The sequence below is a fragment of the Hypanus sabinus genome, chromosome 20 (assembly GCF_030144855.1).
Source record: "Hypanus sabinus isolate sHypSab1 chromosome 20, sHypSab1.hap1, whole genome shotgun sequence".
Classification (NCBI taxonomy): domain Eukaryota; kingdom Metazoa; phylum Chordata; class Chondrichthyes; order Myliobatiformes; family Dasyatidae; genus Hypanus; species Hypanus sabinus.
In genome coordinates this window covers 27,299,519-27,371,607 of record NC_082725.1, presented here as the reverse complement: position 1 = coordinate 27,371,607, position 72,089 = coordinate 27,299,519, and positions in this window count along the sequence as shown.

Here is a 72,089-nt window from a genome sequence, read left to right as displayed (position 1 = left end):
CAACACGTACGAAGTACTGGAGGAACTCAGCAGGCCATGCTGCATCTATAGAAAAGAATACAGTGGACATTTTAGGCTGAAAACCTTCAGTAGGGTCGTTTTATGTGCTTGACAAAAATCGCAACCCTTTTCTTCCATTCCAAATGAACCAAAAGTAGCCACTTTACACTGATGTCATTATGCCTGACACTAGCTCTTAAAGTGAACACAACAACTCAATGACAGTAACACACACAAAATGCTGGTGGAACACAATGGGCCAGGCAGTACCTATTTGGAGAAACACTGCCCGAAACGTCGACGATGTTCTCGGCCCCAAGCGTCGACAGTGTTTCTCCCTATAGATGCAGGGTGGCCCGCTGTGTTCCACCAGCATTTTGTGTGTGTTGCTTGAATTTCCAGCATCTGCAGATTTCCTCGTGTTAACTCAATGACGGTGTTTGTTAATTATGTAAAACAGGTTTGACCATTTACAATATGTGTCATCTGTCATTCATTGCATTACCCAACACTTCCATTCTACCATGATCCCTTTGTAGCATACAAAAGTTTCAATTGTACCCTCTTACTTCTCTACAGGGGGCACAGGCCCAGCTTGTTGAACTTTTCCCGATAAGATAACCAGCCTGCTCCATGTGTTAACCCAACAGATCTCTCCTTTCAAAGTATTAATATCCTTTCTTAAATAAAGAGAACATACTGTATCTCTAAATAAATGTTAAAAGAATCTCTATTAGTTTATTTATTTTTTGAAATACAGCCCAAAGCAGGCCCTTCAACTGGTTCTGCCCATCAAGCCCCTAGCCTAATCAAGGGACAATTTACAATAACCGATTAACCTAGTAACCGGTATTTCTTTGGACTGTGGAAAGAAATTGGAGCAGCCGGAGAAACCCGGACTCTGTGCAGAGAATTCCGGAAATGAACTCTGATAGCCCGAGCTGTAATAGCACCTCACTAACTGCTACGCTACTGTGATGCCCATGGTACAAGTTATATAAGTTTAATATAACTTCTCTAACTGGGATTTCTGTAAGCAGTTTTCTACACTGCTTATGAACATATAAATCTTCATTGCTACTTCTAATAACTTTTTCTGTTGTATCCCTGCATCAATTTTTGTCTCAATTCATGACTTCCTCTTTTGTGGTCAAATGTCTCTAACCTGAAAATGATGGAACTGGCTTGGCCAGAAAAGATCATGAGCTGATGTTGCCATATCACTCTTAGTCAATGACACACAGAAAATCTGAGTGCATAACTACTCTGAAGGAGAAGAGACATTACAAAATTTACAAAACAGTTTGAACTAGTCAGCATACTAAACTTTACTAGGTATTGCACTGTATGTGGGCAACTACACACATATTAAATAAAAGATTGCACACGAAAGATAGCTTTAGCTGTTGTATTCATATTGCAACGAGAGTGAGAACAATGCATGTCCGTAGACAGTAGCATATGCGCAGACACAGATCAATGTGTAGTGCTATGGAGGGGGTCATCGCTTTAAAAGAAAGAGATCCATACATTACAAATCCTCCCCTTTTAGATTAAAGCACCACAAAACTATATTTTCAAAACATTCAATTACCCTTTCATAAACCCATATTCCAAATAAACAGGCTTTCACAATAACATTCCTTAATTAGCTTCACAGTTCTAAAGGTTCAGTCTTTTGAGTGGAGCTCTGTTTCCTACCGGGAATCTACTTCACAGCAATCCGACCTTGAAGCTCCTCGTTGCTTCACTTGGCAACTGTTTGAACTGCTTATTCTGCACTTCCCTTTGTAGATCTGGTCTCAGGAGGTCTATGCGAGGTCCGATTCCTGTTCATGAACACCATTGCAGGTGTTTAATTTGTCATCACATGAACAGAATTCTGATCACTGAAGTGGTCCACCTGATGCTGTAGAGATACATCCTCCTTTTCCATTGCTTTAATGGACTTTTTGACAGTTTGGATAAACCTTTCAGCTAACCCATTCATTGCTGGGAGGTGAGGAGATGACCTGAAATCTCTGATGCCGTTTTTCTTCACAAACAGTCTGAAATCTTTTGATGCAGATTTTGTTCTGTTGCCACTCACAATTTGGTCTGGTAAGCTATTTATGGTGAAGACAGTCTTGCTAAGGTAATTGACTTTATTGGTATAACATCTGGCCACTTCAAATGAGCATCCACAGCACTTCGGAACGTGGAGTCCATGAATGGCCCAGCAAAGTCAGTATGTACTCTTTGCTGTGGTGATGACAACCACTCCCACGTGTGTAGCAGTGCCTGTGGGTGCATTTTGAAATCTTTTGGCATCCCAAATGGCTTTTGGCCCATCCTTCAATCTGTTTATCTATTCCCGGCCATCACGCGTAGCTCTGGCAAGACTGTACCCAGGAGTCCTTCATGCAGAACTTCTAACACTCTGATGCACAGTTTAGAAGGAACCACTACACGAGATCCACACGTTAGCATTCTTTAACATAACAACAGTTGGACTTATCTCACTGAGATCTCTGAAAACATAGGGTTACCATGTTCTGGCCATCCTCGCATAGTGATTTCATAGACTTCTGACAATGTCGGTTCATTTCCTGATTCCCAATGTATATCAGAATTTGTTATCACCAATGTGGTGTAGAACACTTCTGCTGCATCACAGTATGAAGACTTTACTTCTTCAATTGTCAACAATAGAAGACGTGATAAGCCATCAGCAATTGCTGTGTTGTTTGGTACCCTTAAACTCTTTGTCGTAAGAGTAAATTCCTAGCAATAGTGCTCAATGTTGTAACCGGGTAGCAGTCATCACAGAAATTCCCTTCCTACAACTGAAAATGGACACAAGGGGCTGGTGATTTGTCACTGGTGTAAACCTTTGTCCGTAGAAGTATACTCTCATACTAGACTAAGGGGCTCACGGTTGATCTGTGGATAGTTGCATTCTGTGTTGGTCAGTGATCTTGAGGCAAACACCATCAGGTGTTCAGATCCATCTTTCATAAAGAGTGACAAAACAGCTCCAATGCCTTAAGGGGGTGCATCACACATGAGTCTGATGGGCAAAGATGGGTGATAGTAGGTGAGCAGTTCATCAGATGTTATTAGTCTCTTTATTTCCTTGAATGCTTTTTCACATCTTTCTGACCATTCCCACTGAGCTCCTGTCTGTAACAATGTGTTCAATGGATACAGTACTGTAGCACTGTTCAGGAAAAATTGGTGTCAGTAGTTTACAAGCCCCAAGTATGACATAAGTTGTGGCACATTTTCTGGTTTGGGTGCTAATGGCACTGCTTCAGTCTTCTAGTGACTTCTGTAAGCTCTGCTTGCCAATGACATGTCCACAATATGAAATTTCACTCATGGAAATCTCACATTTCTCTCTCTTTGCACACAGACCATATTCATTCAGCCTGGTAAGCACTTTACCATGGATCTGATGGTGCTCTTCATCATTTTTGCCAGTCGTGATGATGTCATCAAGGTAACATTGTGTTCCTGGGATATTTTGAAGCAATTAATCCATCGCCCTTCATCAAGTTGCTGGAGCAAATGTGATGCCAAAGGTGAGACGATTATACTGGAACAGTCCGTTGTGAGTGTTAATTGTGAGGAACTTCCTGCTTGACTCCTCAGCAACCATTTGCAGATAGGCTTGTGACAAGGTAATGTTTGAAAACTTCTCCCCACCTGACAAAGATGCAAAAATGTCTTCTATTCATGGCAGGGGATACTGCACAGTATGCAGCACCAGGTTGATGCTCACCTTGAAATCCCCAGATACGTGAATGACTCCAGTCTTCCTGTCTTGATCACCGGGACAACAGGCATTCAGCCTTGGGGAGAATTCTAGACGCTTACAAGCTCTGTAGTTCAGCATCCACTTTAGGACGTAATGTGTAAGGCACTGGAAGTGCTTTAAGGAATCTCAGTGTTGCTATTTCATCTACTTCAGTTCTGGTTTTCATTCCTTCCAATTTACCAATCCCCTTCTCAAACACCTTCTCATTAGCATTAAGCAACTGTGCCAGTCTCTGGTTAGTGCTACCATTTGGACTGCTGTTGCCTGTTGACGTCACACTGAGAGCTTTGATTGAGTGCCAGCCTGGTTGGATTTCTCTCAATCATTCACATCCGCAAAGTGCTGGCCCTCCACTTTTCAATACATAGACCTCTAACTGCTGTTAGAGGCTGTGTTTGGCCTCTATACATCACATCTACTTTTAGTTTGTCTTTGGGAGGGACTTGTTTTGCCTATGTAAGTCTTTATCATCAATGAGATCATTTCTAATGGTTTCATAGAGAACAGGCTGTTGTAGTCAACCTCTGGAATTATGGGCAAACCTAAACCTGTATCCAGCTCCATTTTCAGTTTTATGCAGTACACATCTATTGTGAACCAGATGATTTTGTGATCTGCTTCAGTTATACTCTGCAGATCTAGGCATGACTGTTCACCTTTGTCAGACTCTATGCTGTCTGATTCTGTTCTACATTCGGTAACTTTATGTATGTGCTTAGTTTTCTGTTTAAGACATTTCACTCAGTTGTGCTTTTTGACTGCCTTGCAGACTCTTATTACACTTTCTGCAAAATTTTTCTTTGAATTAACGGTCATTTGCATCATCGAAGGATTTCCACATCAATAACATCTTTGGTTTTTTGCTTCATTCAGGGACGTTTTGTACATTTCACATTCTAACCTCCTTTTCTGTAGTTCTGCTGGATCCTTAGCAATCTCTAACAATATTGCAATGGTCAATGCCTTCTCTAAGATAAGGCCGCTTTCAGATAGTAGCCTCTTTTCAGTGCTTTGCCACATGCAAGCCTGTCCCTTAATGCATCAGAAAGTCCATCTCTAAAATCACATTACTAGGAAAGTTTGTGCAGTTCTGCAATGTATTCAGAAATCCCTTTATCTTTTGACTGGTTCCCTTCGTAAAATCTAAATCTCTCAGCTATTGCCAGCAGTTTAAGGCTCAAGTGATTTTGTAAAATTGTAATAATTTCATTTATCATCTTGCTTGCTAGCTCTTCAGGGGTTACTAATTTGCATAAGAGACTGCACATTCTTGGGCCCATTAAGCTAAGAAGCGTAGGGGCTTTCTTTTGCTCCTCCATATTGTTCACATTACAATGCAGTTCAAGCCTCTCAATATACACCTCCCAGCCTTCATTAACAGTCTCAAGTTCATCAACTTTCCCGACTGAAGCCACTGCCACGTTATTTTCACTTTAAATTCAGTGTCTCTTTCACTGTTACTATGCACTGTATTCACATGTTTGTTAGCGTCTGTGAAAGCTTTCTCGTGCTGTTTAACTCTCACTGTTTCATCCTAAAATTGTCAGTGCAGTTGGGGATATTCTCTGACATTCAGATTAATAATCTCTAATTTGATATGTCTGTGCACAACTACATATATATTAAATAAAAGCACACATATAGCAGATGGCTTTAACTGGTGTATTCAATGAAAGAGAAAGCAAAAACAATGGGCAAGTGCCAACAACAGCATATGCACAGACAACATAGTGCTGGGGAAGGTGTGGTCATTGCTCCAAAAGAATTAGTTCCATACATTGTAGTAATACTTAAAAATATATATCTTTTCATGTGTAGTAACAATTTTATATTTTAGTATTCACATTTTGGCAATCTGTCAAATTAGTATTGCACTCGAGTTTTTGAAAGCATTTTCTAAGCACCAAACTTACCTAAAACTTTTGTTCCAACAAACTTCATGAGTGAAAAGTGACAAACATTGACGTTCATGATCTGTGGAACTAATTTTTCTTTCAGCACTCAATTTGTTGACTTTTAGGCCAAAGAAATTTTGCCAGATAGCTGAAAAATGATATTTTGCTTAGTGGCAGTCAAAAGCCATCGATCAAAGGCACAGGATTAGCAAATGCATTAAGCAGGAGTGACCAGGCAAATGGGTTTATTTTTGGAAGCCAATCCTATTAGGTAATGACCTTCACAAGAGGTTAAAATCATTATAAGACCTTTGGCATGCTACCCAATCTTTGAAAAACTTGACGACTGCCAACATTGATTATGTGTCAAGTGCTTCATTCTTGTTTTCAGTAAGTGCTTCTCAAAGGCACATTTCAGAAATTAGGTTTTATACACATGACATATGGTGGTTCCCTGCAGTAGACCTTTGAGGTCTACTCTGCTGATTCTCCTACCATCCATCAGTGCAGTGCAGTCAACACAGATCAGTCAAACACATCAACCATCTGCAGCCAGGGCAGGTAACAGTTACTTCTAGCACTGCTCTTGAACGAAGCACAGTTGATTGCAGAAAGAAAAGTGCTTAATTCAAATTGTCCAGAATATTATTTTTAAATTAACATAAAGTAAGAAGCATAAATGTAATAGCCCTGCGCTTTCATCTTTTCCCTCTTTAATTTGGAGCATTTTGCTTTCATTAGTCATCCTGCTTTATGCTGTTGCCATGAGATGACATTACCCATTCAATGCTGACAGAGATTGTGGGGAATGACAGCCCAGGGTTTTGAATGCTTATTTCAATGGCAGATAATGCTACAGTTTACCAGGCCCACAGGTTTGCCAAAAAATCACTCATTGCTGAATAGAAATGCAGCCAATTGTGAAAACTTTGAAAACTATTCAATGACTTTCATTAAAGAGAGCAATTGTAATCTACATGGATTCAGAATTATTCTGGAAGGAGCTGCACAACCACAATCAAAAGTTTGGTTTGAGAACTCAAAGTCAGCACCTAGTGGAACGATTGGAAACTGTCAAATTGTGGTAAACTATTGTCTGGACTCGCCCCTCTGCTGACTGCTCCTGTGGCTCCTCCCACAGACCCCTGTATAAAGGCGATTGGGGCACTGCTCCTCCCTCAGTCTTCAACATGGTCATGCTCCCTTTTTCGCTGTTAATAAAAGCCTATTGTTCATTTCCAGTCTCCTAGAGTTATTGATGGTGCATCAATTTTATTAACAGCGATTGTAAAACATGGAATCCATTTTACAACCCGCCAAATTGGATATCGACCCTCAATCCCAGGAAGCCGACAACACTTTCAAACTCTGGCTAGCATGCTTCGAATCGTACCTGGAGGAGATTCACATGACCGAGCCTGCCATGATGCGCAGAGTTCTCCTCTCCAGGGTCAGTCCAAGGGTCTACTCAACGATCAGGGACCAGCCGAACTACCAGGGCTCGATGGACGCCCTCAAAAGACAATAGCTGCTGCCGGTGAACACAGTCTACGCAAGACATCGCTTAGCGACACGGCAGCAGCGGGCCGGAGAGTCGAGCGCTGAGTTTGTTTGGGCCCTACAGACACTCATGCGGGCCTGCGGTTGTAGGGGGCTGACGGCGGAACAGCGTGCGGAGCTCCTGGTACGAGACACCTTTGTCACAGGGATCAGGTCGGTGTACGTGCGCCAGCAGCTGCTGGAAAACGCCGATCTTATCTTGCATTCGGCGATTGAGCTGGTCGACACGCTGGAGGCCGCTCTGCACAATACTGATGCTCTCCAGGTGCGCGATCTCCCACCAGTCTTGTGGATGCTGCAGACCCCACAACCCGCCGGCGAATCAACCATGGCTGCTGCCATTGGCGAGGCAGCGAAGTGTTACTTCTGCAGACTTGAGAAGCACCCCCAAAAACGCTGCCTGGTCCGAGAAGCTACCTGCTACAGCTGCGGAAAGAAGGGCCACTTCACCAAGGCCTGTAAGTCCAAACGCAAGCGGAGTCGAGCAGCGACACGTGCGAGGCATGGGGGGTCGCCATCTTGACTGCCCACCATGTGCGAGGCATGGGGGCAGCCATCTTGGTCACTGCCATTTTGCCTGCCCGCGGCGTGCGAGGTATGGGGGCGGCCATCTTGGTTAGCGCCACCTTGCACTGCCTCCGCCCATGGGTGCTTACCGGGCACCCCACCGCACTGGACCAAGATGGCGATTCAACTCTGGCCTCCATGACCCTCGACCAAAGCGCTCCACACCAGCTCACAAGGTCAATGATGGACATCCTGGTGGAGGGGCACAGGACTAGCTGCCTGTTTGACACAGGCAGCATGGATAGTTTTATTCACCTGGACACGGGGCAATGCTGCGGACTCCTGACACAGCTGGTAAGCCAGAGGGTCGCCATGGCTTCTGGGTCGCACACAACAGACATCTGGGGGGGTTGTGTAGCGACACTAGTGGTGCAGGGCACAGAATATCAGGACTTTATCTTACTGGTCATTCCTCAACTGTGTGCCCCTGTGCTATTGGGGCTGGACTTCCAGAGCCACCTGAAAAGTGTGACAATGGAGTATGATGGGCCCCTCCCACCAATCACTGTCAGAAATCCCCAGTTCTGTAGGAATTCTTCACGTACCCCGCTACTGACCACACACACACACTGACCTGCACATCCCACCCAACACCATGCCAACAGCCGCGCTACAGACACCACTTGCGGCCTCTCCACCCTCAAGATCCCTCCCCCACCGCTGTTCGCCAACCTGACCCCCGACTGTAAACCTGTGGCAACTAAAAGCAGGAGGTACAGCGCAGGGGACAGGGCCTTCATTCAGTCGGAGGTGCGGCGGCTGCTCAGGGTGGGGATCGTTGATAAAAGCACAATTCCTTGGAGGGCCCAGGTGGTTGTTGTTCGGAACGGGAAGAAAAGTAGGATGGTCGTGGACTATAGTCAAACCATCAATAGGTTCACACAGCTTGATGCATACCCCCTACCCCACATCGCGGATATGGTCAATCAGATAGCTCAGTACAAGGTATACTCGACCATAGACCTGAAATCCGCTTACCATCAGCTCCCCATCCGCCCGGAGGACCGTCCCTACACGGCCTTCGAGGCGGGCAGCAGACTTTATCACTTCCTGCACATCCCCTTCGGTGTCACGAATGGTGTCTCTGTCTTCCAGCGGGAAATGGACCGGATGGTGGACCAGTGCCAACTGAAGGCCATGTTCCCATGTTTGGATAACATCACCATCTGCAGTCATGACTGGCTGGATCACAACGCCAAGCTCCAACAATTTTTCCAAGCGGCCAAAGCTTTTAACCTCACCTATAACAGGGACAAGTGTGTGTTCAAAGCCACCCGACTTGTCATCCTTGGGTATGTCATGGAGAACGGGGTCATTGGCCCTGACCCTGACCATATGCGCCCCCTGTTAGAACGCCCTCTTCCCACCACCCTCAGAGCCCTCAAAAGATGCCTGGGCTTCTTTTCTTATTACGCCCAATGGGTCCCCCATTACACAAACAAGGCCAACCCCCTGGTCAAGTCCACCACATTTCCCCTCTCAGCCAAGGCCTGCACGACCTTCAGCCGCATTAAAGGGGACATTGCCAAAGCTGCAATGCATGGGGTGGACGAGACCATTCCCTTCCAAATAGAGAGAGACGCTTCTGACGTTGCACTGGCTGCTACCCTCAATCAGGCAGGAAGGCCAGTAGCATTCTTCTCTCGTACCCTTCAAGTCCCTGAAATTCGGCACTCCGTGGTGGATAAAGAAGCCCAGGCCATAGTGGAAGCTATTAGGCACTGGAGGCACTATCTCACTGGCAAAAAGTTCACCTTGCTGACCAACCAGCGCTCAGTTGCGTTCAAGTTCAGCAACCAACAGCGGGGCAAAATCAAAAATGATAAAATTTTGAGGTGGAGAATCGAACTCTCCACCTACAACTATGACATCCTGGAAGGCTCAATGATCCCCCTGATGCCCTATCCCGGGCAGCATGTGCCAGCATGCAGCTCGACCGGCTATACGCCCTCCATGCAGATCTTTGCCACCCGGGGGTCACCCGACTTTTCCATTTCGTGAAAGCCCGAAGCCTGCCTTACTCCCTTGAGGAAATCAGGACGATGACCAGGGACTGCCAAGTCTGCGCTGAGTGCAAACCGTACTTCTACCGTCCTGAAACGGCACAATTTATCAAGGCCACCCGCTGCTTTGAGCGACTGAGTGTCGACTCTAGGGGCCCCCTTCCCTCCACCGACTGCAATGTGTACTTTCTTAAAATAATCGACGAGTACTCGCGGTTCCCTTTGCCATCCCCTGCCCCGATACCACGGCCACATCCGTCATAAAGTTCCTGCACCAGATCTTCTTTCTGTTCAGATATCCCTGCTATATCCACAGTGACAGAGGGTCCTTCTTTATGAGTGACGAGCTGCGCCAATACCTGCTGGCTAGGGGTATTGCTACTAGTAGAACCGCGAGCTATAATCCCTGGGGGAATGGACAAGTGGAGAGGGAGAACGCCACTGTGTGGAAGGCCACACTCTTAGCCCTTAGGTCAAAGGGATTGCTGGTCTCTCAATGCCACCCCTCATGAGCAACTCTTTTCTTTTCCCAGGAAGTCTGCCACTGGGACCACGCTACTGGCTTGGCTGATGTCCCCAAGGCCAGTGCTGCTCCGGAAACATGCGAGGAGCAATAAATACTCCCCGATGGTCAAGAAGGTTCACCTACTACATGTGAACCCCCAGTATGCCTACGTGGTCTTACCTGATGGGCGGGAGTACACGGTCTCTGTCCGTGACCTGGCACCCGCAGGAGCATCAGACCCCTACCCCGAACACTCCACGATGACTATGAACCCCGTACCCACCGATGTATATACCCACGACACACCGCGCACACCAAGCCCTACACAGGCTCCTCACAACACTCCCATACCGGGCGCCATGCACAGGCATGAGGGATTACTGATGCCTAATGGGCTGGCACCTCAAGTCAGGCCGGAGCCAGCTCAACCACCGTCACCGGTGCAACATAGATCGCAGCGACGGACTCGACCGCCTGATAGACTTTACCTGTAAATATACTTGTCAGAAACTTTGCCCTGTGGGGACTCTCTTTTAAAACAGAGGGGTGAATATAGTAAACTATGTATACCTGTCTGGACATGCCCCTCTGCTGTCTGCTCCTGTGGCTCCTCCCACAGACCCCTGTATAAAGGCGATTGGGACAAGCTCCTCCCTCAATCTTCAACATGGTCGTGTTCCCTTTTTTGCTGTTAATAAAAGCCTATCGTTCACTTCCAGTCTCCTAGAGTTATTGATGGTGCATCACAAACTTAATGGAAGGAAATCTGTAGGTGTTTTACTTGCTTCTGATTACCAACATTTGACATCAGAATCCCAATGTACACAGCCATTATCATAGTTATTGTTGGAAATCTGCACATTTTCAGGTTCTTCCATGCATATGGGTATTGTGGCTGGCACGAGCACAAACGAGACCTGAAAATTAATTTCCCCAATCTGTGTGTGCATTTCATTGGGTACTTGCTGGTCATGTACAGAATTTTTTTGTAATTAAATCTTCATCCTGTACTGCATGCTTTGCATTCCTTTTGATAGGTCTCATTAAGAATCAAATACAGGCCACACTTCAATGCTTGGGAAGTTCGATCAAATCTTTGCAAGCCTGATTCATTTCAGCCAGGCAGACAGTAAGTAGCTGCTTTTGGGAGCATTGCAGTGATGAGATGAGCAAAAGTCCAGGTTCTAATTCAGAATTTCAACCATTCCTTCCACTGAATGTAAATTTTGGGTTGAAATATCAAGCTTGTCTGTGACTTGTACTTGTGAGCTTCTCTCCAAATCATGCACTAACCAATAATGGAATTATAGTCATCAGATTTGTGTCACTAGATTAAAATGGAGTAACAACCTTCAGCAATAGAATCTTCATGATAGCTGTCATGGCAACAACCTTTCTGTGAATATCAATAAAATAATTATTTATTGACCAGAAAGCGGGGCAGCAGACATGATGCTGTCTACAGTAAAAGCGTTGGATGTGAAAGCTTCAAGTTCCTAGGTGGGAAGACCACCAATAGCCTACCCTAGTTCAAGCATGTCGATATCACGGTTAGGAAAGAGCATCAACACCTCTACTTCCTCAGGAGGCCAGAGAAAATTTCCATGTCCCCACTTACACATTCCAATTTTTATTGATGTACCATAAAAAGCATCCTATTTGAATGCATAACGGTTTGATATGACAACAGCTCGGCATGTGATTGCAAAAAAATTGCAGAAAGTTGTAGATAAAACTCAGCACATCACAAGAACCAGCTTCTCCTCTGTGGACTCTGTCTACTTTTTACTGCTTCAATAAAGCAGCTAACAAAATCAAAAGCCCCACCCAACCTGGATAATCTCTCTACTCTCCCTCTCCCATCTTGCAGAAGATCCAAAGGTCTGACATACTACCAGGCTCAAGGTACATACTACCAGGCTCAAGGACAACTTCTATCAGACTCTTGAAAAGGCTGCTTCTATGGTAAGATGGACTTTATGATTTTGTACTTTATTGTTTACTTGCACTGCACTTTCTCTGTAGCTTTTACACTTTACTTTGTATTGTTATCGTTTATTTTGTTCTACCTCAATGCACCGTGTTATGATTTGATCTGTATTATCAGTACTCCAGACAATCTCTTCACTGTATCTTGGTACAAATGACAATAAGAAGAACATAAGGAATAGGAGCAGGAGTAGGCCGTCTGGCCTATCGAGCCATTCAATAAGACGATGACTGATCTGGCCATGTACTCACCTCCACCTATCTGCCTTTTCCCCATAACCCTCAATTCCCTTACTGTGCAAAAAACCTATCCAACCTTGTCTTAAACATATTTACTGACGTAGCCTCCACTGCTTCCTTGGGCAGAGAATCACACAAATTCTCCACTCCCTGGGAAAAGCAGTTCCTCCTCATCTCCATCCTAAATCTACTCCCCCGAATCTTGAAGCTATGTCCCCAATAACAATACTGAAGATTTAAGATATAAGATATTTAGAGGTTGCTTGTTGGTATAGGCAGCAGCATGTTAGAAACTGTCATGAACTAATGGTCTGTGCATACTCCCTACATTCAATTCCAGATCAAGTATGGCTTCTTGTTTGAAGCATGAAATGGGAGTCAATCCTATAGAGATGTACTTTAGCATGATCTATTATCACAGGACTTTAGGAAATCTCTGGAAAGCAAATCAGAGTGTAAAAATTATCTCAAAGATGATGACATTACCATAATAGACATGGGATACTTCTTATTGTTTGAATTGTTTTAATTCATGTTGTTTAAAGATAATTATTGGGGAGAATGATGTTCACTTAAATCAAACTGGAGGCCACAGCGACATCTGTTTAATACTGCACCATAAAGATGGCATTTGATTGTTTATCAGAGAAGAATCAACACCACATAGTCTCCAAAGAATGTGCTACTGATGGAGGTGTAAATAACACTTGAAATCATGATGGATGATGATTTCTTCAGTCATAATTTATAAGACTAAACTGATGCTGAAATAGCCCCCATATTCCCCTTAATGCTTACAAAGCATTCTCAGTTTAACCTTCATTCAATAATCATTATCTCTCAACTACAGATTAGAGCAATTGAGAAGATTATTACTTAATGTAAGCTTTGTTAATACAAGTGCAGTACATTAAAGTTCACATAGCCAGATCACAAACATTACTTATGTTGACATTTCAATATTGAATTTGCTTTTAAAATTGCTTCTTTAGGAGGAAAAATTATTATATCATTTCATGAAAATGTGTATTATGTCTTGCATATCATAAATGTAATTTTACTTTTAGATGCCTTGTATAATTTGTTGAATGCACCAACCCACTAACGCTCTGATGATGAGCAAATTGCTCCTGACTTCACTAGATTTACTAAATTGTTGTTGAAACAGAGAGGGGAAAAAGTAATTCAAATTGATAATTATGGCAATTACAGAATTCTGTTCCAAATCAAGAGATTCAAAAGGTGCAATTAGGTGCTGTCACTACTTCAATGCTCACAACCTTGTAAGCGGCCTTATCAGCATGTCAACCAAGACAATTTGCACAACTGTTGGATGCACTCTAGGAGGTGGAAATATTTGTTAAACCACACGTGTATTTTCACCATCAACTCATTAAAACATGACTATACCCTATTGAGTTCCTTTAATGCAAAATGCATAGATTATGATCTGATCAATATTTTACTTGCATGTTCTATAACTAAATGCATTATAATGCATTTTACTTGAGTTGAAGTCTGATTTCAGATGATAGGCAGAACTGAACATAATAAATGCGTTGCCAAGCAACTATAAACGCAGGAGGTGCATCTTGTTCATGGCAGAATTGATCTGAGGAACAACAGAAGCCCCAGATGAATAGTTAGGTCCATGATCAAGTCATTAAGAAATAAAAATCACCAACATTTCCAGCCTTCTGCTTCACAAGGTCAGCGCCAGGTTCCAATAGCACAAAACTGAACAGATGGGTAATTTCTAAGTATTCCGACTGGAACGTATTCTGGGACTTGGTGTGTCCCCAACACATGGAGTTTATATCAAATGCTTCTCGACTATGAACAGCCATGGACAGAGGCTCCCAGGTGCCGGTGGGGAGCTTTGCCCTTCAAGCAAGCTTTGAGTACCTGGTTTAATCTGTACATCAGTTTACACCCCGACAACACACATAAGAATCGAGCATCTGCTTCAGGACCATAGTGTTAGAACGTGAGCAATTTGGCCTGCCCAAAATAACCAAATGAGTGTAATGGACCTCATTGCTAGGGTATTAGCCGAGAAGAGAATACCATAAGACCATAGGACATAGGAACAGAATTAGGCCAATTTGCTTTGCAATACAATCAGGGCTGAGTTATTTTCCCTCTCAAATCTTTTCCCCTGACTTCTCCCTGTAGTCTTTGACATTCTTACTAATCAAGAATCTATCAACCTCCAGTTTAAATATCCCAATGACTTGACCTCCACTGCCACCTGCGGCAATGATTTTCACTGATCCACCACACTCTGGCTAAAGAAATCCTTCCTCTTCTATTCAGCTGCTTCTAGATTTTGTTTGTCAACAAACAAAAGCTACCAGCAATTTTCTATCCCTTAAGATACACTTTCTTTTTCCATTTCCTACAAATCTAAAATAGACTATGGTAAGCTGAAGGATGAATGAAATCCAAAATCAGGGACATATGATGAGTAAAATAAATTAATAAACTTACCAGTGGGCACAGTTAGTGCAGTTGGGGCTTCACAGATTGAAGTTCAATCCTGTCTCAGGGTACGGTCCGATTTAAATTTGAAAATTATCCCTGTGATCATGAGGGCTTACTCTTAGTACTCATCTTCCTCCCACATGCCAAAGATATGTGGATTGGAAGATTAATTGAACACTGAAAATCACCTTGCTTCAAGGTGAATGTTGGATTCTGGATGAAGGTTGGGAAATGGAGGGAGAATAAAATGGGTTTGGGTAGGATTGGTATAAAAATGGAATTATGAAATTGATGGGTTGCAGGTCTGCTTTTTCTCTAACCGTAAAGATCTCCTCCAAAAATATCTGTACTTCCTTCAAAATTGATTAACAGAAAGAATAGAAACATCAAAATAAACGTGGGTAAAATAGAAGGTTGTTAGTAATGGGAGTAATACAGAGCATAATGCCATATTTGGTTTTAAATTAGGAATACTGTTTGCTTTAGCATTTTCTGGTTCATAAATGGATTAATGTGAACTCAAACAAGAATGTGTGTGAACAGAAAAAAAACACATTTAGCTTTAAGTACAACATACACTGGCTGTTTGGAATGCGGGAGGAAAAACAGATTTAAAGTTCTATAGATTGGGAAAAATATACACTCAGGACAACAAATACTTCTTTAGGTCTTTAATTTATTTATCCATTTTAGATGTTTTATTGCAGAAAGAGGGCATCAAAATAAAATCAACAAAATGAATTAAATAAACACAGTTCCCGCTGTTACAATCTCAGCTTAATTTCAGTCCACACACTTGTGTATCAAGTAGTTACCAATGCAGTATGAAAATAAATAAAACATAACCAATACAATAGTGAAAATTCTAAAAAAAATATTCTAACTATATTAGTATCTCACCAACCCCATACCTTAAACACAACATTAAAAATATAAATAAATACATCTCGTCTTTAATAAGTGGTACTTTGGCACACGTGCTTAACTTCCAAACACGTATAGGCTACACCCTGAAATGAATTCTCTTCGGTCACGCTAGTGAACACAGATTAACACAGTAATATTACTCTGTTACTTTCACATTTGAGTCATGAAATAATGAAGTAAGGCAAAAATACACCTTTACAAAAATGTTTACAGTATGTTGCCTTGTAGTTAATTCACTAGAAAGACTAACCTACTAGGCCAATAAGGAACTTTGCACAACCTGCTATCCAGCGCTGGTACCTTACTCGTGAAAATCTGAAGCATCTACTTGTAAAACATGTCAAATTACTGATATTATAGACTTACAAACAAGTATAAGCAAATTCACATGGATATTATCAAATATTATTCACTTTCTTTCACCATGTTTTAGGCATAGCTTCATCAGAATTCAGAACAGACCATGAACTCATGTATCTCACTTTTTTTCACCTTCTCATGAATTACCTTTTTCCTATTTCTTATTGAAACTGAAAGTGACATTTTAATGTATTGCACTGTATTGCTGCTGCAAAACAGCAAGTTTGCAAATGACCATTGTCGCAGGAACGCAGCATCTATCATCAGGCATCCTGCAACACCCAGGTCATGCTCTCTTCTTGCTGTTGCTATCAGGAAAAAGGTACAGGAACCTCAGGACCCACACCATCAGGCCGAGCAATGAGCTGTTACCCCTTGGCCATCAGGCTCTTGAACCAGGAAGGATAACTCCACTTGACTTCACTTGCCCCATCATTGAGCTGTTCCCACAGCCTGGGGGCTCACTTTTAGGGATTCTTCATCTCGTGTTTTTGACATTTATTTGTTATTTATGTACTATTGTTATTATTTCTTTCTATTTGTGCTTGCACTTTGTTGCCTTTTGCACAGTGGGTGTCCTTTCTATTTGTGCAATCTTTCATTGATTCTGTTGCCTTTCTTGTATTTACTCTGAATACTCATAGAAATGAATCTTGGTGTTAGATATGGTGACATACATGTATTTTGATCATAACTTTAACTCAAACTTTGAAATTATTAGTGATAATAAATTACTTATTCTGATTCTAAGTTGGCTTACATAGTGGGGTAAACTATTCCAGTGATGACCTTTCCTGATGGAGATCTACTGACCCCTTGTATATGGGTTGTAGAACAAAAAATAGAAGGACGTCCCTTCAGAACAGAGTTGAGGAGGAATTCCTTTAGCCAGAGGATGGTGGTGAACCTGTAGAACCCATTGCCACAGGCAGCTGTGAAGACCAAACCATTGTGTATATTTTGAGTGGAGGTTCTTGATTAGTAAGGGTGTCAAAGGTTAGAGGGAGAAAGCAGGAGAATGGGGTTGAGAAGGACAATAAATCAGCCATGGTGGAATACTGGAGTAAACCCGATGAGCTGAATGGTGTAATTGTGTTTCTATGTCTTTATACGTCCGGTGCTGTTTGGTGGGGAGGCAGAGGGGGAAGAACCTTACATTACCTGATGTGCTTTCTAGAACATTTTAATTCTTCTTTTTATTCCACGTATGCATAATGATGTCACCATATTCTTTTAAAGGCTCAAGCAGCTTTTTTAGCATTACGAAGGTGAACACATAAGTGCACTATAAAAATAAAAAAATATATTCAACAAACATAAAAAAAAGTCAACAGTCACATGTTTACAAAAAGACTAACAAGTTTAACAACAAAGAGACAGAAAAGACTGCAGATGTAATCTGGAGCAAAAATCAAGCTGCCAAGAGAACGGAACTGGTCAAGCAGCATCTACTGTACGTAGGGAAAGGAGTTGTCAATGCTTTGGACTGAAGACATGCATCATTTAAACAAATTATGCGTGAAAGGGCTTTAAGAATCTCAAGGCAAATTTGTACAAGATACAAAGCTAAGTAACTAAAGTACTGAAATTTTGGTGTTCAATTACAGATGGCGATTAAGACAAAAGAAAATACTGGCAGAGATTTGCCAGCTTGTTAGTCTGAATAAGAACCTATAGTTGTAAAATTCAATTATGAGAGAATCATTAGGCTGTCATAACTTTCCACAGGAACTAATCCAAGTTTAAAATGATTTTCAGTAAGATTTCTTCGGTTGTGAAAGGTTCCAAGGGAACCTGAAGGGGAAAGTATCTCTGGGAAGTTGATGAGCAGAGGCTATCAAATTACATTTTTCACTGATAGAATGCAAAAGTAGGAGACCTATACTGTATACACATGTAGAATGCTTCGACACACTCTACGTCTCAGAGACTTCTATTTTTAAGGCAAAATTAGGTAGATATTTTAGGTAGAAAGATACTTGTGCACAGTGGGACAAAGGGATTGGTTAAAAATGTTTTGGCAATGAGCCAACATGTCAGCAATAGGTGGTACAACCTCCCGTTCTGCAACAAACAGTTATAGCTCCATCCATTCAACATTTTTTTTCAAAGCTTAAGTTGTTCTGCTGTTTCATGGCTGACTTGGCTGACTTGTTAATGAATTGTGCATTTTTTTTTTATCTGTTAGAACATAGATCCAAAATTGTGCAACCCATCAGCAGAATGACTTTGCTGAGCTTCTGGACTTCTGAGTTTTGTTAACTGCTGGGCTGTTGGGGTGGGGGGGGCCTTTTGAGATTTATTAACCGCTAAGTCATTTTGGGAGGGGAGTGGAAAATCGATGTAGATTTAGTCAGAATTTTTTACAAAAATGAAATTAAAATGTTTTAAATCTACATACACCAAAGGAGGTTGCATTCTGGATTCCTGATAGGAAATGCATTATTTTAATATTGTGAAATCAAAACACAATTGTAAGCATCTTTGTTTAAGCTTTTGTCTAAAACTAAATAGAAGAAGATATGGAAAATAGTAAGATATGCCCTGTAGAAAGTAAATTATGCGTTAATTTTTTTAATTTTTAAAGGGTAACATATAATACCATTCTTCTGGGTCATTTTTTCCCTAATAAATTATAATTTAGTTTTGCAAAATAAAATACTCCAGAGCATTGGAAATAAACTAGAACAGGCATGGGCAAACTACGGCCCAGGGGCCATATGTGGCCCGTTAAGCTTTTTAATCCGGCCCGCAGAACTTGATGAAATTATATTAATAAACCTTGTTAACGTTTTTTCCCCGCAATTCTGGCGTTTTCCCAATAGGTGACGCACTCTATATACATTGACCTTTGTTGAGGTGCAGCGTATAACTCCACATTTGCGCTTTACTCTGTGACCTTGTGGCGACCAATTTCCTGGCACATCCGAACCGGCTCACAATTAGCCAGCGTTCCGGCTAAGGAAGATAGCCTGTGGGGATTTGCAAGCACAGAGCTTTGGAGCCTCTGCGCCATGGGGGGGCAGGTTGAGGGAGGCTTAAAAGTGAGGCTGGGGATTTCGAATAAAGTTTTTTCCTTCGACTGCAGTTACCGATTCCGTGTTGTAATTTTAGCGCTGCGTGTAGAACACCGCTACAACCTCTCACCCCTTCTGTAAAGATGAGTGGAGCTAAGAAAAGAAAAGTGGATAGAGAATGTCGGGTGTTTAATAAGGAGTGGACAACTAAATATCTTTTTACCGAACACCGATCAACTGCTGTATGCCTGATATGTCAAGAGACTGTGGCGGTTTTTAAAGAATATAATATCCCATGATATTTTATTTTCTCTTATGAGGTGTATTACCAAAACACTCCATCCATCTGCTCCTAGTCCGGCCCCCCCTGTCAAATTTTAGAACCCTTTGTAGCCCACAAGTCAAAAAGTTTGCCCACCCCTAAACTAGAATGTAAAAAAAAAGTAAAAGCATCAAGAAAGCAAGCTTTGTACTTCAGAAGAGGGGTAAATGAATTGAAATAACAATTGCTCACAAAGTGTGGTGAACTATGTGCCTGTCTGGACACGCCCCCTGCTGACTGCTCCTGTGGCTCCTCCCACAGGCCCCTGTATAAAGGCGATCTGAGGCCTGACGCTCGGCCTCAGTCTCCAGGACATAGTATGATGGACACTCACTCCTGGTTCCTTCTTCCAGTCAATAAAAGCCGATATCTCGCCTTACGTCTCAGTGTGAGTTATTGATGGTGCATCACAAAGAGAGTGAAACATTCTCCATGAATTTTTAACAGAATATTATTAAGATCTTAAGTATGAATTGATTTTCTTTATTTTATTTTATTTAGCAATACAGCAAGGAGTTGGTTGTTCCAGCCACTCTGCTCAAGGAACACTTTACAGAGTCGATTCGACTCCAAGCTAATCACGGGACAATTTGCAATGACTAATTAACCTACCCAGTACGCCGTTGGACTGCAGGGGGAACTCGGAGCGCCCGGGGAAAATGCACACATTCCACCGGCAGGACCTTTAGAATCCTTAATAGCAGTAATAGCATTACAGTAACCGCTATGCAACCATAGCACCCTAATATAAGCAAAGAAAAGAAAGGACGCCCAGAGAAGAGATACACTGAAGGAAATAGTTTGAATTTGCAGTCTTTCCTTTCTATGTTCAGTCCTACTAATTGGTAGAGCAGACTCGATGGGTTAAATGGCCTAATTCTGCTCCTATGTTTTATAGCCTAATACATATTTTTCTATGAATCGCTAAAATTCACCGGGATTCCAAAAAGCAATTGTTATTCCCTGTTTGTAATTTACTGATATTATCGCAATTAGACCATATCTACATGTATGGCCCCGATGTATTTTCAGGCAATTTTAACTATCTTAAGAAGATAGTTGAATGAACTTCAGTGATGAATGGCAGAAAGCTGTGAGGTATTATGAAATTCAATAGTGGAATACTATTGGGTACTACATAGGGTCATTTGCAGAAAGTCATTAATTTATGATGAGGGGCAGTCGTAAGTTATGCATTGCATTATTTGGACTTAAATCAGTATGTCCTGATGTATTATTGGAATCTGTTGCCTGACAATATTTCATTATTTTTTGGCCCAGTAATGGAATACCATTACTGTAGATCTTCATGGGATACTGTGAGTTATTATTGTAGTTAACTATGGGACACTGGGAGTTATTACTGCAATCTATAATTTGGATACAGGGAGGCATTTTGGAGTCTTTAGTGGAATGCAGGCAGGTACTTATTGATGTCAGTAATAAGATACTTAGAATTATTTTTGGGGTCAATTGTCGGACACTGGGAAGGACTGATATAGTCAATAGTGAAATGGTATGAGGTATTATTGGGATCAGTAGTGGAATACAAGGATGTATTTAGTTTGAAGCCAGATGTTGTGCTCTAATTGAATAGAACAGGCTCAAAAGATGGAATAGTTATGTTCATATATTTATTTGAATAGAAAGATTTTGAAGTTTCTGCACTTCTTCCAGTAATCCAGGTGTCATGCAGTTCCTGATTTTTAATAGATGGAAGGAAGAATATTAAATATATACTTACCTGATTTAGATCCACAATGGAGCTTTTACTAAATTCTTTATCAATTACAGCACCATAATATTTACATTTGTACTTGCATTAAGAATACTCATGAATTATTAAATAATTGAATAAAGGGTTGTACAGATCTTGACTTGTTAGTCAAATTTTAAAGTAGGAGGAAGTGGAAAATTTTGGTTTGGACATGATTGATGTATTTTTCAGTAAATGGAAATGGATAGTTTATTTCTCTTCTGTGATCATTAAGAAAGTTGAATTGCACGGCATAAATTCATGTGGTATTAATAATATTATTAGTTGGGTGAAAATAGAGACAGTGACCTCTGACATCATAAATATAGACTAGGGAACCAATAAGTTGAGTACAATGAATTAGAAAAAAAGAAAAAAAATGAACTGGTATACATGTGAAGAGATCACTGCTATATTGCGATTTTTTTTCTTTTTTAAATTTCCTCTCCTTTTTATGGGATCAATACTCAACAGATGGGAAATCATAAGCTATAGACCAAGCAGTTGGCAACACTGTGTGGTATTTAACAATTTATTTCTTTGCCCCAAGGTTGTCATCTTCCTAACCAGACATTGTCAGGAGCAGCTGTTTTGAATATATATGTTTCAACAGTTGCTCCCAGTGGCAGAACCATCAGACAATGTATTTATGTGTCATCTTTAGCTCATATCAGATCACCAATTCAAATTCCATAACAGATTATCTAAAAGAAAAGAGAAGGATAAATTTACTATTTAATTGAAATTGGTAGCAATCTTAAAGTGGAGAAAACTACTAGAAACTAACCATTCAAAAATATAACAAGTTGCATAATAAATGACAAATAAAAGTAAACAAGTAGTGAGTAATTATGAATTGAATTAAAAAATGCCTTAAATTATTTTAGAGTATTCTTTACACATTTCTAACGGTGCACTGAACTGGTGCAGACAAAATTAACAAATATTGCTGGTGATCACATTAATGTATTTTTTAATGCTTAAAATGTGAACTTTTTCCTGTTAGATTAATAGATTTATAAATGATGAGGAAAAAATATCCACTGAATTCTCCTCATGCTTCATATTATTCAAGGTTGTTTTATTCAGTTCCAGATCTATTTTCACAAATGTGTTATTCTGTTAAAGAGACTGGTGATGTTGTTGATATAGGAAAGACAACCCCAACAAAAGAATATATAAAATTAAAAGATTACTGAGTGATCATATGATTGCTGGTCACAGTGTCAATATATGTTATAAAATTTCAAAATCTTCAGAACGGTTTTGCAAAACCTTTCCACAGGCCTCCAGTTTGTTTCCACACATCCATGGCAATCAACAACAATATAATATACTGTTATTGAAATAACAACTAATCGCATTTGAATTTCCGTTTCTTTGCTTTAAGAACAAATTGTCTAGCAAATTTGAGATAGACAGTGACTGGTGATCTCCATATGTTGCTGGCTGATTCACCCTATTCTGTCTCTGGTGTCTTTGAAAATGGCATATCGTGCTTGATATAACTGATTATTATGAAATTGTACTTGCATATTAGTTTTCTATTAAACTTGGCACATAAATTTCAATCCAATAATGAAAAAAGTGTATTTACATTTTCAATAACGTGATATTTACTAACAACTGCCAAGTAATTCTCTGACATAGTGAAAAATAAATGTGTGACAGTCCATTCTTTCAGAGTGAAATGATATTGGAGACCTCAAAAAGCAAAGATTTTAAATATTGCATTTTTTCGCTCTTTTCCCCGTAACATTATGTTTTAATTTGCTGTATTTTAATCCAAACTTTCTTTGTCATGCAAATTTTTGTTTTTATATCTGTTTTGATATTGAACTCATGAATTTTATTTCACCTCCATTTTGGTCTGTTTTGTTTTCTTTATGGGAGATTTCTCTGAAGTGAAAAGCAGCACACTGGGGTTATACTTCAAATTACAAACTTTCAGCAGAGTGTATTTTTCACTTTATTGCAAATTTATTACGCATTTCAGAGGTTATGACTCTTTTGTTGTGGAGCAAAAGACATATACAAGTCCTTTCTCTTGTCACACTATTATTATATGTAGGAGGAAAAGTGACCCTTATACATCAGGTTCACAAACTGGTTCTAACTGTGAAATAGTGGCAGTTTTAAACACACACCCTGGAGGCCATCACCTTTAGTCATTATCTTACAATGCTTCAATCAATGCTTGATTGTTAAACATACTCCTAGAAGTCACTTGTACTCAGCATGCCAGATATCTTGCCATATTCTATACAGTGAGCATCTAATTCCAATGACAATGTCACCTCTACAGAAGACATCTATCTCAGAAGAATCCAATGATGTTTCCATATTATTTTAGGAGGCCTCTATATGAATCCATTTCTCCACTGCTTGTACTTTATGAGCAAACATGTCATAGTCTATTGATACCAATCAACACTTCATCTCTATTCCACTGATTGTTCTTGTACTAACCCAAGCTCATAATTAACAGAGAGCTCCTACAATGTTTACTGAAGTCCAGTGACATTTCAGACAGCATTTATGGAGGGGAATAAACAGTTGACATTTTGGGCCAAAAACCTTCATTTTGATTCAGAATGTTTATTTCTGTCCATTATTGCTGCTTGACTTGTTGAATTCCACCAGCATTTTGTGTGTGTTGCTCGAATATCCCAGGATCTGCAGAAACGTTTGTGTTCAAAAATATGGTGATCTCCAATGGGAAATCTTGCAGCAGTTTATTTTTAATTCCTAATCTAGGTTTCTGAATCGTCTACCATAGATATACAAAGCAACACTTAATTTATGGGACAGAAATACACATTGTCTAAATACAGTATATGCTTTTGCACACATACTAATTTTCTGTATCCAAATGTGCCACAATATTTTTATCTGAATGCTGTCATAATTAATTAAAATGAGTCACGTGGATTGATGGTATGAAGAAATGGGGAAATATAAAGAAAACGGGATCAACATTAGGAGAAATAAACACTAGAACACTAGAATACTGCAGCACATTACAGGCCCTTCAGCCCTCGATGTTGTGCCAACCCCTATATTCCTTGAAAAAAATTATGAAACCCACACTACCCCATAACCTTCTATTTTTCTTTCATCCATGTGCCTGTCCAAGAGGCCCATAAACCACTATTTTTCTTTCATCCATATGCCTATCCAAGAGGCTCTTAAATACCCCTAATGTTTTAGCCTCCACCACCATCCCTGGCAAGTCATTCCAGGCACCCACAACAAGTGACATCAGGAACTCCCAGAGACAGGTTCTGCCAAACTTGTAGAATTGCCAGCAGAAGTGAGCACAAATAAAGGTGGAATTTGCTTTTCCTGTTTGACTTGCCCATATTACACCTGAAGAAACCATCTTCTATCTTTTCAGTTTCCACAATATGACAAAAAAAAGCATGATGAAAACTAGGTACAGAACAGTGATGTTGGATATCACGTACTGCAGCTTTAAGCTGAAAATACAGAATGAAGAAACAGAAGAGGCAATGAATAGGAAAGCAGGACCCAACTGAAGAAAACAAGCCTTTTCATAAGCATATTAAATAGACTCATGTTTGTTTATTTATTTATTGAGATACAGCATGGAATGGGCCCTTCCAGCCTGTTTAGCCATGCTGCCCAGCAATCCCCTAACTTAATCCTTGTCTAACCACAGGAAAAATTATAATGATCAGTTAACATAACAACTTGTATGCCTTTAAACTGTGGGAGGAAACCAGAGCACCCAGAGGAAACCCATATGGTAACAGGATGAACATAAAAGGATCTTATCTGTTTTGTCATTGCTTTGCTCTTGCAAAAGAATTAATAATCAGAAGTATATTATACTGACGCTTGGTGCGTTTTCTGGCTTTGGGGGTCCTCCATTTATGCCCCATTCTGCTAACAATGATTCAATACAAAATGAAGGCATCGGGGTGACTGTCCCAACATATTATCTGTCACCTCTCAAAAGCGTTCACCTGTCGTTGCTCTGTTAAGCTCATGTGTTGTTCGAGATAATAATCACTTCCTGAATTTTTTAAAATGATAGCATATTATATTGGCTAATATTGAGGTTCACATTTGCTTCTCAAATTTAGATCCCTAGTTCCTTATTCTATGCATGTATTTGAAATTCCCTTTTCATTTTAGACCATAAGACTATAAGACATAGAAGCAGAATTATGTCACATGGCCCTTTGAGTCTACTCCACCATTCCATCATTGCTGATTTATTATACCTCTCAAACCTATTCACCTGCCTTCTCTCTACAACCTTTGACACCCTGCCAAGCCAAAAACTTATCAACCTCTCCTTAAAATATACTCAGTGACTTGGTCTCCACAACAATGAATTTCCACAAATGCACCATTCCTTCTCATCGCTTTTCTAAATAGATGTTGAGGCCTTCTGAGGCTATGCCCTTTGGAGCTAAACTACCCACTTGGTAGGTTTCAATGAGATCCCTCCTCATTCTTCTAAATTTCAATGAGTACAGGCCCAAAGCCATCAAATATAAGTTCACACTTTCCAGCACATCTTTTAGCAAGATAGTGCCAAAACCTGCTTACAATACCCCAAGTATGATCTGACTAATGCCTTGTAAAGCCTCAACATCGCATCCTCAGCTACAGTGCCATCAATTCAATCATTCAAATCATTGACATATAATGTGTAAAGAAATGGTATCAATACTGAGTTCTGTGGAACACCACACTAGTTACCAGAAGCCATCCAGAAGACACCTTCTTTGTTCCAGTTATCTGGAACCATTCCAGAATCTCATGATTCCTAAAAGATCACCACTAGTGCCTTCACAATCTCTTCAGCCACCTCTTTCAGAATCTTGAGGTGTAGACCATTTGGTCCAGGAGATTTATTTAACTTCAGACCTTTCAGTTTCCCATGAAAATTCTCTCTAGTTATTGTAACTTTACATACTTCATGATCCCTGACGTCTGGAATTTCTACTCCCACAGTGAAGACTGATGCAAAAGACTTATTACATCCATCCACCATTTCTTTGATCCCCATTACTACCTCTGCAGTGTCACTTTCTAGTGATCCAAAGTCTACTCTTACCTCTCTTTTACTCTGTATATCTGAAAAAAATTGGTATCTTCATTAATATTATTGGTTAGGTTACCTTCATATATGATCTTTTTTTTCTTTATGCTTTTTTAAAAATCATCTTTTGGTTTTTTTAAAACTTCCCAATCCTCTAACTTCCCATTAATTTTTGCTATACTATATGCACACTCTTTTGTTTTTATGCTCTCTTTGACTTCCCTTGTCAGCCACAGTTGCTTCATCCTCCCTTATGAATATTTCCTCATCATAGAGATGTATCTATGCCGCACCTTTTGAATTTTCCCCAGAAACTCTAGCCAATATCACCCCCGCTAGTGTTGCCTTCCAGTTACTTTTGCCATCTCATTTCTCTTGTCTGTGTAATTCACTATACTCCACTGTAATACTGATAGATTTGAATTTGTCTTCTTCCTCGCAAACTGCAGGGCAAATTCTATCATATTATGATCACTGCCTCCAAAAGTTTCCTTTACTCGGAACTTTTTAATCAAATCTAGTTCATTGTACAACAGCCAATCCAGAATTGCCTTTCCCCTAGTGGGCTCAACCACAAGCTGCTCTGAATAGCCGCCTTGTAGACATTTATAAATTCCATCTGTTGGGATCCTGTCAGGGTCTGGTCCGTGAAGACTGCATTTTTGCTCACGGTCCCGTCTGTGGACTCCTGACTCCGGGTCTTCCGGTGTTCCCTTGTTTCATTTGGGCTTAATCGCAGGCACCTGATTCTCATCTTGGGGCTGGGAATATAAGTGGTCCTGGGTTGGTGGCTGGTTGTGGGTTTGTCTTGTCAGTATCATATTCTTGCCACTGTGGGGTAAGTCAAGCTGTCCTTGCTGTTACCCTGAGGCTGTACTATTCCTTTCCTTCCCTCTGAAGCCTTGCCCTGCAACCTATGCCTGGAACCTTGTCTTGCCTGTGTCTGTAACCTCACCCTGTTTGGAACTGTCTGTTTGTGTCTATGCCTTTGCTAGGTAGGTCTGGCTGTCTTGCTGCTACCTAGTGTTGGGAACTGTCTTGTGTTCTGTGTAATGAGTCCTGGTTGTATGTCCTCTACCCAAGGAGGGGTCCTGGCTTGGTGTTCCATAATTCCTGTCTCTCCCTTGATCTGTGCTCTGTGTTCCTGTCCTCCCTCAACTCAGGCTCTGTGTTGTCTTGTCAATGTACCTTGCCCAACCCTGTGCTGGGGTTCCCTTGTCCTGTCCTGGAATCTCATGTCCAGTCCTGTGCCGCTCCTTGTCCTGTGCCTGGTTCTGGAGTCAGAGCCTGAGTCCAGACCCAGGTTCTGGCTTGGAGTCCAAGCACAGGGTCCTGGTTCCTAGCCCAGGCTTGGAATCCTTGTCTTGTGTGGGGCCTTTGTCATGTCCAGTGTCCCTTCTTCCTCACTTCCTGTGCTTCCTTCTCATGCCTAGTCCTGTTAATGGTGGTTCAGTGACTGTGTCTTGCTTTTGGGTCCACTTCCTTTGCCTCCCCCATTATGACAGATCCAGCATCACCCTGATCTTTCCCAGACTGCCTGCATATTGAAATCCACCATGACTATTGTAACACTGCCCCTTTTTATGTGCCTTTTCTGTTACCCTGTGAGATTTATTTCCCACACCTTGACTAGTGTACAGATGTCTGTATGTAACTCCCATCAGTGTATTTTTGCCCTTGCAGTTTCTTAACTCTATCCAAAAGAATTCTGCATCTTCTGATCATCTCACCTCTTTCTAAGGAATTGATGTCATATTTTGCCAACATAGCCATACCATTGTCTCTACTCTCCTGCCTTTCCTTTTCATACAAGGTGTATCCTTGGATTTTAAACTCACAACTATGATCTTTTCAGTCATGACTCAGTGATGCCAACAATGTCATACCTGTCAATCTCTAACTACACCATTAAGATCATATTCAGTATACAATGTGCATTCAAATATAACCTCTTCAGACTTCTATCCATCACCATTTTCTATTGTCCTCATGTTGCACTTCAACTCATCCCATTGACTGCAATTTTTCACTTTCATCTGCCTGTCCTTTCCTCCAGATCTCACTACACCCTGCATCAGCTTGAATACCAACTGCCTCATCCTCGGCTCTCATTCTGGTACCTATTCCCCTGCCAACTTGGTATAACCCTCCCCAACAACTACAGAGAAACCCTGCACTAACTGCTTATACCCAAAATAAAAACACAAAATGCTGGCAGAACTCAGCAGGCCAGACAGCATTTTGTGTTTTTATTTATTTCCAGCTTCTGCAGATTCATTTGTGTTGCTTATATCCTTGCTTCTCTTGTGGTCACCCATTTACTATCTGAAGTCTTCACTCTGGGTGTGACCACCTCAGTAAAAGTCTCATCTCTGATGTTTTCAGTCTCACAAATAGTCCTGAGTGCATGCAGTTCCAGCACCATTTCCTTGACCTTGTCAGGATCTGAAGTTAGGTGCTGTTACTGCAGATGTAGTCAGCAGGGAGACCATTAGGTACCCTGAAATCCCACATCTCACAGGAGGAGCATTCTACTACCTGAGCTGCCAACCTGCCTACACTTGTTATACCTTTAACTGCTCAAGCTTAAAGTCTAGTCCACTCCTTTTCTTGCCCAAGTCTGTTAAGTGAAAGCCTGACCACTCCATCATTGGCTTACTCCAACAATTGCTGCTTCAGTTAAAAGTCACTTTTTATTGTCCCTTGCTCAGTTGCTATTAATATAAGCAATCTCCTGTTCAACAGACAAGTTGCTTTTTAAACTTGGCATGTAAAGTCCACTAGGAACTGTCTTCAACTCAATCCATGATCTCCTGCTCTGCATATTAGTATGGCTTCTCCACTTAGCTTAATTTCAGTAAATGTTTATATTATATTATAGTTCAATTTCACAATTAAAAACAAATTTCCCAGCTGATCAAAGCTACAAAGGTCAGTTTCTCAATATTTGCTTCCAGGGAGAAAGAGGGCTTATACTTCAATAAAACAATCAAAAGCATCCTATCTGAGTCCATCCAGCCTTCTGTTGATGCTCATTCCAAAATTGAAAGGGGAGCAGAATCCCAGCCAGTCATTTGACATTTATTAGCACAGAACCGTTGAGGCTAATCTGAGATAAATCAGTTTCCTGGCTGAGATCAGTGAAGTCACCGCAGCCCCATGATTGTCCCCCCTTTAATGTCGTCAGTTGACATTAAGTTTTGAGGAACGTTTACCACACAGTTTAAGAAATAATATGGTTCATAAACCTTGTGCTCAAAGAAACAAAACAAAATTTTCTGATAAAGAATTTTAGAAACCTATGTTTGCTTCAATATCTGTGACGATCATCAGATTTTCACACAAATTGTGCACAAAATATTCCTCTTCCACAATTTTTGAAGAAATTGCCAATAGTTTACTTGACATCAGCAAGTTAATTTTTATTTAATTTTAGGTTTGAGATTTGTGGTGTCTGCTGGTTCAACCATTCATTAGATTGCCCCTGAGATAACAAAAAACAGAACAAATTGTGTTCATATTTTCAATCTGATGCTTTAAAGTCATGATAATGTTTGTATTAATGTTGATCATTGCTTCAAAGAAGAATGCAGAAGGTCATCTTCCAAAAATCAATCTTCTGTGTGAACTTAATGTTAGCATTCAGTGAACTAGAAGTTTGATTATTCAGCATTTTCACGAGGTATATTTACCTTGTGTTTAGTTTCCATACATTTACCAAACTATCATATATAAAAGTCATGCAAATTAAATTAATGGATTTGTATCAATACTTCAAAACACAAAAATACTTCAGTGACTATCTTATATTTTGTTAGAAACAAACTTACGCTCCACATTGACAGAATAGAATTATTGCCCCTTGAAGTACTTGTGTACTTTACTTCGTGTATGAAATTTCCCAAACTCTCATGCATATACATAATGCCTGTGATCGATGATCCATTTTATTTTGATATTATCACGAAGTTTGATAACTTCAAAAGAAATTATGGATGCATAGCTTTAAGACAATGAAGAGATACCATTATCAGTTGCCAGTCTCTTTTGAATATAATTCCCACTGAAGTCAATAGGGTGAGATAAATAATGTATCATTGAATCCATATCCTGCTTTACAACATCACTCAGTCAATAAACTCCCTAATGGTACAGGGGAATTGAAGCAAAATTTATTTCCCAACATTTGTCAAAGTTGTGTATCTTGTATGTTCAAAAACATCTTTAAATGGCCTTTTGCCTCTGTACCACTCCCATCCTGACTCTCACCACTCCACCCCCAATGATTCCATTATGTTAGCAGGATCACTGCAAAGCTGAAGTAACATCAGGGACTCAGAACCAAATGTAAATTTGGTAATAAACATCTCACGTTCTATTTTGTGTAAATGATGACAAAGAGGATAACTTGGTAAAAAAAAAACAAACATGATGGTTATTGTCAGTGATCTAAGCTTGGGTGTCTCATTAAGTGATCAAACTTACAATACTCAAATCATTCTCAGGAATACTCCTCAGTATATTTGGAGTCTCAATAGTAATGCTTGCAAATCAAACATTAGTATTACCCATAAAGGTTGATCCTGTCAAATGCTTGACATCGAATCCATGATACATATTGTAATCCAGTCCGGCCTGAGTAATTCTGAGTAATGTAGGTGCTCATTTCATCTCCCTGAGCTACAATAGATTCATGATACATAGTAGTAGAGTAATTGCTTGAGGCAAGTATAATGTTCTTCTAAGGTGTTGTCTATTGGTGGGTCCTTGGGTGCTGTAAAGGCCGATATAGGATCCATCTATTCTGGTGCAACGTGGGCAGGAGTAAGTGGTGGCTGTGGTTAGTGGATGCGGCTTTTGAAAGTTCAGGTTGTCATTTCACATGCCTGCTTGTTCCTTGTAGCACAGTAAAGGTCTCGCTCATGAGGTGCAGCTCCCTCTTGAACAGATTTGCTCCAAGTGTACCTATTGAGTTTTTAGATGTAATGTTGTATTTCTTCAGGCTGATTTTGATGTTGTCTTTGGAGCAGTTTCTTTGCCCACCAGAGTCTCGCTGACCTTCATCACCTGGGAGTAAAAGATCTGTTCAGAGAGAGATGTGATCTAGACGTTTGGAAAACATGATCTATCCATCAGAGTTAGTGTGCTTTGTCAAGGTGGATCAGAATGCATAAAACTACATACATCATTTCTATTCTCATTTTTCAATGGATGTTTCACATCAATAGTTCAAGGTTATCATTGAAGCAAATATTGGATGTGGATTATATAAGTTTTCAAATGTTGCCTGCTGGAAGAACAGAATGAATCAGAAAGATTTACAGCAAGGTTCCCAACCTTTTTTTTTGACATGGACCTCTACCATTAACTGAAGGGTCTGTGGATGCCAGGTTGGGAACTGCTGATGTAGAGGAATAAGGGGTAAACACAGGCAACTAGGAGTAGCTTAGATGAACAGCTTTGTTGGCGTGGTTGTGTAGAACAAAAGTTTGGTAACAAAAGATTCCATGTTGATCCTATGATTATAGAACAGAAGAAAATGATGTTATTTTAAGGGGACCTAAAGGTAGAATAGAGGGACTCAGGATGGGATGGGGATTTCCATATCCTTGAAAGTTATAGGTAAAGGCAGTTGATAAATCTTGTGGAGGCCTAAGCTTTATATACCATATGTATAGAGAATTAGAATAAAATTCAAGCAGCTTCAAGTTCCTGGGTGTCAAGATCTCTGAGGATCTAACCCCTGGTCCCAACATATCAATGTAGTTATAAAAAAAGGCAAGACAGTGGCTTTTTATTAGGAGTTGAAGAGATTTGGTATGTCAACAAATACACTCAATTTCCTATAGTTGTACCATGGAGAGCATTCTGACAGGCTGCATCACTGTTTGGTATAGAAGGGCTACTGCACAGGACCAAAAGAAGCTGCAGAAAGTTGTAAATCTAGTCAGCTCCATCTTGGGTACTAGCCTACAAAGTACCCAGGACATCTTCAGGGAGCAGTATCTCAGAAAGGCAGTGTCCATTATTAAGGGCCTTCAGCACCCAGGGCATGCCCTTTTCTCACTGTTACCATCAGGTAGGAGGTACAGAAGCCTGAGGGCACACACTCAGTGATTCAGGAACAGCTTCTTCCTCTCTGCCTTCTGATTCCTAAACGGACATTGAATCTTTGGACACTACCTCACTTTTTTAAATATGGAATATTTCTGCTTTTGCACATTTTCCTTAAAAATCTATTCAATATACATAATTGATTACTTGTTTATTTTTATTTTATTTATTATTATTATTGTTATTTTTCTCTGCTAGATTATGTATTTCATGAACTGCTGTTGCTATGTTAACAAATTTCATGTCACATGCCAGTGATAATAAACCTGATTATGATTGTGATTATGAAATTATGATAATATCCAATAGTAACCTGGATACTACACAACTCTGTTGCAGCCCTATCTAAATTGACATCAATCTCATGCACATCCTCTCTCTATATTCTTTTGATAGAATAATAACTACACTGTGAAGATGTTAAAGTGGTTTGGATGCTTTAATTAGCTGTTCTAGCATCAGGTTTACATGCAGGCACTTTACAATTGATACATGTAACACCTACGGCTGCCATTGTATCTGCAAAAAGAAATCATGACTATCCCGCAGTTCATAGATCAGGAATTCACTGAAATTGCAATATCTTGAGAAATCATATTAATGCAATAATTTTTTTCTCACATTTCATGTGTTAAGCTTGTAACTTTTATAGTTTCAAATAGTTGTTGATTGAAGTAAACCTCGAATTTCCAGGGGGCTTAACGATGAATAAAAATGAATATGAGAAAAGATTAATAAAATTGAAATATGTTTAGAATAAACTTCTTGGAGTTTTATTTTAATACCAATATTCTGTATTTGCACATATAAAATGTAAGCCTCTATCTCCAGAATATTATCAATAAAGACTGTGGAGGGCTCAGATGCTGGAACGCATTTTGTCAGAGACCCTTCATCGGAACTGAGAAGGAAAGCATCTTATTTGAGTGGCAGACAAAGTAGAGAGGGTAATTGGTAGAACAAAGGGAATGTCAGTCATAAAGTGAAATCATGGGCAGTTATTGCATAGATAGTTAGTTCAAAGCTCAAAGCAAATATATTATCAAGGTACATATACATGTAAGGGGTTTCTTCTTTTATGCTACTGCTAAGGCTAATAAAATGGCTTCTTATGTTAACTGCTGTGAAAGTTTTTCTCTCTCGCAGCTTGTTTGGGTTATAATTACTGATAATGAGAACTGTATTCATTTGCTAACCAATTGGGATAGATGTTATTCTTTCTTGTGTGTCTGTAAGCTATTGTTTTTGCGGACTTTGGGGAGAAGGTGCGATGGGGACAGAGAGAAACGATGCTCTAAGCTGGGCAATGGGACAGACCCCGTGTGGGAGTCCAAGGCCCAGGGTCTTTGGCAAGGAGAGGAGACGAGGACAGACTCGTGTGGAAGGTCTGGTCAATCACCGTGGTTGGACCCAGGCGGCGGGTCGAGGAGGTCGATAGGGATTGAATGGTGGAAAGAAGACTCCGTTAATTGTACTCCAACTGTTGTGCGTGAAGAGGTTGAACTTTGATAAGTCTGGCACCTTTTACTTTTTCCTTTTATATTGTATCTCTATTAAATAGATAGTTCCAGTGAGATCTATAAAGTGTTCTCATTTAATCGCATATGGTGTACTGTCTTTTTTTGGGTGAGGCGGGGACATCACACAGCATCTACACAAACTGATTACCCAGTTTGGCGGGGCCGAAGGCTGCTCCCCCCAGACGAAAGCGAGCTGAGTGAGCCTGAGGCTTAAGGGGGGGAGGGGGGGAGGTTACATTCACAACCATACACTATATTGAGATTCATGTTCTTTCAGTCATTCACAGTAGAACAATGAATCAATTATACATAAGCGAAGATCAAAAACTATCAGTGAAAAGAAGACAAATTGTGCAAATACAAAGAAAAAACAAGTAATAATAAACAAACAAGAATGTGAGGAAAGTGGACATTGTGAAGCCAGAAGAGATTAGTTTAGTTGGCCATTTGATTACTAATTAAATTGGTTCTACACAATATTGTGGACTAAAAAGCCTGTTCCTGCACTGTACTGCTCTGCGTCTTATGTTCAGGAAAACGATCAAAGGTTCAATTTTGGCTGAAGACTAGAACTGAAGGAGTTCTGGAGTTGTAGAGCTGGGGTTACAGAACCAGGGAGTGATGTTGAATTTAATAGACAGTGTTACGCAGGGTACAGTTGGCAATATAATTCCTGATATATTAAGGTAGCAATTCTCAGTGGTACTCCAGTTTGGAATTCATCTACAATGCCACAGAATTTATTCAACACAAGTCTTCTTCTTATTCTAGGTTTCCAACAACTGTAGCAGCTTTGTGAAGTTAATTGTCAACTGAATCTTTTCCATTTGGTAAACATAAAGCTTGAAATATTAATTTCCCCTTTGATTAAATCACTCGGATTATAGCAACAGTAAGTTAACCCCCAATAGAGCCGAGACAGGAAATTGTGACCTTGCAATAATTGCCTCAGACCTACCAAGAGACGTTTAATGTGCAGTGTTCCAAAAATTTGACCTTTGGATGCTTGAACATGAAAGGAATTTTTTTTTAGCAATTGGGCTGACTTTAAGTCTATCGCATCAATTCTGACCTTTTTCTCCCCTACCTACACTGATCCCATTTGCCTGTATGGAGACTGCATCCTTCTATTCCTTTGCCGATTTAGGTGTCTGTCCAAATACCAGTTTACTGCTCTTTTGTTGTCATTTCTGGCAATCTTGCTGAGTGGTAGTATTCATAGTTTTAAAAAAAACTGGCATGGACATAACACTTTCAAAGACATCAAAGCACTCTTTCCAGTTCTGAAGGAGGGTCTCAGCCCAGAATGTTTACTGTCCATTTCCCTCCATTGATGCTTTTGAGTTCCTCCTGCATTTTGTGGGTGTGTTGTTCTAGAACAATTATCAAATAAACTGTTTTGGAGATGTTGGTGAGGTAGTTCTCAGTATTCCCTTCCACTTCTTCAAAACAGTGGCATGCTATCATTTATGACCACCTTGAGGGTGAAAAGATCTTTGGTTTAGTGTTATCACAAAAAGGAGGTACCTCTGACAATGCAGTGGGTTTTTGGAGTCTTACCTCAGTGTGCTAAACCTGACGCATCCCTTAATCAGGCTATTTCACTGTAGATTTTATCACAGGGAGATAAATAAAATTCATATTAAGTAAAACTGTTCAAAGCCGTCACTACTTTAAAAATTCTGATCGGCCATTTTCAAATAGTCGGCAAATGGGTCTTGACAATGCTTTAGTCATAAACTCTGAGCTTATTCCTTACAGTGAAATTATTTCAAAATCTGCTTCAAAATCAGGTTAACTTCACGATTTGGAAAGTCATTTAATTGCACCCTCTTATTGTGGTACACATCTTGCTATATCACATAAGGTTGAAATGAAACAAAATTGTAACTCTAAGAGTAACATCGAGTTAAATGTGAAATTTAAACTAAAAGTCCCTGTAGAATAGAGCCAAGATTGTATTTCTCCCCCTTCAATCAGTCTGTATTATGGCACAGTTTCCTTTACTTCAGAAAATCCAATATCCTGGTGATAGCATTGTGACCACAAAAGCTATTTCTCAAAGTGCAACAGGAAATCATGGTGCTACAAAGCTGTCCTCTAAGATCACAGGTCAAACACAGTATTGTCAGTCTAGAGGGTAACAGTGATCTCTCTGCAAAATTCTGTATTGCATGCAAGCATCCTTATTTATGAATAATATAATTATTTGTTTGGCTTATAGGGGGAAAGTCATATGTCAAAGGTGAATAAGAGAATACAAATAAGTCACTTTACACTGAGATATTCAGTTTACATGACATAATTTGCAAATTTTCCCAAATGTTTAATATCCATACATACCAATTGCTATGACCAGCATCTCTTTATGGACTAATTACAAATGCTTAGATTTGAACTCACCGAAAAACCTCAGTGTTCTTTCCAAAACGGTTGCTATATTTCCCCCACACACCTGGCAGAAATAATGAGAATACCAAGAAGGAACTCTATTTTCTCCAGAGAATACTGGAAAGAAAATACAAATGTCTGTCATTGCTATTATGTATGTATGTTTAGGGAGGATTTCACCAGGGACTTTCTGATCAGATAATGTACATTTGGACTTAATGTTAAAAGAACACTTGCTGAAAGCAGAATAATATAGCTTGTCCTAGTGATACTCCCACCAGAACCTTAGATGACACATGTTGATGTTGGAAACTAAGTTGATACCTGTATTTGCTCGATCCTAAACAATACCAGAGAAGGAGGGCATGGCTGTCTTTTTCAAGGTGATTATTGTAAAAGAGTGCATAAGTAGACTGAAGATGGATAACAATATAGAATGTCTGTGTGTTCTGTGCATAGCTTAATAATGAAAAACTCTACCAATCTGAAATATTGCATGTAAGTAAAGTTTAGCCAAAGGATGACCACTGCTCCCTTGGTGTTCTTAAAACCACTTGTAAGAGGTCTTTCATAGTCTAAAGGAACTTAATTTTAAAGTTCTAGATTAAAACAATGATGAGGATTTTTAAATATATTTTAGAGGTATTAAATATTTGGATGGCCTACTTGAACAACAAAGAGAAACTGAAAATTTGTGCACTGCGTTTCTGCTACAATTTAAACCAGTTTAGAAAAAGAAACAATTTAGTGAGGAATTAAAAAGATGCTAGAGATTCTATTACAGGGCTATTAACAATGACCTAAGAGTCATTTCTGGATGCTTATAGTGGAGTGAGAACAACTTTCCTTATTAATCTACTTCTGGCTAAAGTTCAAAGATAAACCATGATTGCCTTGGATGTAGAATCATGAAACATTTGACACTGAGAGAAATGTACATTCAGCTTTTAAACTTCCTTTAATCTGACAGATGATAACATGTGACACTAGTCAGGGAAACATTACTGGAAAAAAATTCTAAAAGATTGTAATCTTACTGTCTGAGATGAATGTACAATGACTTACAAAGCAGCCACTGAAACATTGGATTGAAAGTTGCAGGATCTTAGACACAATAATAAATTATTGGGAGGTATTAATTCCATTAATGCTGATTGGAGATTTTCACCTAACACAACCTGTGATTCTATGAGGTGCTAAACCAAGTGAACTGAAAGCCACTATTAAGTCATCAGATATTTAGGGACATGTTAAACAATAACAAATGAAAACCAGTATGTGATCAGAATTGACGGATAATTCAGCCCCAGAGAGTTTGCTTCAAATTTACTCATGTGAGGAAATAGGGAAATTAAACATGGAAATTAATCAAGAATGGGTAAAAGACCTAGAGTTTGTCTCAAAACTTTGCAATTAGCAAAGGAAAATGGGGGATGGGGCCTACCTTCTCTTAGAGATTATTATTTTGCAGCACAGTTGAGAGCTGTGATATATTGGTGTAACCCATCATATGACGCTCAATGGAAAAACATTGAGGAGCGGGTACTTCCCATCCCCAGACAAGCAATATTGGCTGATAACAACTTGCAAAGGTATATAAATACATGGGTGAAATTGACTCTTAAAATATGGAAAACTGCTATAAACAAATATAATCTAGAGGGAGATATTGCAAATTCTTAAATGGTGTGCATATGACTTGGATTTTACACCAAATAAATTGGATGCTAGATTTAAGGTCTGGACAGCTAAAGGAATAACAGTTCTTTGCAACATAATGAAAGAAGGAACACTGTTCAGCTTTGAAATGCTTAAAGAGAAACACTTATTAGAAAAACAAGATTTTTATCGGTATTTACAGATGTGACAATATGTTAATAAGACATTTAAAAATGTAACCAAGGCAAATACATGCTTGATAGAGCTCTTTAGAAAAGCATATAATTCAGATAATGGTAGTAGAATCATTTCAAGCATGTATAAGGGGTTGTCAAATCTTAAAACACATTCCATTTCATATATTAAAACAAAATGGGAGAAGAAAGGAGGGATAATTATATCTGAGGAAGAATGGACAACAATATGGAGGTATCAATGGAAGTGTACCAATTCACAGAAATGGAGGGAGTTTGGATGGAAAAACTTGATAAGGTATTTTATTACACCCTCTCAGAAATCCCATTATGATAGTAACCTCTCTGTTTGCTGGAGAAATTGTGGAAATCAAAATGCAAATCATTATCATATTTTTTGGGACTGCCCTGTTATCAAAAACTATTGGAGGGGGATACACAATGCCTTACAAGACATCTTTAAATGTGAAATACCCTTAGAGAGTAAGACAATATATTTTGGATATATACCTCAAGAATGGTTGAAAACAGATAAATATTTAATGAGTATACTGATGGTGGCTGATAAAAAGACTCTTACCAGGAAATGGTTATCACAGGAGAGCCCAACGTTAAATACATGGATGGAAATTACAATGGACATTTACAAAATGGAAAAGATAACAGCATCTGTTAACCATAAACTGGAACAATTTGATTCATACTGGGAAAAAATGGTTTAACTACATAATGCCTCATAGGCCTGATTTTATTCTCACAAATCAATGAATCTGTTGTAAAAAAAAGATCACTCCCTACTTGTACATAATTCTTTCCTTTTGCTTGTTTTTTTCTTTCCACTCTTTTCTATAAGATAAATACTCAGATAAATACTTTGTGGAGATTTGTGATATATATGATTATATGATATATATGTACAATGTCTGAAATACATCTTATGGAAATGTTTGATAATGAACTTCAATAAAAAAATAAATTACAAAAGAAAACAAGAATGGATTCGATTTTTTAAAAATTGACTGAATTGTTACATCACATCATAATCTGAGCAGTTTTCTCAATATCACTGCACCATATGAATTACTAGTACTAGTGGTTGTTGAAAGAGCAATTTTAGCACTGAAAAATTATGCAGCATTGGCCAAGAATAAAGTGATTTGTTCAAAGCATCCCGAACAACCTGTACAATATATATCAGAGTGGCCGAAACTGAGACTATATTATTTCTGTTTGAATTTTTTAACATTCTGTTTCTACTAGGGTGCTGTCACATAATCTAGAGCTAAAAGAAAGGAGCTCTAATCATGCTACTCAGGAACTTGGATTCACCAATACCACTCAAAGATTTAAAACTATCAATTCAAAAACTACTACCAAATATAATTGAGGCTATAATAATGTGAAAGGGGAAAATATCTTCATCCCTCGGATACCAATTGTTCCATGTTTTACCTTTTCAATTTAAGTGAATATACTTCCTTGATCACCCAACTTTTGTTAATGGTATTAACAATAACCTCTCTGGTCATGCTCCCTTCTCCCTGCTGCAATCAGGATGAAGGTACAGGAGCCTCACAACTCACCAGGATCAGGAACAGTTATTACCCCTCAACCATCAGTGTCTTGAACCAAAGGGGATAACTTCACTCAACTTCACTTGTCCCATCAGTGAAATGCTCCCACAGCCTATGGACTCATTTTCAAAGACTTTTCATCTCATGTTCTTGATATTTATTGCTTATTTATATTTTTTATTTGTCACGGTCCCGACCGTTAATTCCTCATATACTCCTAATTCCCATTTCTTGATTGCGACACACCTGATTCTCATCTAAACCTGCAGCATTAATACCCCGGCTTTGCATCCACTCATCGCCAGATCATTGTTTCAGCCAGTGTTGTAATTCACCTTCCTGGCCACTTAGGATTGTGTATTCTAAGTTTTACTTCAGCACCGAGGTTTACCTGTGTAACTCTGTCTCTCCGTGTCGAGATAACTGTTGCCTGCCGCCTGTCACCTGTTTGCCGTTCAGCGTCAGCAACGCCCTGTTTCAGGCTAACTTTTGCCGGCCTCCTGCTTGTCCATTCACCCTCTTGTTTGCCGTTCAGCTCCAGCCACGCTCACGCCCTCGTCTACCTCCGTGCCAGTGTCCTGCGTTTGGGTTCGCCTGTTCCGTGCAACATTATTATTACTTCAATTTTGTATTTGCCCAGTTTGTTGTCTTTTGCACACTGGTTGAACACTCAAGTTGGTGCAGACTTTCAGTGATTTGATTATGGTTATTATTCTATTCTGAATTTATTGAGTAGATTCACATGAAAGTATATCTGAGTTGTATACGGCGACGTACATCTACTTTGGTAATAAATTTATTTTGAACTTTGAAAGCACAAGAGCAATCACTTAATCTCAAAAGTAAATGCTTTTACCATGGTCAGCTATATTTTGTTGTTTTTCTTCAGGGTTGTCAATAAAAATAATCCATATGCTTTTACAACAGATTCAAAAGGAAAAGATATAGTATCTTGTGAAGCACTTCTGAAGTAAATTTACACATCATGCATAAGCAAATGTTTACTTAAAGAAAATCATATCAAAATGTAACTCTCTTATACAAATATGCTTTCATTTAATTTTATTTGTAACTTTTGTAAAACTATATAACTTTAGCTCTCTTATTATATTTCTCATGGATTTCATTTCACGTACAATATACTTTATTTTTGTTTTTGTTGATTTACTGAAATAAATGCAAACATTGGGACTTGCAGAATGTTAACTCAAGGAATGCTGGGTATAGCAGCCCGTCTATCAATATGTCCAGTTTGAAGAAGTGAATATACAGCTATCTTCTCAACATCTTCTACTAATTATCCAAGGATACAGAAAGTATCCCTTAGTTTATCATTTCAGATTGCCCCATATCAAATTTTGTCTGCCATACGTCTGCAATAGCTGCATTCTCCATCTTCCTGGCATCAACTCCAGTGTTTCTATTCACTGCATTTCTGAATTTGGCACTTGCTGTAAATTTAAATTACGTCAAGTCTAGGATGTTTTAATATGTTTTAAAACATACATTTTAATATGCTCTAATATGTTTTAAAATGGCATTTTCTTCAAGTAATTGAACTTAATTTGCAAACTTGTCATGTTGACCAATTCTAGACATTTCACTGGGTATTTACGAACTAAACAATTACCACAATTTCAGATGGCAAAAGCCTTGCCATTATCAAGCCAGGGATCAAGCCTGGTTCGGGTATGTCAAGTTCCAGCAATGATGATCTGCCAGTCTAATAAAGCTGCAACACAGGAGTCTATATGTGCTAAACAAAAACAGCATCTGATAGACAGAACAAAGAGATCTCGCAACCAATGCAGTTGCACATGAATGGTGGTGAACAGGAGGAGGAGGCTCAAAGGCATTTCCATCCTCAGGAAAGACAGTGCTCAGCATGTGAATGTTCAAATTAAAACTGATGTATTCACAACTAGGTTCAGCCAGAAGTACCAAATAAATGATCTATCCCAAGTTCAAGTTTATATTGGAAGGAAGTATTTCAAACTTTTTCTGTACTTTTTAGAGTAAATTTTAAACCAAACCCTTTGACTGCCTTATTCGGTATTGTTGGAGGAAAAGATATTATCTTGGAGAGACCTGATTTGCACACTTCGGCTTTTATTTCTCTTAAAGCTAGGAGGGCATTGCTGCTTAGGTGGAATGGTGTTGCTCCACCTACTCTTGGCTCAATGACTAAGCAATGTTATGCCATGCTTAAATTTAGAGATGATTTGATGTTCAATTTCTGAATCAAAACAAGACTTTCTAACATTGTGGGGACCTTTTTTGAATTATTTTCAAAATCTTTGATTTGTTATCAAGTACAGATGTTGGCTAATAATATGTTTTACTATACGATAAGGATTTTTTTTCCTTTTTTTCTTTCATTACCAAACAGCTTTTCTTGGTAGTGGGTTTAGATTTTCTTTGTATAATAAAATTATTACTTTTCAATATTACAATTCAATTTAATTTACATGAATATGGGGTAATGAGACTATAAGTGAGATTCAAATATATTGTAATTGGTACATGATATACATATCCTCCTGTACTCTGTATTCTTTTTTTGTAAGAAATCAATAAAAATATTGAAAAAGAAGAAAAAAAGATTAATTCTTATTTAACTATGTATGAATACAGCCAAACGAAACAGCACTTCTCTGGGACAAAGGTGCAAAACTTACATAGTGCAAGGCACATAGAGCACTGATAAGATAGCAAATAAATATACAGTCATGCAAAGAAATATATAGCCCAAATCCTTGAGTGATATGTCCTGTAATTTGATGGTCCATGGGTTTACATTTCTCTGCAGTCCACAGACAAACAACGCATGCATGCTCACAATCCAGCTTAAGAGTCCACCAATTGAACACTGGAGGACAGCACTGATAAGAAGGGTAGCCCCCAGATGAGCATGGATGCCGCACTACACGGCCTCCAGCATTTCCTCTCCTGGACTGCTTCAAAAGGCAAGTTCACAGCATGAGGCCTAGTCTCCACTACCACTGAGGACTTGCAATCCTGTCTGATGCACCAATGAACAAGGGAAACAGGCTTGCAGCACTTTACATTCTCAATGTCTAACAGGGCGTCTGAATTACAAGAGAAACATCCAAAGAATTCACTCACTGTTGCAATGCATGCTGCCTTCACATGCCAATTCCAATGCCTTTGATGCCTTCCTGTAACAGGTCCACACCAAGTCCAGCATCTCTAACTACTCCAGGGTAGATATGCTGCACTTAAATTTCTTAATGCCCAGCATTATCTTGTGATCGTAAAAAAGACTAAAATAACTTGGGTTGGTCTCTGAGAGACTGCTGCATCTGAAAGCACCACCACCTTACTGGAAGACCCCACCATCACAAAACCCAGTCCTGTGACAATTCAGTTTGCTCCAGCTGATTTCAAGCGGTGCCTGAGAGCAAAGGCTATGTAATCAGAAAACATACATGCTGCATACTGAAAGCCGCTTCCCATTATATTGTCAAAGACATAGAGTGATGATAGTATTCACTGCAATGAATACTTGCTAGCAATGCCTAAGTTCCATAATTTTAAAAATATTCTGTATATACATTGTTATAAATAGTGCAGATGTTGGAATCTAGAGAAACAAAAGAAACTCACTGGTTCAGGCAACATCTGGGAGGGAAATGGGCAGGTGACATTTCAGGTCTGGACTCTCCAAATGGACTATCACTTTGCATCCTCAGATGCTCTTCGCCTCTTTAATTTCTCCAGCTTCTTGTATGTTGCTAGGCATTGTTTGTTGCCCAGTACTTTGGCTCAAAGAATTGATCTCGAGCACTCCTTTCCAATATGTTGTTTCCCACGCAGAGTTTGTTCTTCACTCACGAGGCATGATGCCCTTGGCAAGCAATGATCCGTAGTCAGTTAAAATCCATTACAGTCCTTTTCCCCCTCCAGTCTATTTCACTGAGTTTAACTAACTTTATTTGTTCTTGCATCATCTACATTTCGAAACAATTCTACTAAGGTCTGTTGTTTTCATTTCTTAACCTTTTTCCATGCATTTCTGTTAATTCCATGCCATATGTTTAATTTGTTTGACACCCATCTGCAAATGTCTTTACACGCTTTGTACCAGAATATGACATAAACAAGCAAACTGAAGAAGTTTGCAGCTACATTCATTCCAAGTTTATGGGAGTTTAACTTTTATGGGAGTTTAACTAATTATTGCTGTGTTGTCAAATTACCTACGAAAGGTCAACATAATTGGTGTTGGTGTAGGTAAGAGAGCATACGATTTTTGGATCATTGTATCACCTTCCAGGGAAGGTGGTTCCTGGACAGTAGGGATACTTGGCTCTGAACTGGAAGGGGACTAATATCCTTGTGGGATGGTTTGGAATGCTACGCTAGGGTTTAAACTAGAATTGCAAGGGAATGGGAACCAGCGTGTCAGATCAGTTAGTGGAGAGTTTGTGGGAGTAGATGTTGGTAAGACCTCAGACTAAGGTTGGAATCAAAAGGATGAGCATTGTGCGACCAGTGTCCTGAGCTGTCTATATTAAATACATGAAGTATCGTAGGAAAAGTGGATAATAGGTGGAAGAAGGGGTACTTGGTTTACAAACAGAGCCAATGTGTAGTGAGGGGAGGCTGTTGATAGGGCAAGATTATAGTCAACAGGATGAGTTGCAAGGTAAAACGCAGACAAAATTGAAATGGGTGAACACAGGATTGAAAGTGCTGTATCTGAATGTGTGCAGTATATGGAATAAGGTAGATGAACTTACAGCACAGTTTAGATTAACAGGTAAGATGTAGGCATCACGGAATCAAGGCTGAAAGATTATAGCTGGGAGCTTAATGGTCAAGGGTACATGTTGCATCAAAAGGATAGGCAGAAAGGCAGAGGGAGCAGTGTTGCTCAGTTGGTAAAAAAATGAAATCAAGTCATTATGAAGAGGAGACACAGGGTTGGAAGGTGTTCACTCATTGTCAATAGAGCTAAGGGACCGCAAGGGTAAAAACACCCTAATGGAAGTTGTATGCAGATCCCCAAACAGTAGTAGTTATGTGGCCTACAAATTACAATGGGAGGTAGAAAGTGCATGTCAAAAAGGCAATATTATGCTTGTCATGATGGACTTCAATATGCAGGTAGATTGGGAAAAGCAGGTTGGTGCTGCATTCCAGGAGGAGGGATTTCTCAAGTGCCTATGAGATGGCTTTTTAGAGCAACTCGTGGTTGAGCCCTCTAGAGGATCAGCTATTCCGGATTGAGTGTTGTGCAATGAACCAGAATTGATTCAAGAGCTTAAGGGAAAAGAACCCTTAGGGGAAGTGATCAAAATATCATCTAATTCACCCTGAAATTTGAGAAGGAAAAGCTAACGTCAGGTATATCAGCATTACAGTGGGGTGAAGGGAATTATAAGAGAGGAGTTTGCCAGAATCGACTGGAAAAGAACACTGGAAAAGATGACAGTAGAGCAGCAATGGCTAGAACTTCTGGAAGCAATTCGGAAGGCGCAAGTTATATATATTCCAAAGAGAGAGAACTACTCTAAAGAAAAGCTGACATAACCATGGTAAACAAGAAAATCAAAGTTAACATAAATACCAAAATGAGGGCATATAATAGAGCAAAAATTAGTGGAAAGCCAGAGGATTGGGAAACTTTATAAAACCAACCGAAGGTGACTTAAAAAGTCATTAAAAAGGTAAAGCTGGAATATGAAAGTAAGCAGGCCAATAATATTAAAGAGGATACCAAAAGTTTCTTCAGATACATAAGGTGTAAATAAAGGCAAGTGTGGATATCGGACTGCTGAAAAACGACAGTGGAGAGATACTAATGGGTGGCAATGAAACAGCAGATGAACTAAATAAGTATTTTGCAACAGACTTCATTGCGGGAGACATTATCAGTATGGTGGAAGTTCCAGGTGTTTGGGGTCATGAAGTGTGAGAAGTGACCTTTACTAGGGAGAAGGTACTTGGGAAACTGAAAGGTCCTAGGGTGGATAAATCACCAAGACCAAATGGTGTACACCCCAGAGTTCTGAAAGAGGTGGCTGAAGAAATTGTGGAGGCATTAGGAATGATCTTTCAAGAATCACTAGATTACAGAATATTTCCAGAAAGATGGAATATTGCAAATGTCACTCCATTCTTCAAGAAAGGAGAGAGGCAGAAGAAAGTAAGTTAACCTGACCTCAGTGACTGGGAAGATGTTGGAAACGATTATTATGGATGATGCCTCAGGGTACTTGGAATCACATCATAAAATAGGCCTTAGTCAACATGTTTTCCTCAAGGGAACATCTTGCCTGACAAATCTGTTGGAATTGTTTGAAGAAATAACAAGCAGGATAGACAAAGGAGAATCACGATTACCTTGTATACTTGGACTTTCAGAAGGCTTTTGACAAGCTAGAAGCCCATGATAATACAAGAAAGATTATTGTATGGATTAAGCAGTGACTGATTGGTAGGATTGGTAGGATTGGCAGGAGGCAAAGACTGGGAATAAATTTTCTGGTTGGCTGCAGGTGACTAGTAGTGTTCCACAGGAGTCTGTATTGGGAATTTTACATTATATGTCAGTTCTTTGGATGATGGAATTGATAGCTTTGTTGCAAAATTTGCAGATGATATGAAGATAGATTGAGGGGCAGGTAGTTTTGAGGATGTGGAGAGGCTACTGAAAGGTTTAGCAGAGTAGGAGAATGGGCAAATAAATGGAAGATGGAATGCAGTGATGGGAAATGTATGGCCATATACTTTGGTGGAAGAAATGAAAGGATTGGCAATTTTCTAAATGGAAAGAAAATACAAAAAAAAATTGAAGGTGTAAATAGACTTGGTAGTCTTTGTGCAGGATTCCCTAAAGATTATTTTGCAGGTTGAGTCTATGGTGAGGAAGACATATGTACTGTTAGTTTTCATTTCAAGAGGACAAGAATATAAAAGCAAGGATGTAATGTTGAGTCTTTATGAAGCACTGGTGAGGCCTCCCCTGGAGTATTGTGAGCAGTTTGAGCCTCCATATCTTCAAAAGTATATGCTGAAACTAGAAAGAGTTCAAAGGAGGTTCATGAAAATGATTCGAGCATTGAATGGTTTGTCACATAAAGAATGCTTAATAGCTCTGAGCCTGTATTCAGTAGAGTTCAGAAAAATGAAGAATGACCTCATCGAAAATTATCAAATGGTGAAAGGTCTTGGTAGAGTGAAAGTAGAGAGAATGTTTTGTATAGTGTGGGTAGAGTCTAAGACCAAAGGACGCAGCCTCAGAATAGGGGGACATCCTTTCAGAACAGAAATGAAGATAAATTTATTTTGCCAGACAGTGGTGCATGTGCAGAATTCTTTGCCACAGGCAGCTGTGGAAACAAAGTCTTTATGTATATTTAAGGCAGAAGTTGATGGATTCTTGATTGGTCAGGGCATGAAGGGATACAGGGAGAAGGCAGGAGATTAGGGCTGAGAGGAAAATTGGATCAGCCATGATTACATTGCAGAACAGACTCAATGGGCCAAATGGCCTAATTCAGCTCCTATACCTTATGGTCTTATGGTCTTGTAATTTCGTTAATTATTCAAACTGGAGTTTACCTCTTAGAAAGGAAGAACACTAGCAATTCCAGGGAAGGCGTGGATATTAATAGGTAGAATTCAAATGGAAAAGAACAAAAAATATTAAAGAAATCTATTGAGAAATAAAAGCATGAGATTGTCACTGCTGGTGGTGACAAAGTACCAATAATGGCCGGTGATATTTTTGATATTTCATGAGGTTGCTCTGGTTATGGCTGGGAAAAAAAATAAATGATTTAAAATCTGCTTCATTCTAAATTTGCTAAATCTTATTCAGGAAGAAAAACATCATTTTATTCCACAGCGCCGAGTGCTCCACATGCAGTCATCAAGCAGAATAAAAGATAATTTATTAAACTACAAAGAATTATTTAAATTATGCATTATTTAAATAAAAACACAGCTTTTCATTACTCTTGTCATAATGAAAGAGTAATATTTCAGGAGACTATGAATGCAGAACAGTAACTATTGCATAAACATTGGATTGCATTGCGGAACACCTCATTAATGTGTAACAGCTACACGTGTTGCTGCCTCATTTGTTGACACGATTAAATAGATCCTTATCCTGGATTGTGTGAAATTCCTGCAAATTGCTTATGCCATTGGCAATAATTTAAAAGATCTGCAAGTATATTAACTTTATTTTGAAATATTTACCAAGTAACACGGTAAGGCAAACACAATTGTAGGAAGCTGAGTTTTATTAGCATTTCCTCAGGATGGTGTGAGGCTTATTTTCCATCTAATTTTCTGGGTTCTTGGATGATTGAAGAGGCAAATGTGGGAACTGTAGACTCTTGGGTAGCTTCTGAAGTGGGACACTTATCCTGCTGCTCACAAAATGGCTTTGTGTGCTTCCACTGCATGGTTGAGAGCTCTTGGGCCAAATGTTCTCAGGAGCCAGTGGAGTTGTAATAACATGCTGTAGAGCATATATGTCAAACTCAAGGCCCGCAGGCCAAATCCGGCCCGCGGTGGAATTATCTTTGGCCCGCGAGATAATATCTAATTACTATTAAAGCTGGCCCCAGTAATCGAAGCGCCTATGGCGTATGATATGGCTAATGCTGAGTTTATTCAGGTACCAGGTTTTCAGGGTTTTTAGTGTTTATTCGGTTTCCCTAGTTTATTTCCTGAATATCATTAATGAATACATTTTTTCTCTATTAGAGCTGGCCCGCCGGTATATTGCATGCACACTAATACTACAAATCCCACAATGCACTGCCAGTGCATTGCCCGCGCTTGCCTTACTCTCTCATCAGCATCCTTATGGCTCTAGTCACGTGTGGTCAACTTTCAGCTATCCCTCACCTCAAAAATGGCTGAACGAAAGGTGGACTTTGAAAACAGGGGTTTTCAAGGCAGGTGGGAGGCAGAGTATATGTTCGCATATATAAAGGGCAAACCTGTTTGTCTTGTATGTGGAGACGGTGTAGCTGTAATTAAAGGATATAACGTAAGACGACACTATGAAACGAAACACCACGACAAATACAAGCACCTGGACAAGAAACAGAAGCCCGCGATGTGTGGTCAAAAGAGTGGATTGGTGGGCAGGATCCGGGAGAAGATGCGGGAGGAAAACGGCGCAGGTGAGCTGACAGCTTATCACTACATCATACACCAGGAATCGTTGTGTGGCAAAGCCTTGAAAATGGAACATATAATGAACAGCATAACACGAGCAGTTAACTTCATAAGAGCCAAAGGTTTAAATCACCGCGAGTTCAAGTCGTTTCTGGAGGAGTTGGGTTCAGAATATAATGATTTGCCCTATCACACAGAGGTGCGATGGTTAAGCCAAGGAAAAGTGCTGAAAAGATGTTTCGAGTTGCGTGAGGAGATCTGTCAGTTCATGGAAAGCAAAGGGAAAGACACAACAGAGTTACGGGATAAAAAGTTGCTTTGTGAAATGGCGTTTCCATGTGACATCACGAGCCATCTCAATGCGCTCAACCTGCAGCTTCAGGGGCGGGGTCGTGTGATCACAGACATGTATGCTGCAGTGAGGGCTTTTAAAACCAAGCTGTGCCTGTGGAAGACGCAGATGCAGCAAGAAAACTTGAGCCATTTTCCGTGTTGCCAAACTATGAAAGAGCAGGTTTCTACCATAGTGTTCCCACGTGCAAAGTTTGCTGAAAAACTTAGCATACTTGGTGCCGACTTCACATGGCGATTTGCCGACTTTGAAGCCCAAGAAAGCAGGTTTGAACTGCTCAGTAATCCATTTGCAGCTGACGTGGAAAGCGCACCAACCAACATACAAGTGGAGCTGATTGAACTCCAATGTAGTGATACACTCAAGGCAAAGTATGACTCGGTGGGCGCTGCACAGTTTCTGCGTTTCATTCCCGACACAATGCCCCAGCTGCGTACCCAAGCTGCTCAAATGCTCTCTATGCTTGGCAGCACATATCTGTGTGAACAACTGTTCTCTTTGATGAAGATAAACAAAACATCACACAGGAGTTGTCTTTCTGATGAACACCTTCACTCAATTCTGAGGATTTCCTCAGCTCAGAGCCTGACTCCAAACATTGATGAACTTGCATCCAAGATGAGATGCCAAGTATCTGGCTTAGACTAGTGTGAATCACAGAGTGTTGGCCTGTGGAAAAATGTTTTCATTAGAAATTACTCCGGAAAAGCTGCAGATAAAGCCATAAGAAATAAATGCAACTGATTTTTTATTTATTTAATGTTCAATGTTGTTTTTGTAGGCATTAACCTGTGCTTTGTTAGTTCCAGGTTAATATGTGTAATAAATTCATTTCAATAAGTTTTGCAATAAACGCTGAACCAGTCCGACCCTCGACTTGTACCGATTTTTTAATTTTGGCCCACTGTGTATTTGAGTTTGACACTCCTGCGTAAGGTCTACATTTGTGTTTGCTAATGCTTGATTTCAAACGGTTTATTAATGGAAAAAGTATGGCTCCCAAAAGAACCTTAGCCGAAATAGCATTGTTTCTTTCTCGTTGCCTACTTTCTTGTAATCTATGTCTGTAAGTTAATACCAATCATAAAAAGAATGCTTGCTAGGCAATCTGCTTCATAAAAAACGAAATTCGTAAAGTGAAACAATTTTAGATATAGCAGAGACTGAGACACATGAGAGCAGGTTGAAAAAATGAAGGCAACGAAAGCTGTGGGAGCACGCGCGCATGCACAACTGATCCGGCCCGCATGAAGTCGCATTTTTCTCAATCCGGCCCGTGACCTAAAATGAGTTTGACACCCCTGCTGTAGAGAAAATGTCGAGGCATTGTCAGGGATTGGGAATACAAAGCTTTGCAAGCAGAGCTGGAGATCAGTATGGATAGGTATGTGGCCAGAGACTGGAGCCAAATGCACAGTTAGGTTGTAGGCCAGGGGTGGGCAAACTTTTTGACTTGTGGGCCACAAAGGGTTCTAAAATTTGACAGAGGGGCCAGACCAGGAGCAGATGGACGGAGTGTTTTGGTAATACACCTCATAAGAGAAAATAAAATATCATGGGATATGTAGAAAACATGTGCTTTAATTTCAATTGAAAATGAACAAATGCATTACAACAAAATATCTGTCTTTGAAGTCCCATGGTATTTAGCTATTTATTGAAATGACTTTTAAAACACTGAAAATTAAATGAATAAAATACAGCTTTTTTAATAGTAACAGTAATAGTATTATTTTAACGCACTGAAAATTCTGTTATCCTTCAAGATATTATCATCATCACTCTCCTCCTGACTGTCTTTATTTCAAAAACGGTAGGAGATGCAGGTCTACTTGTCCTGCTCCTTCTTATTCAATTGTCCCCTGTGCCAAAACTCAACAACGACCAGCACAAAGACAGAACAGTGGCCAGTATGCGGAGCGCGTTATTTGATCTGGAGCGCATTTTTTATTTTGATAAAGTACGTGCACCTGCGCACTACTCATGTCCATCACTTAACAGAAATGACATGTAACATGTAAGGCTTATTGAAAAAAATATTTTCAAATGCATTTTTTACATAACACAACGAAGAAACTTATTTTTAATTTCAGTGGGAACAGTGTTGTTAGTCTCCCTTTTTAGCCAGCGCATCAAAGTCTGGATTTAGTTTTGTTGTGGCGATTCTCAGGATGTATCTGAGGTGTTAGTCAGTTAACTTGGATCTGTGGCTGGCTTTGTTGATGTTCATGACGCTGAACGCCTGTTCACACAAATAGGTCGAGCCGAATAAAAAGTAAAGCGCAAATGTGGAGTAATACGCTGCACCTCAACAAAGGTCAATGTGTAGTGGTGTGCTACATGCAGTGCTAAAATTACGACACTGAGTCGGTAACTGCAGTCGAAGAGAAAAACTTTATTCGAAATCCCCAGCCTCACTTTTAAGCCTCCCTCAACCTGCCCCCCCTGCGCAGAGGCTCCAAAGATCTGTGCTCGCAAATCCCCGCAGGCTATCTCACTTAGCCGGAACGCTGGCTAATTGTGAGCCGGTTCGGATGTGCCAGGAAATGGGTCGCCACAAATGTATATAGAGTGCGTCATCTATTGGGAAAACGCCAGAATTGCGGGGAAAAAAACGTTAACAAGGTTTATTAATATAATTTCTTCAAGTTCTGCGGGCCGGATTAAAAAGCTTAACGGGCCGTATATGGCCCGCGGGCCGTAGTTTGCCCATGCCTGTTGTAGGCAGTCTGAGAAATGTGTTGCTGTCCAACTATATAACTTCCTCATCTGTTTTCCTGTTATATACCAATATCTAACTTGCGCTCACCAGGTTTTTATTGTGGTCCATTTCCTAATGTGTAGCCTGCATTTTCTCCTTTCTACATGTTGTTGACCACATTATTTACAGATATGGGCGCTGCAGAATGTATGACACAAGTTCAGGCCTTTTAGCTCAACTGGCTCAAACCAATATCTACATTCACATGAGATATCTCTCATCATACGTCGTCTATAATAACAGGTCATTCAAGTCCTTTCAGCTTCATACATGCTCTGACTTAATTCATAAAGGTAATTAACCTAAATTATATTGATGCTTTAAATGTTGCGAAGAGCTTCACATTCTGACTGGTTTGTAGTTAACAATAATGTTCTTGCATTCTGACTAGAGTGATAAATGCATATTCTAAAGTTAAAATCCTAACTTTTGAATTCCTAATATTAAAATCATATTCTCAAAGTTTTTGACATCTAAAATGAGATCCTTAGTAAACTTTAAAATCTTTGTCTTGCCTTTCAGTCTTCCTTCATCTAGTTGGAAGAATTTTATCTGTTAATCTAAGGGATCATCTCCATAAAATTTGTTTTACTTTTCTCATGCATCTCTCATCGATCACAGTGTTATGTAGGATACATTATTCAAAGCATATAATTTGAATGAAAAGTGGCAACTCTGCACCTTGTTTTACTAATGCATTGTGGTGCTGTTGGATGTAATAGCAAACTCCTATCTCACCTCTCAGTTGAACACAATTAAATATTTCAAAAGAAGCAGGGGATCCTGATGTCAGTATTTATGTTTCCATCAACATCATAAAATAGATCAATTGGATATTATCAGATGCCTGAAATGGAGTTTGCTGACCACATATTGGTGCTATTTCCTCTACATTATAATAGTAGCAATACCTCATGAATATTACTTTGGCTGTAAAGCAATTTGGAAAATCTTGTGGTTAGGAAGGGGCTATAGAAATGATTTTTCCCCTTTTGTCTCAGTGAAGATATTGTTCATTGTAGAACAAAACATTTTCATTCAAGCTGTAATGTTTGTAAGTGAACATTCAATTATAATGTCTGTCATGAAAAATCCTCCGTCTAAGCGCTTTTGTCCAAAAATCAGTCAAATTCTTCCCTTACGATTGGTTACATCTTTTCATTTGACTCCTAATTTGATATTTATATTACTCATCACTCACACTGCGCAAAGAAAATCTTCTAGCATGTCCTAGTTAAAAATTCCCTATCAATCAATCAGTACAAAATTATATTATCCGCAATTCTAAAAAATTAGATGTTTGAATAATTCAAACAATCTGCGGAGAAGGAAGATCAAGCCCAACTACTTATGCATCATCATTCACTCCAACAACATCCTGTCATTTTACTTTATGCAAGATCTCTCCAAACATGTGGGACTGCATTTTTGATTCTGAAAATTCATCTTGATGAAAGCAGTAAACCAAAGGACTTATCCATGCTCTTCCGATCTACACCATGATGCAGCTGTAAAAACCATTTGCAATATTTAAGCACCCACAGCTTGAACTTTAGGGCCAAATCATTCAGAAGACATAAAAGGAAAAGCTGACTCTTGCAAAGGTGGCACCCCACATTAAGTTTAAATTAGCTGAATTCATTATTTTTAATTATGTGATTGAAAGCCCTTTGCAAGCTAAATGAGGTAAGAGATATGGAGCAAAGGCAGGAGTGGAGTCACTGCTGTAATGCAAAAAATGCAGCAGGTTATTTGCACATTGCAAGCTCCCACAAACAATAAAGACATGGTCATGGTATGTGTTCTAATTATGTCATTTGAAGGATAAAGGGGAAGCACCTGAGGAATTACATCCCAGCCCTTCCTTAAAATGTGAAAATCACGTATGACTGTAAAAGCCTATCAAATTTAAACTATAGTTTGGAGTGTAACACAATGATAGGGAATATGATGGGCTAAATGTATGGGGTGAAAGTTAAGGATTGGGACTTAAATCCCAAACCTCCCAACTGAACTCAAGCGGCTGTGATGCTGCTGAAAGAAAGTTTGTCCATTGTTCCTCTACCACACATGTACAATTAAATCGACTTGACTGATAGCACAAGCGCTACTAACTGAGTCATGGTCAACACTTAAATCAAAGGTTATTTTAATATTTGAATCATTGAATGGAGGGAATATAAAGAACCAAAGTCATTGGAAGAGGTCCAGGACACAATACTGCTTTGGCCTAAAATTCAACAGTCCTTGAGAATAATAACATTAGATTCTACTACTGTTTTGAACTTTGCATCTACAAATGAAAATTCCTGCCCTCACAGTTAGAAGACTAAAAATCCAAGTAGCATTAATTAATAATAAATATCAAATGGAATATTAGATTACTGCATTATTCATTTTTTGAAACATGTTTATAAGCTTCTATTTGTTTCAAGTTTCAACATGTTTGTTTTCACTTGATGACATTCTATCAATATATATTCAGACCTTTGGAGCAGAGATGTTAATCTAATTCTAATCCTCTTATTTTTCTTTGCTTTAGGTTATATTGAAAATGAAACTCTTTTCAGACTGATTTTATTGCACTTCCTCATTAATTTTCTGCCAGGTTACCAGATTTTTTTCCTTATCCAGAATATTCATGGAATTTATTGTGTTTTGTTGGTGTCTGTGAGATGTCCGATAAGCAGATGTAAAAATCAACATTATATGTAAATGGACAAAGTATTAAGAGATTATCTCTCCGTTCCAGATGCTGGACATTGATAAGTGGTACAGGAGAACCAATGGCCTGGACGAATTCAATAATTTGAGCACAAAATCCAGACATTTCAAATACCCTGCCAAAGATCTTGTCTCTTTAGTGAGACTTTCAATCAATAAACTAAAACAGGAGCCCCCTCCAGTGGCTGTACTATGAAGAAGAGCTGGGATTTCCTTCTGGTATCTTAACCACCACCAACCTCAGTAAAACATATTGCCTGGCTAATCTCACATTGTTCCTGCAGGATCTTGCCATTTGCAAATCAATTTTGTATTTCATTAGTGAACGCTGTATTTGTATCTCAGAAGTATTTTCTGAACCTTTGGATCATTTGTAATATTTTGAGATCATGAAAGCAAGCTATGAATATGAGCCTTTATAAAGTGCAGGATAACATTTGTAATAATATTTTGAGTCCCAAATCTTTGAAATTATTATTATCAAGTTCCTTGCATCAAAGATTGGCTTCCTGATTGATGGTTATTTAGAAAATGGATTAGCAGGCATTTGTCAGAATGCATTTATGTTTGAAAGGCAAAAGTTGGAAGCCAGGAGTCTAACTTCAAATACATTAGGCAAACCTGCACAAGGAATACAATCAGTGAAGCTTTTCAATTTTTAATGCTGCATTCATTTCCCATGTACTTACTTTAAAGGATGAAAAGCCTGAGTGAAATGAATTATTTTAAAAGCCACTTAAAATGTGACGAATGTTGCAAAAGATTATCCAACTGTGTCTAAATAAAACTAAAGGTTTCAACTTATTCAAAACAGGAGTGAATGTGAGAAGAATTGCAGCTTTGAGCATTCACAAAGGATAGGAAAATGTTAGGCAGTATCAGAGTTTTTTTAGCAGACATTTTGTTGAAAGATCATAAAAGGACAAACATAGGGCAGAACAGGTGTGGATCATTAACAGCTGATTTCTTTCTTTTGCAGTGCATTCTGCTGAAAATGGGATTGGACTGTTTTTTCCCACTTCCTAAAATTTTTCAGGAAATTCTGTTCCAAGACAAACTTTCTCCTAACCCTTTCTTTCAGTGGTGATTAGCACTTCTTCCCAGGTCATCAACCTGAAGACATTGATAAATTGCATCATTGCAAAACATCGCAAAACATTATAATACCAATGAATAATTCTCTGAAAAAAATTCAGCATTTCATAAATGAAATGTCATTACAGAACTGGCCTATACATTTTCATCTCTGTGCCATTTATTTTAAATATAATGGCAAACTCTGAAGCTCTCCAGAGTTATAAATTAGTGACTGCAGTAGCTATCCTTCTGGAGTTGCCGCAGCAGATCGTTTTGTGTTGTGGTAGAGTCAAGCTCTTCAAGCAGTACTAATTGGAGAGGAAGTTGTGTCTGAACTTAAGAGTTCCATAAAGGTTTAAAATAGATCAAACAACTGACAGGAAAAGAAAATCAGTCAAGCATTACTGTGAGCCCAGTTTCATATATTGCTTTCAATCAGAACCACCAAGGACACTGTCCAGCTTTTGAATATTATTATTTTTAATGCAAAACATCCCTTTAAAATTCTGCAGCATTAAAGCTCACTTTATGTGAGCCCCATCCACAATACAATTTTAATCTGCAATAGTTCAAAACTTCTGTAGCATTTGCTATCAGCCGTGAACCACTGAGGCCCACAACAAACCGACGTGATAGAATGGTTGTAACCTTTGCAGATTGATCAGGATGAACCTGTCACCTGAGTAAAGAGAGAGAGACCTTCCTATTAACAGATGGTTTGAGGACAGGGACACAATTCAAAGTGATGGCAAGAGGTGTAGGATGCATTTTTTTCCATTTTATGCTGAGCCTTTGTAAGACACTAGTCAGCAGTTTTGGGCCCCATATCTCAGAAAGGTGTGTTGCCATTGGAGAGCCTCCAGTGGAGGTTCACGAAGATTATTCCAGGAATAAATGGGCTAACATATGATGAGTGTTCAGCAGCATGTACTCACTGGTATTTAAAAGAATGTTTTTTAAGTTTTTTAATATTTAAAAAAATTAAAAAATCTCACTGAAACCCTTCGAATGTTGGAAGGACTACTGTGGAGAGGATGTTTCCTATGGTGGGGGCATCCAGAACTAGAGGGCACAGCCTCAAAATTGAGGGGCAAACCTTTAGAACAGAGGTAAGGAGGAATTTTTTTAGCCAGACAGTAGTAAATTTGTGGAATGCTCTGCCACAGATTGCCTTGGAGGCCAAGTCCATGCATATATTTAAGGTGGAAGTTGATAGTTTCCGGATCGGTCAGGGCATCAAAGGATGTAACGGGAAGGCAGGTGTATGGGGTCGAGTGGGATCTGAGATCAGCCATGATGGAATGGTGGAGCAGACTCGATAGGCTGAATGGCCCAATTCTGCTCCTATGTCTTATGGTCTTATGTATTTATGATCTTGAACTTACTGTGCGCAAGGGTGGTAAAAGAAAGATTTAGTCAGAAATATCAAAAGGGAAAGGATTTTTGAGAAATTAGTTTGAAGGTTTGTTGAAGTGAAGTATGAACTGGCACTGAAATGCTCTACAAGACTCCACAGGCCAAATGACATACTCCCCTTTTGCAACAATTCTACCTGAAACAGAGCCTATAGCTTGTATGCACATTTAATAGGTGATTTGAATTGGTCCAATATTGATGAGGGCATTACCATGGAATATCAAGTGTTGCGGTGCAGCCTACAAAGCCCATTAAGTCAGAATGTAACTTCAACACCATCAGCTAAAGGCCACAGTAAATGCCTTTTATTAACTGGAGGGCATGCAGTTGACATGTTACCTACATTGCAATAAACATGTAAGGGTTAAGCAAGCAACACATCCCCAAATTTGTTCTCAGCAAATATCAGATTTAGCTCCCACAATGTCCAACTCATCTGTACATTATTGCATTTTACTAAATAAATTGTATGAGCTGTCCGAGCTTACATTAGCTTCTCTCTTAGATTGAAGCACATGGATATATATTAATCCAAATGGCTTATATGTAACAAGGAAAGGGTAATGCTATCAAGGATATTAGGTTAGAATGCCTGTAAGGCCATGCTTTCTCTGGATAATTCTATCTCCAGATACAGTTTCATTTGCAAAACTGTCACTGTAGAATCTAAAAGCCTGAGGCAAAATTTGTTGGTTTTCCTCCCACATGCACAAATTGAAGGTTTTCAACTGAAAGACTGAAATTTCGCATAAGAGGTTACAAAGAGAAGTTCTGCCAGCCCAATTTGTTCATTCAGGACAGTCACTAACTTTAATATTTTAACCACCTAACTTAGATGTTATTCATCTAACATTAAAATGACAGGCAGAAAGTTTCTTGGATCATAACTGCATACAAATTTCTCCAAACTTTATATTGATTTCTGTGCCAAAGGTTACTTGTGCCAACGTTTTCCAGGGAAATTACTTGCTTTCAGTGGAGTCAGATACTCAATGATCACTATCTCATACTGTGGAGCTTTAGGCTACATCCACACTAGACCGGATAATTTTGAAAACACAGGTTTCGCGTAAAAACATAGGCGTCCACACTAGCCGCTTTTGAAAATATCTCTATCCACATTGAAACGGAGATGTTGGCGAATCTGCTCCTACTAGGCGCAGGACACATCTACCAAAAACAAGCGACATGTTCGGTGTCGAATCTCGCTGTAATAGTGCGCGTTTGTGTAGTTACAGACTAGAAAAACTTAAAACGACAGACAGCTGTTTGCTTTTGTGCAGGAGAAAGTAAAAAAAAACAAATACTGGAGCGTATGGAGGCAACCAACAGGGAGTTCACGGACAGCTTGACCCAGCTGATGACGAACATTGAAAAACTGACTAACTCTGTTGCATTAATAAAGCACCTTGTTAAATGTGTAAAACATGTCTGCATCAGTGTTATCTTTTATTTCAATACAATGTTTCATTAGGCTGTTACACATCTATTGTCAGAGAAGTACTTGCATAAATAGGTAAACCACCTTCATACAAGCAAGGACAGAAAACAGGGCAATAAATATACTTATTTATTCAGTAAATTATGGATCAAATTATTTGGTGAGTATATTTCTAACTCTTTTGGCTTCAGTCTCGTTGCTGTCTGTTCTGAAATTGTTAGGTTGCATTCAGGAAAACAATGAAATAGCATGCTGCTGTCTGATAGCGTTGTCAGATTTCTCCGGTTACCCCGTCCACATTGATCTGCCCAAGCAGTGTTTTCAAAAATACCCACCCTGAAAGCGTTTCTGAAAAGCTCTGGTTTTGAGGGATGAAAACACCATTTTAGTGTGGACAGAGGGTAAAAACGAAGAGAAAATCTTTGGTTACAGATTTATCTGGTGTAGTGAGGACGTAGCCTCAGGCTCAGACATTCCATATTCACAGTGAAACATTGGAAAAGGTCTATTGTAACAGACCTTTCATCCTCTTAGCTCTTTCAAGTACATAATGACTTGTAACAAACAAAAATGTTACTGGTTCTTTTTTACAAAAAAAACAAAGGAAGCTCTGTACATGTGCTAAAGGTCATAGAAACCTCTTTGTCAGAATTAGGGATTCTAATCAACCAATCAACTGATCCTACACAATGCCAAAAGGAACCATAGTTGTCTGACACCTCTCTCTCTCTCATTGTGCAACCCAAGCCAAAGGTGCTAGTCCCTTTTATATGCCCTTCAAATCCTTTACCCTAATAATGTTTCACTAGTCATGGGACAAAAACTAAACCAAAGAAATTCTCTTGTTTTACTTGGGACACAGTGCCACTTACTTAGGGCAGAAGGTTGTTGCTGAACTCTTTCTAATGTCAGTCACATCCTCTTGCATGGCCATTAGACACCATGCTTAGAGCAAACAGTTTTAAGTAGTGTCATTTGCATGTGTTTGTTTTCAAAAAGTGGTGATTTTGTTGCTGATAGTTGGCGAGAAATAAGCTGTACGACTATTTGGAACTGGTTTGCTCACCACGGTTTCAAGCATTCAGGCTTGGTTTTGCCAGAAGCAATCGGGGGTGAAAATGAAAGAACTGCACTACTTCAACAAGTTGGGCATTATAAAGAATTTGATGGTATTGACAATCAGCCTCAGTGTTGCAATGAAGATGAAGATTTGGAGGATGAAATCTTCCAAAGCAGGAGTTCCCAACCATTTTTTTATGCGTTGGACCCCTACTGTTTACCGAGGGGTCTGTGTTCACCAGGTTAGGAACCTCTGATCTAAAGCATTGTATGCAGGCAGCCCATTATCTTCAATAGGTATCTGCACTAATTTTACTCATTTATATTCAATCAAATGAATACGGCAGATGAATTCCTCCATCAACAACTATTAGGAACTAATACATAGAAACAAAGAAAGCTACAGCACATCACAGGCCCTTCAGCCCACAATGTTGTACCAACTATGTAACCCACTCTAGAAACTGCCTAGAATTTCCCTACTGCATAGCCTTCTATTTTTAAGCTCCATGAACCCACTTAAGAATCCCTAAAAGATCTTGTTGTATCCACCTCCACCATCTTTTCTGGCAATGCATTCCACGCACCCGCCACTCTCTGTGTGAAAAACTTACCTCTGACATCCCCCTTGTACCTACTTCCAAGCACTTTAAAACTATGCCCCCTTGTGTTAGCCATTTCAGCCCTGGGACAAAGCATCTGGGTATCCACACGATCAATGCTTCTCATCATCGAATACACCTCTATCAGGTCACTGCTCATCCTCCATCACTCCAAGGAGACAAGGCCAAGTTCACTCATTAATAAGGCATATGGTGATTTGGCCTTCATCAATTTAGGAGCTGAGAGATAACGTTGCAGTTATATAGGACCCTGGTCAGACCCCACTTGGAGTACTGTGCTCAGTTCTGGTCATCTCAGTACAGGAAGGATGTGGAAGCCATAGAAAGATTGCAGAAGAGATTTACAAGGATATTGCCTGGATTGGAGAGCATGCCTAATGAGAATAGGTTGAGTGAACTCAGCCTTTCCTCCTTGGAGCAATGGAGGATAAGAGGTGACCTGATAGAGGTGTATAAGATGATGAGAGGCATTGATTTTGTGGATAGTCAGAGGCTTTTTCCCAGGGCTGAAATGGTTGCCACAAGAGGACATAGGTTTAAGGTGCTGGGGAGTAGGTACAAAGAAGATGTCAGGGGTAAGTTTTTTACTCAGAGAATGGTGAGTGCGTGGAATGGACTGCTGGCAATGGTGATGGAGGCAGATATGATAGGGTCTTTTAAGAGACATTTGGATAGGTACATGGAGCTTAGAAAAAATAGAGGGTTGTGGGTAAGCCTAGTAAGTTCTAAGGTGGGGACATGTTTGGCACAACTTTGTGGGCCGAAGGACCTGTATTGTGCTGTAGGTTTTCTATGTTCTATATTCTACGTTCTATTCTCATAAGGCATGCTCTCCAATCCAAGCAACATCCTTGTGAATCTCCTCTACTCTCTCTCTATAGTATCCTCCTGTGATGAGTACTCCAGTACTCTAAGTGGGGTCTAACTAAGGTCTTATATAACTAATATTACCTCATGACTCTTCAACTCAATCCCACGGTTAATGAAGGCAAACACACCATACGCTTTCTTAATAACACTGTCAACCTGTGCAGCAGCTTTGAGTGTCCTATGGATATGGACCCAAGATTTCACTGATACTTCATACTGCCAAGAGTCTTACCATTAATATTATATTCTGTCTTCAGATTTGACCTACTGAAATGAATGACTTCTCACTTATCTAGGTTGAACTCCATCTGCCATTTCTCAGCCCAGATCTGCATCCCATTGATGTTGTGCTGTAATCTTTGACAACCCTCCAGACTATCCACAATACTCCCAACTTTTGCATCATTAGCAAATTTACTTACCCACCCTTCTACTTCCTCACTCAGGTCATTAATAAAAATCACAAAGAGGGGGGCTCCCAGAACAGATCCTTGCAGAACACCACCGGTCACCGACCTCCATGCAGAATATGAACTATCTACAACCACCTTTTGCCTTCTGTAGGCAAGCCAATTCTGGATCCACAAAGTAAGGTCTTCTAGGATCCCTTTCTGAACAAGCCTTGCATGGGGAACTGCATCAAATGCCTTTCTTAAATCCATATACACAACATCCATTGCTCTATCTTCATCAATGTGTTTTGTTACATCCTCAAAGAATTAAATCAGGCTTATAAGGCATGACCTGCCTTTGACAAAACCATGCTGGTTACCCGTCTCTCCAAATCCTCATAAATCCTGCCTCTCAGGATCATCTCCAACAACTTGCCCACCACTGAAGTAAGACTCACTGGTCTATAATTTCCTGGGTAGTCTCTACTCCATTACTTGAACAAGGGGACAATGTTTTCAAACTCCCAGTCCTCTGATACTTCTCCTGTCCCTATTGATGGTGCAAAGACCATCACTAGAGGCTTAGCAATCTCCTCCCATACTTCCACAGTAGTGTGGGGTATATCTCATCTGGTCCTGGCAACTTACCTAATGTAATACCTTTCTAATTTTCCAGCACATCCTCTTTCTTAATGTCTATACACTCAAGAATTTCAGTCTGCTGTAAGCTATCTGCATAAATGCCATGGTCCTTTTCACTGGTGAATACTGAAGCAAAGAGTATTTTTAAATACACCATTTTATAATACTATAGAGGTATTTGTAGTGTGATAATTTGTTCTGTATTTCATTTAAATATATTAATTATAATTCAGTTAAACAGTAGCTCATCATTTTTATACCTTTTAACTATTTATATGAAGCTTCAGCTAATTGGGGCAACTGAGTAATTGAGCCAAATTGTAATGGGGGGCAGAGGTGGGGCTAACTAGAATTGTTGATCAGTTTAACTACCTGGGAGAAGACACTTCCGAGATGCATATGAAGTTTTTGTTTTAATTACACTTTCCAAAACGAAGCTGTTGGGAAAGGCACTTTGCTGGGTGAGTAAGGTCCCCAGTGATTTTTTTTCTGCCTCTTTGCTCTGGACACATACAAATACCGCAATGAAAGTCGATTACAGCCAATTACCTTTCCTGCTGTCCTGAAAGTTTACTGTAGCTTTGTACATTATGAAAGGGTGCTGCACCAAACCAGAATGTAATGGCAATTGTGAGGATGCTGTCCATGATGCTAGTGTAGAATTACACCAGTATGTTCTGGGGAAGATGGAATTTTACCAATTGCTGCAAACTCCTGCGAAACGCATTGAATGAAGAACTTCTTTGTTTTCACATAACTAAATGGTGACTTTGATGTAGAGTTATTTATGGTCATATATAAATAAGTAATATGCAACATTTTTTACAGACATACAGTAGCAACGCAACAGGGACTGTGGGCTAGAATTTCTTGCAACTCTGCAGTGAAATTACATCCGTGCCAGAGGAATTTTCTCTGAGACTAATCTTTCCTCAGGTCCACCTACCCATTGATTGATTGTCTAAAAATCTACCAATTTCAGCTCAGTGAATACACAAACTTCAGAGCGAGTGATTTCCAAAGCAAAGATTAAGCAGCCAATATTCCAGTTATTATTCATCCCTTAGCTAACGTAAGACCTTAAGACCATAAGACTTAGGAGCAGAATGAGCCCATTTAGCCCAATGAGTATGCACTGTCATACAATCATGGCTGATCCTTTTCTCCCCTCCTTAGCCCTATTCCCCAACCTTCTCCCTGTAACCTTTGATGCTGTGTCCAATCAAGAATTTATCAATCTCTGCTTTAAATAAACCCAAAAACCTGACCTCCACAACTACCTGTGGTAACAAATTCCACAAATTCACCACCCTCTGGCAAAAGAAATTTCTCCATGTCTCTGTTTTAAATGAATGCCCTCTATCCTGAGACCGTGCCCTCTTGCCCTAGACTCCCACCATGGGAAACATTTGCTTCTACTCTGACTTGGCCTTTCAATATTTGAAGGGTTTCAATGAGATGCCCCTTCATCCTTCTAAATTCCAGTAAGCACAGGCCCAGAGCCATCCGACGTTCATATGATAACCCTTTCATTCCTGGAATTGTCCTTACACCTCAGAGTTTTGTATTTTCTCTCCACTTTGAAAATAGTGAACTCTTTCATTTTTTCTACCAAACGGTATGACCATGCACTTCCCAATGCTGTATCACATCTGCCATTTCTTTGTCCATTCCCCTTCTTTGTCTAAGTCCTTCTGTAGCCTCTCTACTTCCTCAAAATTATTTGACCCTCCACCTATCTTTATATCGTCTGCAAACTTTGCAACAAAGCCAACACTTGATCATCCAACAACACACACGAAATGCTGGTAGAACACAACAGGCTAGGCAGCATCTATAGGGAAAAGCGCTGTTGACGTTTCGGGCCAAGACCCTTCTTCCTGACGAAGGTGGGGGTGGTGTGTGGCTGGATCTCCTTTTCCCCAGACATATACCAGCCTGTTGGGTAAGTGTTACATAGCATTACCCAGGTGAATACATAAATGCACTTTAACAATGAAAAAATGGTATTTAACAGACAACTGGTTACATTTAGAAGAATACAAGGGGGATCTCATTGAAACCTGCTGAATTTTGAAAGGACTAGATAAAGTGGACATGGAGATGATTTTTCCCGTGGTGTGAGTATCTAGAACCAAAGGACACAGCCTCAAAATTGAGGGGCAACCTTTTCGAACAAAGGTAAGGAGAATTTTTTTTTAGCCAAAGAATGGTGGATCTTTGGAATGCTCTGCCACAGACTGCAGTGGAGGCCAATTGCATCGAGATGTAACACTGAGCATCATAGGAAGTCATTCCTACCTGTGGCCATCAAACTTTACAACTCCTCCCTCGGAGTGTCAGACACCCTGTGCCAATAGGCTGGTCCTGGACTTATTTCCACTTGGCACGATTAACTTATTTTTATTTAATTATTTATGGTTTTATATTGCTATACTTCTTCACTATTCTTGGTTGGTGCTGCTATAATGAAACCCAATTTCCCTCGGGATCAATAAAGTATGTCTGTCTGTCTGTCTGTCCGTCCGTCCGTGGGTATACTTAAAGTAGAAGTTGATAGTTTCCTGATTGATCAGGACATTAAAGTATATGGGGAGATGACAGGTATATGGGTTTGAGTGGGATCCGGGATCAGTTATGAAGGAATGATGGAGAAGTCTCATTGAGCTGAATGACCTAATTCTGCTTCTATGTCTTATGTCTTGTGGTAAATACCTTAATGGCTAAGATGAAGTTATTGCAGCATTTTGGTGGTTGCCATGGTGGAGGTGAGGAGGGAAAGGAGGGCTATAGCTAAGGCAGCAGGGATGAGCTTGAAGGAGAGGCAAGAAAGGACCTATGCATTTAAACTAAGCCCCAAAACTTAAATATTCCAAGATCCTGATAACAACGCAAGGTGCTTTCTTAACCCTGGGATTTCTTTTTTCATTTTTAAGCACCAAATTGATGCTGTATTTGTGCCTATTTTTTTGTGGGCCCATAAAGACTGTTGAAAAGCTACAATGTATCTTTAAAACATTGTTGACTTGGTTTTGTCACCTATTGAAACACTGCTTTGGGTACTTCCAGAAGGCACTGCATGCTAGGAAATGAGTGGCAACTTCAGTACACTCTCCACATTACAGTCACATACAGTAAGTTACAACTCATCAAATACCAGGCTGCAAGTTACCCCACACAATTGAGAGAAATGGGTTTTTTGGTCTCCAGAGACAACATGATGTATGTGTGCTGTAATTGCATTCATTAGACACTGAGACACAAGAACAACAAACACCACATACATTGCAGTAAAAACTCCACAGAGAGCGAAATATCAATGTTTTTGTCAGAAAACTTTAATTCAGCTCTAATCGACAACTTGTTGTGGTCCTTGCTCCTTGTCCAACCACAAGGCAGATTACAGCATAGCTCATGCTGAGGGTGCTGTTCGTTATGTGAATGATAATGGAAAAATCACACCTGTATCAGGAACCGCCCAGGCCAATTATCTAACGGGCAGGACTTCATCTGGAAATAACTGGAAATGCATTAAAACATTGCAAATGTGATTTATCCACAGCTTTTGCACAAAATGGGTCTTAAGTGTTCTAATTTCTTTGAACAAAATTCAGTCATGTGAAGATTTACTTTATTCTGATCTATATGCAAGACCATGTTGAATGCTAATATTTATTCATGTATTCATTTATTATTTCATGTAAAACAGAAATCTAATTCTCATATTTCTCTCAATGTGGTTCATTTCATCCTTCCAGCATTACACTATCTACCACTTCCTTGCCCACACACCTAACCTGCCAGGAGGTTAGTGATCTGCAGATTCAGAGATTTGGCAGGTTTGCCAGTGCACAGGGAACAGCTGTTAATGAGTTAAAATCCCCAGCCACTGGCACTTTCTTGGACTACTGATTGTACGTTGATTGCAGGCAGGGTGAAACACAAGCACTGACTGCCTGTCCATCAGATGACAGGCATTAGCCCTTCCCATTCCTTCAAAATGAAAGTGCTCCATGTTTTCCTGTAAAAGGTCATCCCAGAGGCTAGTAAAATTGCAAGGTCAGTTACAGTTCTTTGTAATATCATATGTAATTGTTCTTTTTCTGAATGGGATTACATGGCTCTTGGGAAATCAATGCTTGAAATCAGATCCCTATGGCATCATGCCCTAATGCTGCCAACTGCATGCATGCACACAAAGGCACTTTGCCCACTACACTGCTGTGGTTTCTCTTTGCTCCAACAGTAATTTTAAGCAATGATCACACAGCGGGGAGTAGAAGGCATCTGTTTGGTTTGTTATCCAAGAGTCACACAAATTAGAAAGTTATAGACCAAGAAATAAATTAATATTTTCATTATCCATGAGAGGAATGTTAAAGTCTACATCAAGGGAGATAAAACCCCTCATGATCAGAGCTCAGGGCTAATCTCGTAACCTTTCATTTCCTGATTTTGCCCATCATCTGCCCACGTTATTCCAATATATTATGCAAGGTACAATTATCTCCTAAATTTTTCTTTTTAAATATAAAGGATGGATTTTATGAATCCACGTGGTCAAACATAAAGAACATAGACCTTCAGGAATATTTTGCTCTACTTCAGTATATTCCCACAGGACATGCTGCCAATGAGTAGAACAGTCTGTTAAGGTGTTTTTAGGGTTAGGACATATAGTGAATATTGACTTCAGTAACCAATCTTCAGATCTGAATATGCATTGAAGATTAAATCTAAAATGCAACTCTGGACAATGGGTTCCTAAGAATTGTGGACCAAGTTAAATTGGAAGACCAGACAATGCTGATGTAAATTTGTTATTTTATGTGTATTCGGGTGTTTGTAGCATGGCTGCAAAGGAGAAATGTGTGAAGGTGGTATGTAGTTTGGAAGGAAACAATGTAATTCAAAAGAAGTACTGTAAATATAGAATTATCCTGAACTTTCCTTGATCTTCAGCACATAAAATGTTGAGTAGTATCGGGTCACGCAGACCTTTCCCTCTGACAGTGGTCTCAATCTTATGCCTGCTATACGAGGGGTGATTGATAAGTTCGTGGCCTAAGGTAGAAGGAGTCAATTTTAGAAAACCTAGCCCATTTATTTTGCCTACATTTACACACTTAGTCCAGCGGTCATGGAGCATACGGATCCCTTCTTTGTAGAAGTCGGCGTCTTGGACCTCCAGAAGTGATCCATCATGGGGTGATTGATAAGTTTGTGGCCTAAGGTAAAGGAGATGAGTTATTAACTTCAAACTTCCTGCATTTTCACCCAAAGAGTTAAACTGTACGTGCATGTAATGAGAGCTCTATAACTCATCTCCTTCTACCTTAGGCCATGAAAATTTACAATCACCCTTGCTGTGGACCACTTCTACAAAGAAGGGATGCGTATGCACCACGACCACTGGACGAAGTGTGTGCATGTAGGAGGCGACTATGTTGAAAAATAAATGTGCTAGGTTTTCTAAAATGGATTCCTTCTACTTTAGGCCACAAACTTATCAATCACCCCTCACATTTCATTGTGTCAAATAAAGAGACTGTTTCATATCTAGCAGCACTTCTCTCCGGTGACTTTGTTCACGTAACAACATGCCCAAGTTTCAAATATTTTGATCAAGGCTGGAAAATTCCATGCTGGGAGCATATTCTTAATTTCATCCATTTCTAGTTACTTGCATCAATACATGCTTGCGCGTTTAGGGTTGGAAAAATATCAGCTAATGATTAAACCCACCCACATAATGTAGCATATTGTCTATTTCACATTATTATTAGAGAATGAAGTAGCTATGAAATATGAACAATAATATCCTACTAATAGTAATCCATCCCCTGCTGCATATGTCACTCTGTAGTCTGTCCTCAATAAATTCTGTTGTCATTCCACAAGGAAAAGCTTCCTTGTTCCTCAAGAGATCACAGCAGTATAATCAGTTCTTTTAAGTCAGTTTTTCTTTATTCTTTCCTTATTTCAGTGTTGCCTATTTTTGTTCTGTTAATAGATTATTGGTGTTGCCTCTTTTAGCCCTTTAGGCCACAGTTCCAGGAATGGTACAGCAGGCAAGGTGCAGAAAGTTCAAAATAGCTGTTAACACTAACGTGAAAATAGAGGATGCCAGGGGCACTAAACATCTTCTACTAAATACCTGCAGACCTGAGCAAATCCTTTCAACAACTATGAGCTCTTTATCATACGCAATATACAAGGATTAGGGGAGTACTGAAACAACTATAGATCTATGCCATCTTATGTCAATAATATCTGTATCTGACTGTATCATTGGGACATCAATGCTACCAAGAATTTCCATCTCCTCTTTCCCTTTGCTGAGCATGTTGCATTAATAGCTTGTCAAGGAAAGGAACATTCTGCAAATCCTAAACTTCATTTACCTATTCTCTGTTTTATAATCCACATTATTTGAAAAACATTGCCACCATTTACATAGCACATCTTAACAAATGTGAAGTTCTTCCCAGGGTGATCTTCAGACAAAACTACAAAGATCTCAGGTTAGCTTGATCAAAGATCTATCTTTAAGGAATGGCTTACAGGAGAACATAGAATGACAGATGATTGGGGTGGGGGTTTCAGAGTTTAAGGCATAGACAGCTGACAATAATAGAATGGTTAAAATTAAGCATTCTCAAAGAATCTGAGTTAGTGAAACATCAAGATCTTCAAATTGCGAAGGCAATAAAGGGATTTGTAAATAACTAGGAGTTTTTCTTAATCGATAGGCAATGATGATCAGTGAGCAAATGAGACAGGATTTGCTGTGCATTGACAATTTTGGATGAATTAAATTCAATAGAAAAATGCAATAGCCCCTAAAGGCCAGTGATACAATAGACTGGAGCACAAAAGAAAACTGTTGGAGGAAATCATTGGCTTGGGAAGCATCTGAAGGAAGAAGTGGAATTGTTGGTGCTTTGGTTGAGGTGCCACATCTGGACTGAGAGTGTGGAGTGACGACAGCCTGTTTTAAGAAGGGAGGGCGTTGGGTGAGACAGTTTCTGGTCAGTGAAGGTTGATGGTTAGAAAGAGGCAGGTGGGGGGATGTCATTGGACTTTTGAGAGAAGGAGATGTAGGTGGGTCCTATTTGGAAGCAGACATTGCACATTGTGTCTTACCCTGAACCAATGCAGTGCAAAACATCCTTCTTATTATGAAGAACATTTCCATTGATTTTTCTCACTTCCCTCAAATCAAAGTTGTAGCATCAGCTACCCGTGTTATTTCTTGACTAAGTGCAACGCTCTTTGTTGCAAACCTCCTCTGGTGTTACTCCCAATCTATTTTTTCTGTAACAATGGTGCTACTCCCCGTACTTATGTGGACTTGCAAATGTCTTTTACTTTTAATGACTTTTATTACCAGCTTCCATCCTGCTCTCAAATTCATCTGGATCATTTCCAGACCTCACTCTCTTTTCTAGATCTTTCTGCCTCAATCTCAGGATAGAGTGTGCTGAGATTGGTATGTCCTGGGAATGAAGATTGAGGCCTGAGGGTTGGAGCAGAGGTCCAGAATTTGAGGCCCCTTGACCAGAGCCAAGTCTGTAAATCTCTGTGAGCACACTGGTGAGGGTTGGAAGTTGGTATTGAAACCAGGTGTCTGTATCCTGATTCTGGAAGCTGGAGCTGGACGCCTGTCCCGGAGTTAAAGGACTGTGTAATGTGTGGGTGTTAAGGAGGAATGTGGCTTGTTTTTGCTGCTGCTGTTCAATGTCTGCAGTGTTCTGTGTTAGTCTGCTGAACATTAAGAGCATGCTATGTTAGCACCGAGATGTGTGACAACACTTCCAGGCTGGCCTCCACACACCTGAGGTTGCTTGTTAAAGCACTGACACATTTCAGTGTATGTTTCAATGTACACGTGACAAATAAGCTTGAATCTTGAGAAAACAAACTGGCATTTACAGTAAACTCACTGACTCTCATGGCTACATAAAGATGGCTCTTCAAGCTTGTCATTAGGATGCCATCACCTTCTCCCAATTTCTCAGTCTCTGCAATACCAACTCTCAAGATGAGGCCCTTTCACTCCAGGACAACTGAAATATCCTCCTTTTGTTTGGAAACGTGGCTTTCCTTCCGCTTGGTTGATTGAGGTCTTGTCCAAATCCACTCCATTTCCCTGACTTCTATTTTTTGGGAGAGTGGAATAGAGCAGAGTGGGGATAGATTTCCCCAGTTTCTTACCTTTCACCTAAGTCGTTTCCTCATCCAAGACCTCACCTGATGACGCCTTCACCAACTGCAAAAGCATCCCTCCACATCCACACCTTTCAATCTCTCCATTTCCACTTTCCACAGGGCAACTCCCCCACTGTGCCTCTGGTTCACTCATCCCTCTTCACTCCTCACCCCATCCTAATCCCTGGCATTTTCACTTACAGCAAAAGGAGATGCAACACTTGTTCCTAAACTTCCTTCAGTACCACCCACCGGCAGTCCTTCCAGGTGAGATAATGATTCACATGCACCACTTCCAACATTGCCTTTTGCATTCAGGACTCTCGACGTGGCCTGCACTACACAGGTGAGACCGAGCACAGACTAGCTGAACTATTTACAGAGCACCTCTGCCCTATCTACAATGGCAATCCCGAACTCCTAGCTGTAATTTCATATTTCAAGTTCAATTATCATTCATCCATACTTGAACACCTATTAATACAGCTAATCGAAACACTGTTCCTCCAGGGCCAAGGCGCAAAACAGAGTACCAACATTCCTATACAGAACAAGGCATTCATAACATAGATAAGATAATAAGTAAACATAGTCACACACAAAAAAAAAACATATAGACCAAGTCTCTGAGTGTCATGTATTGTAAATTGATAGTGCATGGGTGTTATCGACAAAAGCAAGCAGATCTCAGCTGTCCGCAGACAAACATACCATTTTGCCCCAAGTCAGGGAGGTAGCACCAATTCTTTGGGGAATGGATGTTCTTGTTCATAAGGTTTACAAGGGGTGATTCCGAAGAATACCGCACTGGGTCAGCTGTTTGTCCTAAGTTCTATCTGGTCCCAGGTTCCCCAGTGGAGACATTTGTCAAGATTGCCCACACACCCAGGAATTGCCAGAACTCTCGAGTTTATCAAGAGGAGGGACTGTGGCCCACAATGATGAATGGTGCAGGCTGTAAGGTTTGGTGCTTTATTCTTTTGTTTAAGTTTGGTGCTTTCATCTAGCACTTTTTCTCTACTCGTTTCGATCCAATTTGATACCATGTCTTGATCCTTGCTTCGGATACTCCAGCATTTGGGTTCTAGCTGTCCTCGGCAAGTACCCTCGTCAGAAAAAGCTTACTCAGTTTATTGGGACATTCTGATTCTGTCCCATTAGAACTACATGGGGGAAGATGTTCCTGCTCTTAACATATTGTTAAAGGTCTATGTCTGCCACTTAATGTACAGTTCAGGTTAGGTCTGTTTTGACACTTAACCATCTGGCCAGTGGCCTATTCATGGAACCGTCTCTCAATACTCTAACAAAAGGGGTATATTTATGTGTCTGGAGTTTGTACACTGAGGTTCTTGTAACAGACACCAGTACTGAATATTCAAAGTGCTTCTGCTAGTCGA